We start from the raw sequence: 72,089 nt of genomic DNA, 5'->3' as shown, positions 1-72,089 counted from the left end.
TAACCCTGAGATAATAGACTAGTGTGAAACACACTCTACTGCTCAGCTTCCCCTAGACAAATCAGCTTAAAAGCTATTATCAAAACTGGAAGAGGCTTTTATCAATCCAACTTGTACAAAAGAATGTTTCAATCAAAAAAAATCATCTTTCTGGATTTTTTACAAAAAGGAATGAACTTTATACAAACAGGTTAAGTATTCATCTGCCAATGTTTGCATTGTGTGATCTCAACACTAATGATGGTTTAAATTTATGGATTTTTAGGATTAACATAAACTATGAGGAGAACAATAATTCACAAAAGTTAACACAAAAATGGCTGTGGTGAATTATTGAGGTGGGGCAAAGCAGTTCCTGTATAAAGAAAGAGTAAAGTTCACGAACAACGGAAATATGATTAATTGTTTAAGGCAGTGAATTAGCAGCTGAAATACATGTGCCACATGTTAATATTTGTTTAAAGGGTGGGCTGCATTTCATCTCGTAATTTATACATCTCTAAATCATTACGATGAAATGGCGATGTAGTCTAGTTTGTTCCCACTTGCCCTTTTCTGAGCATAACCTACAACAGTTGACGGGATGTGGGGGGCCATTGACAATGTTATCTTTATTGCCCATCCTTTGTTGCTCTGAGTTTTACTATTGCTGCCAATAATGGGATTAAGCAATTGAAAAGAACAATGATTAACTATATCACTCTTTTGTTTTTTTCTTCCTGACTGGTTACTCTTGATTTACTTTTAAATTGCACTTTCCAATCTTCTTGCTTCGGCTCCTGAAGGCAATGACTCAGAAGGTGGTATTCTTCTACAGGCACCATCAGCTGTCTGGATGTCTTACTCAACTGGCCCTTGTGTAACGAGAGAGTCACAACAATGGTTGTCAACAGGCTCTGCAATTATGCAACATATTAAAAGCCGGGACCAACCTCGTCCTCATCTGATATCCTTATGTTTGCTTTGCACCCTCATCATGGGGTGGTGCGCGAGAGTGGGAGCCCTGGTTCCGTTTTCTCTTCCTTAATATCAATTTCAAGCTTGGTGCCTACCTCTACATGACTCCAAATTAGATCAGGGACTGAAACATAATTGCTGGGGAGGCCATGCTTCCCATTCCCGCCAGTGGGAAAACTGACTCCATTAAGTCAGTGGCGGGAATGGGCTGACATGGGGAACCCACCCGCTGACTAATTAGGCTAATTATTGAACCATTTAAAGGTCATTATCCCTGAGCCCACTGGAATTTAGTGGTGACTCAGGGATTCTCCGAAACTCGGAAGGGTTTCCCGTGCCTTCTGAATGCCGTCCAGCAAATTCCTGTCGGGTTCGACAGCAGTCTCCCTGTGATGCCCAGACCCCCTCTCTGCAGGGGTCCCAAGGTGATTCTGATGAAGGCCTCACTGGATTGGGATTTCCACCGCCGGTGTCCTAAATCCCGGTGAAGGCCCAATGCTGGCCAGTTAACTGCCTGAGAGGTACTTAATTTGGTCGGGCCTCCCCCGCCAGAGGAACGTGGGTTACACATTGGTTCTCCAACCAATGAGTGGGACGCACATCGGGAACATTAAATCCAGCCCCAGCTAACAGCGCAGCCCAAGGAGCTTCCACATCCCACAGTGTTTTGCCGACCTGTGATGTAGAGGGAGCTCTTGACGATGATTGCTTAGAACAGTGAAGTGATGAAATGACTCAGTGAGTTAAAGCTGAAACACATTTAGTAAGAGTGAATGCATATCACTTTGGTGCATTAGCAATTACACTGATAGGTTTTAATCACGCACTAAAACTGATGAAAGCATGGAAATACAAAGGGTCATTGTTTTCAGGCTTGGAAAGTGCCTGTGAAGCACGAATTGAAGGCAAATGCAAATATTCACTTCATTACCTTGAGCCCATATGGCTTTAATGGTGGCCATTTAAACATAGCACGAAGGCAGTTTGTGAATTGGTAGAACTCCAAAGAGAGGGTTTCTGAAAATCTGCAGGCCTGACATCTCAGTGTAAATGCTGGGAAACGCTCACCCTTGACCTCTGTTTCTAATCCCACAGAAGTAGCCAGATTTTTGTCCCCTTTGGAAAGAGTCAACTGTTTCAGTCCATGTAGTAGCATAAATAGTCTTGCGTTGCTGGATATTTTGATGGAGGAGGAGAAGAAGCAGTTGAGGGGGACTTGCAAAGTCTGAAGCTATTGGAGGAGGACCACTAGTCTCTGCTACTGTCCTTGTCGTGTGTCTAACAGAACTACATGCAATCAGGTGACCATTGAACAATTGTATGATCTGGAACCTGACATGGAACCAAAGGATGAAATCAATGCCATAGTTCAACTGGTGACATCTGCAATCACTTATTACAGCAGGTCCCTCCCAGCCAATGGCAGAAAACCTAACAAGAGTCAGTCAAAGGAATCATAGGAACAGGAGCAAACTCTCAGTCACTCGATTGTCTTCTGATATTCAGTTAGATCGTGGTTGAACCCCAGCTCCATTTAACTGTCTTTGATCAATATCTTTGATACGCTTACCTTAAAAAGAAATCTGTCGATCTAAGTCTTGAAAATTCCAATTGACCCAGCATCAGCAGCCCTTTGGGGAGATAATTCCAGATTTTCACTGTGCTCGTGTGAAAAAAATGCTTCCTGCCTTCATTGCTAAATGGCTTAGCTCTAATTTTAAAATTGCCTCCCCTTGTTCTGGATTCCTGCACCCGAGGAAATAGCTTCCGTAACCTATTGAATCTTTTTCTAATTTTAAAGACTTCAATTAAAGCGTTCCTGAAGCTTCTACCAAGGGAATACAAGCTAAGTTTAAACAACCTTTCCCCATAACTTAACCCTTTAAGTCCTGGTATATTTCTGCCAAAACTGCGCTGTATCCACCCCAAAGCTAATATATCTTTCCTGAGGTGATATGCCTAAAATGGAACACAGTGCTCCAGATGGCCTCCAATGAGGCTTTATACAACTGAAGTGCGTCTTCTTCACTTTTGTATTTCAATCACCTTGAGATACGTTTAACATTATATTTGCCTTTCTTGATTACTTTTTGTACCTGTCCAGTAGCTTTCCGTGACATGTACATGGACACCTCAATCTGTTTCCTCCCCCACAGTTCCTAGTCTCTGACCATGAAGAAAATATTCTGATTTGCCTTTCTTGGATCCAAAGTGGATGAGCACATACTTCCTTACCTTGAGCTCCATCTGCCTTAGTTTTTCCCACTCATTTAGTCTGCCTATGTCCCTTTGAAACTTTCTACTTCCATCTACACAACTTACTGTACTCCCTAACTTAGGCCTGGATTTTCGTCAAGACAGAGAGGGTCTCCAGCTTAGCCAAAATGGTGCCAGAGCCCCGATTCTGGGAGTCCCACCCCCGAACCCGGCACTCACTGTTTTCGCCAGGGCCAGGGTAGGGGGAACTGGGCGGGTTGTACTTTGTACATCTGTGATTCACGGAGGTAGCTGCACATGTTAAAGTGTAGCTGCTTTCAAACAGATCCAATTTTCACTAGTGGAATGTCCAGAACATGTCTTGTGGGCTTTACACTTTTCAGGGGAAGGTCTGAATCTGCCGGAGTTATTTGGAGAGATAAGGTATGCTTTCGGAGAGGTAGTGTACACTTTTTGAGCAGTAGGATGTCCATTTGGATAGACCCAGTGATGCCTTTGGGAGAGGTAAGGTGCCCTTTGGGAGAAGTCAAATGCCCTTTGGGATTGTTTAAAGTAAAAATGAATATATTTAAAATCTGGATAAACTCATTGGAACTGCCAAGCTGTCAAGGGAAACATCAAGCTGTCAAGGCATTTAAATCTCCGAGTCTTTATTTACTTTTTAAAAAGCAGTCTGCAGTTTAAAAAAAAAATCAATGCTTACTTTTCACTCTGTCTGTGATATAAGCTTGAGGGTGATCATTACAGAACTTGTGCTGAATAACAACTGATTCCACAATCTATCATTAGCGCAGTGGGGTGCCTGTCAGTTCACAATCTGATTGACAGCTCCAAGTGATTATTTAATCTTTGTTGTGGGGCTATGAATACAAATGTTTGTTTTTATGAGGGATTAATCACCTGAAGGAATGTAAATGTAGTGAATGGATTTCTATAAATGAGAGCTTTTTTTAACTAGTTATCAATAGACACTTAGAACTTTATTTTGTTTCACCTCAGCATGGGTCTTGAGAACTGCCCCTGGTGGATACTGAGTGAGTTGGCATGGTAGGTGCAAGGGAAAAGGTGGAGAAGTTTGGGTTGGCATCTGTTGTCATTAGGTTTGCTTAGGGGCTATAAAGGGCCATGGGGGAGGGTAGAGGGGCATAGGTTACTGTGGAGGGAATGAGGGGCCATGCGGGTGGGTGGGGGCATGAGGTGACATGGATTGGCATGGATAGAGCACAGGAAGTGTGTGGGGATTGAGGGGGTGTGAGTGGTGAGGGCTGTTTTTTGTTTATTTTTTTTTTTAACAGCTGCGACAGAGTCCTGGAGCACCGAGGTGGGCATTTCACACTGCCCACCTTTGCACCTGGCAGCCCCTGTGACTGTCTCCGAACTCTTTCCGGGGCAGCGGGCCCAACTCCTGTTAATACCTGTACCTCCACTCCCGCCCCCCAGAATGAAAATCCAATTGTCCGGGGCACTTTTTCCCCCGAGTTGGATTTGCGGATCAGGGAATTTTCCCAACTCGGGAGCGAAAATTCAGGCCTTAGTGCCATCTGCAAACTTGGATTTACAACTAAGTTTTTCATCCAAGTCATTAATATCCATGCTGAAAAGTTGATCCCCAGATCCTTGGGGAACATGACTTGTGAAATCCCAGTGAACATTCCAGTCATCCTCAATGTCTTGATCCCACTGCCCAACCAATTGTCAACCCATGACAGAAGGTGACCTGCAATATTTTGCAATCACTTGGCAATGATCCACTGACAATTATCACCTCTGCTATTACATAAAATGAAATGTTAACCATATTACGCAGAAATAAATACACAGATGAAGACTGGTCCCTAGTTTATCCATGGCTGTCATGCAAAAATAACATGATAGGACCAAACTGGTTTCCAACACGTGTTGTAATTAACACATCCTTCCAGAAAAGCACAAGAACCAACTGGTTGGCTAGGGAGAAATGCAAAATTCTGAATTAAGTCAATTTTGTAGGCACAACACATGTACACACAATTTGCAACTGTAATCTACAATTACACTGATGCAGCTGTGACCATTTGAAAGTCTGTGGATTTCCATACCAAATCTTCATGCTCTGTCTAATGAATAAAAAGACAGCTTTTCTGAGAGTTAAAACTTCCCTTTCATAAGACATGTTAAGGGTGAAATTGCACAAAGGATTCCACTACTTGTGCTCCTTAAATCCATATAATCCCTTGCGCGGAAACAAACCTTCCTGTGGGATGCCAACCTTATTAATATTTGTCTGATATTGAAAATTACATTGAAGGTACTAAATGAGCATAATTTCACCTGAATCACCTACTTTCGTAATCAACAGTAACATTTGGTAATGTAAACACACTATACTAATGGAGCAATGTTCCTTATAGATAAATTTAACTCCAAAAATGGTCAGCAACCTTACTTGCATGTTATTACTTCCAGCTTCATGAAGTGTTCACCCACTGAACCAAGCTTTCTTTTACAGGACTGAAATAATAACCAGAAGCACATTTTTGATCAGTGCAACCAACATTCTAAATGTGGCCTTAACACTGGGTTGAAATAAATTGTTTTAATTTATAATCAAATGATTTCAAGATGCTTCCTGATGTTTGATTAGCTTGATTAGCTTCGGATTGACTGGATGGTCAGCGATCTTGATCAAACATTCTATCCTTCCAAATCTTTCTAAAAGATATCCATCAACCATGTACACGAGTTCCATGTCTCTGTACAGATTACCTCGCATTTGCAGTAACATGAAACTCTGTCTGCTTTTTCTCAGCTGTGTACCAAATTTGTCCAAATTGTTTTAAATGTTATGGCTGCAAAATTCAACTCCGTAACCTTGGCAGTTTTAGCACTATAGGTGCAGGTTGATATGAAAAATGGTGTTATTGCTGCTCCCAACCATTTCTGATGTGACCCATGACGAATGTCATGTTATTGAAGGTGGAAGTGCAGGCGTAATGTGCATGCATTGGAAGTTTTCAATGGTCAGATCATGACATCAGTCCATATCAAATGTTGATCTGACATCTGACCTGCCATGATGGACCTTGCCACTCCCATTCACACCCTCTATTAACACACACAGCTCAACATGCTGGTTAGTTGCTTTTGGCAATCTACTTGCTGCTGCAGAGTTAGTAGAAATACTGGGTTGTTAGAGAGGTTGTGGAAAGTTGGAAAAATGTTCAGGGAGTGGCGCTGGACATTGGGAAAGAATTATGTGCTTTTGGAAGGTCTCTGTATATGCGTCCAGCTCCCAGTCATGGGGCCTATAGTTGTAGTCCTCCTTACAACATCAGTGGGAGAAGGAACAGAGGAAGCTGCCCATAAGGAAAATACAGTAAAAACTGGGAAATAAGAATACTGGACCGAACTGGTCTTGTATACCTTAAAATGGAACACCAGTAAAACTGGGAAATAAGAGTACGGATCCGAACTGCTTTTTTCCTTCTTGGTGAGAAGCTGCTCGCAATAACAAGAGGAGGCGAGTTCTCAGTAGGAGGCCTTAGGCACCTAGGGTCTTCAGGGAACACTTCTCCTACCTCCAGTTGAACCAGGAGCAATGTGTTTGGCTGTACATCACCAAAGAGATGGTTACAGAGCTAAGCCACCTCCTGGAGCCAGACTTGCAGCCACATCAGAAGGATGTTGCTCTGTAACGAGGGCTATCCATATCTGATGAAGGGTCATACAGACTCGAAACATCAACTGTATCCCTCTCCGCAGATGCTGTCAGACCTGCTGAGTTTTTCCAGGTATTTTTGTTCTTGTTCTATCCATATACGTACAGATGATGAAGCCCCCGCCCCCGCACCCCCCCCCCCGCCCCCCCACCACACCCTCACCATACCTCATCAGTGCTTATAACATGGGAGCCATGCTGCAATGAGAAATGTTGTCGAACAGACCTTAGGGGTGCTGAATAAAGCCTCCACTACCTGGACCTCTTGCCTATGGAGCCCTCCAGGGCTGGCTGAAGTGGGTTGTCAGTTCATGGTGGTCTGTTGCATTCTCCACAACCTGGTCAACATGAGGGTTCAACCTTTGCCACGTGGGGTTCAGTGACCACTTCAGGAGGAGGACGGGAAGAGGCAGTTAGCACATCAACATTCCAAATGCGCTGTCATCAGACTTCCCAAATCCCTTATGCTCATATCCCTTCCTATCCTTCTGTTGTAGACATTCACTATATCCTCTTGACCACAATCCTGAAAGAAAAGACACCACAAAACAACAATTCCAAACCAATTTTATCCAAGAAATCATCCAATATTCCATACAGCACTCAACTAATAACCCTTGTGCATTCCCTTAGTGTCTGTTTTGTGAGAGCCTTTGTCTGGCCTAGTGCTGCTACACAGTACTACCCCTGTGGCTGCAGCATGCAGATCCTGCGCTATGCTAGCCTCTAAATTACACACAGTGCCGGTATCTGAGCTGGTGGTTGTGAATGGCAGATCAAGAGATGGCGTGTTATCAGTCTGCTCCCCACCAAAGCTTTCTGCCTCAAGCACCATTGGTTAGCCAGGTAACAGTTCTTGAGTATCTGAAAGGATAAATGCACAAGAGGAGGGTTGGAGTGAGGGATGGGGGGGCTGCTGGGAGGAAACCATGAGATACATGGTTACACCATCTGGAGCTTGTACATTTCAAAAGATTTTTTTGAGAAGGTGCAGAAGCCAGGAACATGCAATCATCCTGGATGTCACTGGCCACTGCCTCAGTGATAGCCACTTCATTTATCCCCAGCACTGTCTTCTCTATTGGGGTCAGCTATGCAGTCATGGCCAGTGCTCCTGTTTAACATGCAAATTAGGAGCAGGAGTAGGCCATTCAGCAATTCAAGCCAGCTTCACCATTCAATAAGACCAAGGCTGATCTAATTGTAATCTCAACTCCACATTCCCATCTACCCCGGTAACCTTTCAACCCCTTGCTTATCAAGAATCTATCGAGCTCCGCCTTAAAAATATTCAAAAACTCCACTTCCACCGCCTTTTGAGGAGAGTTCCAAGACTCACGGCCCTCTGAGAGAAAACATTTTTCCTCATCTCTGTTCTAAATGGGCGACCCCTTATTTTTAAACAGTGATCTCTAGTACTAGATTGTCCCACAAGAGGAAACATCCTTTCCACATCCACCCTGCCAAGAAGCCTCAGGATCTTAAAGGTTTCAATCAAGTCTCCACTTACTCTTCTAAATTCCAGTGGATACAAACCTAGTGTGTCCAACTGTTCCTCATGAGATAACCTGCCCATTCCTGGTATTAGTCTAGTAAACCTTCTCTGAATTGCTTCCAATGCATTTATAGCCTTCCTTAAATAAGGAGACCAGTACTGTACACAATATTCCAGATGTGGTCTCACCAATGCCGTGTATAACTGAAGCATAACCTCCCTACTTTTGTACTCAATTCCTCTCGCAATAAACTTGTTGTACCTGCATACTAGCCTTTAACGGTTCATACACAAGGACACTCAGATCCCTCTATATCTCAGAGCTCTGCAATCTCTCACCATTTAGATAATATGCTTCTTTTTATTTTTCCTGCTAAAATGGACAATTTCACACTTTACCACATTATACTCCATTTGCCAGATCTTTACCTTCTCACTTAACCTATCTATACCCCTTTGTAGCCTCCTTGTGTCCTCTTCACATCTTGCCAACCAGAAAAAGACCTGTTACCTAGTCAATCTTCAATCTATGCCAATATGTTACCCCCTACACTATGAGCTTTTATTTTCTGCAGTTACCTTTGATGTGGCACTTTATCAAATGCCTTCTGAAAATCTAAATACAGTACATCCACCGGTTCCACTTTATCCACAGCATATGTTACTTCTTCAAAGAACTCCAATAAATCGGTTGAACATGATTTCCCTTTCACAAAACCATGTTGACTCTGCCTGATTACCATGAATTTTTCAATTCAGCCCCGCTATAACGCCTTTAATAATAGCTTCTAACATTTTCCCTATGATAAATGTTAAGCTAACTGGCCTGTAATTTTCTGCTTTCTGTCTCCCTCCCTTTTTAAATAAAGGAGTTATATTTGCTATTTTCTAATCTAATGGAACCTTCCCCTATCTGGGGAATTTTGGAAAATTAAAACAAACGCATCAACTATCTCACTAGCCACTTCTTTATCGACCCTAGGATGAAGTCCATCAAGACCCGAGGATTTGTCAGCCCACTGCTCCAACAATTTGCTCAGTACCACTTCCTTGGTGTTTGTACCTTTCCCGAGTATCTGCCCACCCACCCCCGCCCCCCCCCCCCTCCCCTCACCCCCACCTTCTATTTCCTGATTTACAGCTATTTCTGGGAGGTTACTTGTATCTTCTATAGTGAAGATCAAAATACCTGTTCAAATCATCTACCATCTCCTTATGTTCTATTATAAAATCACTAGACTCACTTTCTACAGGACTATCGCTCACTATGTTAATTCTTTTCTTTTTTAAATATCTATAGAAACTCTTCCTATCTGTCTTTATATTTTTAGCTGGCTTTCTCTTGCGCTATAATTTTTCCTTCCTTATCAATCTTTTCGTTATTTCTTTGCTATTTTAAAAATTCTGTCCAATCGTCTGACCTGCCACCCATCTTTGCGCATTATATGCTTTTTCTTTAAGTTTGATACGATCTTTAACTTTTTTAGTTAACATGGATGGTGGGTCCTCCCCTTGGAATTTTTCTTTCTCATTGGTAGTATATATTCTGTGCACTCTGAAATATCCCCTTAAATGTCTGCCACTGAATCGCCATATGCCTTAACCTAATTTGCCAGTTCACTTTCGTTAGCTCTGCATTTGTGCCCTCATAATTGCCCTTAGTTGAGTTTAAAATACAAATTCTTCTCTCCCTCAAACTGAATGTAAAATTCAATCATATTATGATCTCTGCTACCTAGGAGTGCCTTCATGATGAGGTCATTAATTAATCCTACCTCGCTGCACAACACCAGGCCTAGTATAAACCACTCTCTGGTTGGCGCCAGAACGTACTGTTCTAAGAAACTATTCTGAAAATATTCTATGAATTCCTCATCTAGGCTACCTGATTTTTCCAGTCTCTATGTAGATTAAAATCCCCTATGATTATTGCTGTACCTTTCTGACAGCTCTCATTATTCCTTCCTTTATTCCCCGTCCTACCGTGTGGTTACTGTTAGGGGGCCTGTACAGCACTCCCACAAGTGACTTCTTGCCTTTATCATTTCTCATCTCTACCCAAACCATTTCTACACCCTGGTTTCCTGAACTTAGGCCATCCCTCTCTATTGTGCTAATACAATTATTAATTAACAAAGCCATCCCTCCACCTTTTCCTAGCTTCCTGTTCTTCCCAAATATCATGTACCCTTGAATATTCAGGTCCCAATCTATGTCATCATGCAGCCATGTCTCTGAAATGGCTATCAGATCGTACTTTCAAATATGCTAAGTATGTGAGGGTGAGGTGAAGCATCTGACTGTGTTTGAGTCGTGGTTGATATAGATTGTAGGACTGTGAGTGAAGGGGGTGTGGTGATTGGAGAAGTGTGTGAGGCTAGTGGTGTATTTGAGAGCACTTGGCATGCCAGGATGACATTGACCACTCATTTGAGGTCATTGAACTTCTTATGGCACCGCAGCCTTGTCCTCAGGGCTGGACTGATGATATTGACTGCCACAGTCGATTGTCCTCACTGCCTTATGAGCATTTGCCTGGAGGGCCTACTGGCTCAATGTGCATAGAGAAATGCTCTCCACCAGTTTGCTTCCTGAACCAATGACTTGGGTGCAGCACCCAAAACCTGGGTACACCCTCTTGCCTGTTGTGCCATGTTAGGGCACTCCTGAAGGTCTTCCAATGATATCCGAGGAGTTTCAGCCCGTGCTATTGCTAGAATGGACCTTTAAGTAGTCTGGCTTTAAGTAGTGCACATTAAATTTAAGTGGTGCTAGTTTCACATAAACTTGGGCCCCCTGCTGAAGCGTGCAACCAATCAGCAGCATGTTCAGCGCTGAGCTGCATGCCGCACTCATCAAAACGAGCAGGTCATTTGAGGTTTGAGTGCTGCCTGCATCGCTTCAATGGGGTAATCGCAAATCACAATTCCTGTGCTTGATTTCGCAGGCTATCAAATTTTTAGCACTAGCAGTCTCTCAGACACCAAGTTATGTGCAATCAGAAATTTAATATCACTGGAAGCACCTCTTTGATATAGCTGCTGAGATATATAAACAGGTGGGGGAGTAGAACCGATCTCTGTTTTGAGAGTCAGTAAATCCTCTCACTTAACCCGGACAGATCCATTTATCATTACATTCTGTTTTCTATTAGCAACCTGATTTTCAATTCAGTTTCTTAATTTACCATTAATTCTGTGTAAGCTTAATCAAGCTTTGCATGTGGAGTCTTACCAACTGTCTTCTGAAAATTTAATGGGTAATTTCTGTTGCAAAGGCCTGCATCACTATTTGCTAACGTATGCGAACAATTCCAGTAATTTAATCAGCCATGACCTATTGCTTCCAAAATCACGCTGACTTCATAAGACCTCTGTGCTCTTCAGAGGAACATTGGTAACATTCTATAGCATTCAATGCTAGATTAACTGTTCCATAGTTTAACGAATCTCATCTCATTCCCTTTTGAAATATTAAGATCAGATCACGGTCTCAAGAACAAGTCCGCATTTAAGGAGCGCTTAAAATATTAACCACAACCTCACCTGTGACTCAATTGTACACAACAAATTGAAATGTATGTCCCATCTGGTTAATGTACTTTGCAAGTCACTATGGAGGAATTATCTTGGTTGATGGCAAAGAACCTCTGGTGATGAATATATGCACAAATACTACATGGTCATTTCTGATCCTTTGGTACAGTAATTAATTCAATATTGTCTACATTGTCACAAGAACTAGGTATTGCTACATCACATGAAATAACCCGCAGCCATTTAATCCTTTTTGATTAGCCTAGATTAGGCTTCATTGACACTAAATCCTCCAAATTGGTGTTGCAAAAGTAAGCTGAAGTACGCTGGCATGTTTCAGAGAAACAGTTTAATTGAAGAATTTATTACAGGGAAACAAAGATAGGAACGAAAGACAGAAAAGTAGAAAGCAAAATTGGAAGGCGGAGGAATCAAGGGCCTGAATCGTCGGCTCGGTGAGCAGGGGCGGGGCCCGCACGCCGAGGAGTAAAATAACGCGGGGTGACGTCGGGCGTGCGTCCCGACATCACTGCACATCATTTAGATTTTCAGTTCAGTGGGCACGCCCGCCGAACTGTCAAAGGCCTACTAAGGCCATTTAAATGGCAATTAAAACACTTAACAGGGCTGCCCGTCCAACCTTAAGGTTGGGGGGGCAGGCGAAGAGCCCAGGCGGCCTTTGCATTTTTCATGGAACCTCATCCACGGGCGGGATGAGGTTTCATGAATAATTTTAAATTTTCACACAAATTTTTTTTAAATTAATGCATATGTCCCAGCTCACGTGGCAGTTTCACATCAGGCGACATGTCATAAAAATTATTTCTCCACTTTATAAACCTTTTAAAACCTAAAACATTTCGGTGCCTCAGGGAGATTTCTGTGTTCTTTTGTGCGCATGCATGAAAGAGCGCACTCCTGACTCAGGCAACCCCCTCCCCCACCCCCCCCTCCCCCCACCCACACAGGGAGGGCACAGTGCCTCTGGATGTGTGTCACGCTGGGTGGGCCTTAATTGGCCCGCCCACGTAAAATGGAGGTGCAGACCTGATCGGGGGCACCGATTGGGCCCGCGCCCACCCCTGCACAAACCCCCCCCCCCCCCCCCCCCCCACCCACCGATGGGGTGAAAATTCTACCGAAGGGCCAGCAGCAAATAGGGCCATAGTACAAAAAAAAATGTGTAAAAATGTTAAAAAGTCAAGTCTAAAGGCACATGAGCTGAATGCATGGAGCATTCACAATAAAGTAGATGAATTAACAGCGCAAATCAATGCAAACGGGTACGATATGATTCCGATTACGGAGACATGGCTGCAGGGTTACCAAGGCTGGGAACTGATCCAAGGGTACTCGATATCTAAGAAGGCAGCCAAAAAGGAAAAGGAGTGGCTTGATGTTGTTAGTTAAGGATGAAATCAGTGCAATCGTGAGAGAGGATATTGGCTCAGGAAATCTAGATGTAGAATTAATCTGGGTGGAGCTAAGAGGCAACAAGGGGGAAAACATTACTGGGAGTTGTCTAAAGGCCTCCAAAGAGTAATGATAAGGTAGTGGACGGCATTAAACAGGAAATTAGAGATGCATGAAACAAGGGTGCTCCAGTAATCATGGGTGACTTTCATCTACATATAGACTGGGCAAACCAAATTAGCAATAATACTGTAACAGCTGAATTCCTGGAGTGTTTAGGAAATGTTTTTTTAGACCAGTATGTTGAAGAACCGATTAGGGAACAGGCTATCCTAGATTTGGTATTGTGCAATGAGAAGGGGTTAATTAATAATCTTGTTGTGCGGGATACTTTAGGGAACAGTGACCATAACATGATAGAATTCTTCATTAGGATGGAAAGTGAAGTAGTCCGATCTGAAACTAAGGTCCTAAATCTTAACAAAGGAAACTATGGAGATATGAGGCATGAGTTGGCTAAAATAGATTGGGGAACTTCATTAAAAGCCATAATGGTGGATAGGCAATGGCTGATATTTAGGGAACGAATGTATGCATTGCACAGTTATACATTCCTTTCTGGTGCAAAACCACAAGAAAAGTGGCCCAACCATGGCTACCAAAATAAATTACGAATATATTAGATCCAAAGAGGAGTCATACAAAGTTCCTAGAAAAAGTAGCAAGCCTATGGATTGGGAACAGTTTAGAATTCAGCAAAGGAGGGCCAAGAGATTGATTAAGAGGGGAAAAATAGAGTATGAGCATGAACTTGCAAGGAACATAAAAAGGACTGTAAAAGCCTCTATAAGTATGTAAAAAGAAAAAGATTAGTGAAGACAAATATAGGTCCCTTACTGTCCAAAACTGGAGAATTTATAATAGAGAACAAAGAAATGGCAGAGCAATTAAACAACTACTTTAGTTCTGCCTTCATGGAGGAAGACACAAATAACTTCCCGGAAGTACTAGGGAACTAAAGGTCTAGTGACAAGGAGAAATTGAAGGAATTTGGTATTACTAAAACAATAGTGCTGGAGAAATTATTGGGACTAAAAGCTGATAAATCCCCAGGGCCCGATAATCTACATCCCAGTGCATTAAAGGAGGTGGCCATGGAAATAGTGGATGCGTTGGTTGTCATCTTCCAAAATTCTGTAGATTCTGGAACAGTCCCAGCAGATTGGAGGGTGGCAAATGTAACCCCATTACTTAAAAAGAAAGAAAGGAGAAAACAGTGAATTACAGACCGGTTAGCCTAACGTCAGTAGTAGGGAAAATGCTAGAGTCTATTACAAAGGATGTGATGGCAGGACACGTAGAAAACATCAACAGGATTAGACAAAGTCAGCATGGATTTATGAAAGGGAAATCATTTTTGACAAACCTACTGGAGTTCTTTGAGGACGTAGATAGCAGAATAGGTAAGGGAGAACCAGTGGATGTGATGTATTTGGATTTTCAGAAAGCTTCTGAAAAAGTCCCACATAAGGGGCAGAATTTTCCTCTTGTCATGCAACCAACCCGAATGGGAGTAAAATTGTACGTGATGACATCAGGCGGGCATTCTGACGTCAACGCGCCCTCTCGTGATATTTCACTCAGTGTGCACGCTTGAGGTCGCACTGCACTCGCCGACAATTAAGAGGGCTACTAAGGTCCTTAATCAATTAATTAAATCAAACTTTTCATTGCCCATCCAACCATTCGGTTGGCGGGCAGGTGAATAGGCCAAGCAGCCTTTGCACTTTTTATCCACGGGCGGGATCAAGTTATGACCAGCGATTTAAAATAAAAACTTCTGAAACTCATTTTTAACATGTCCGTGCTCACGCGTGACAGAGTAACATGAGGGGACTATGTTTTCCTTATTTTTCAATTCTTTATTTGTAATGTCAAAAATCTTCAGCTCCCTGAGGCAGCTCTGTGCCTTTAGGGAGCTTTCACTGAGCGTACCTCCGCACATGCGCACACTTCAGCGCTCGCGCTCCTCCCATCCCCACCCCAGCAGCACTGCGGCTTTGAGCGCGCCTCTCATACTGGCTGGTCATTAATTGGCCAGCCCAGCGTGAATTCGTGCTCAGTGCCCGATTGCGGACGGCGGTCAGTTTTGTGGCAGTTTCCTGAGCCCGCCTGCTGCACCCTCCCAACAAGGTAAAAATCCTGCTCAAGGGGTTAGTGTGCAAAATTAAAGCACATGGGATTGGGGGTAATATATAGGCATGGATTGAGAATTGGTTAGCAGACAGGAAACAGAGCAGGAATAAATGGGTCATTTTTGGAGTGGCAGACGCTGACTAGTGAGGTACCGTAGAGATCAGCGCTCGGGCCCCAGCTATTCACAGTATATATCAATGATTTGGATCAGGCGACCAAATGTAATATTTCCAAGCTTGCTGATAACACAGAATTTCATGGGAATGTGAGTGGTGAGGAGGGTGTTAAGAGGTTTCAAGGTGATTTAGACAAGTTGAGTGAGTGGGCAAATACATGGCAGATGCAGTATAACATGGATAAGTGTGAAGTTTTCCACTTTGGTAGGAAAATCAGGATGGCAGAATATTATTTAAATGGTGCTAGATTAGGAAATGTTGACGTACAAAGGGACCTGGGTGTCCTTGTACACCAGTCACTGAAATCAAGCATACAGATGCAGCAAGCAGTTAAGAAGGCAAGTGGTATGTTGGCCTTCATTGCGAGAGGACTTGAGTACAGGAGCAAGGATGTCTTACTGCAGCTGTACAGGGCCTTGGTGAGACCACACCTGGAGTATTGTGTGCAATTTTGGTCTCCTTACCTAAGAAAGAATATACTCACCATAGAGAGGGTGCAGAGAAAGTTCACCTGACTGATTCCTGGGATGGCAGGATTGTCGTATGAGGAGAGATTGGGCCGACTAGGCCTGTATTCACTGGAGTTTAGAAGAATGAGCGGGGATCTCATTGAAACGTATAAAATTCTGACAGGGATGGACAGATTGCATGCAGGAATGATGTTTCCTCTGGCTGGAGGGTCTAGAACTAGGAGTCACAATCTCAGGATATGGGGTAGACTATTTAGGACTGAGATGAGGAGAAACGTCTTCACTCAGGGTGGTGAACATATGGGATTCTCTACCACAGAAGGCTGTGGAGGCCAAGCTATTAAATATATTTAAGAAGGAAGTAGATAGATTTCCGGCCTCTAAAGATATCAAGGGATATGGGAAGAGAGCAGGAGCATGGCATTGAGATAGAGGTTCAGCCACGATCGTATTGAATGATGGAGCAGGGCTCGAAGGGCCAAATGACCTACTCCTGCTCCTATTTTCTATGTTTCCATGAAGGAGACAAAATAGTTGAGCCTTCCACCACAATCCCAAAGTGAGCGAAAGCATAGATGCTGGTCTCAATTTTATTGAAAGGGGAATAGTACATCCCCATCATTGAAAACACAGAGGATTGCAGAAGAGATAAAGTTACCTGAAGAGATTTGTGGGGAGATCTCCCACTGTAATTTCTGCCAACCTCAAGGCAGAAACAGTCGTTTATCCATTGTTTCTCCAGGGATTCCGGCAAAGTTATGGTGATAGTATAGGAGTTCCTAGCCTACTATCTGCAGAACAATGACTTATATCAGTAAATTAATCTTCAGTAGAGAGAGAGAGGGAGAAAGGCTGCAGACTTTGCGATTGTATGGCTATCAATCCAGATCCAGGCAGCCATAAAGTTGTTACTTAGATAAACAAGTTTCCCTGAGATCAAGAGAGGGGACATTTATGCTTGTCAGTCTGGATACAGCTACCTGTGTGGACTGTGCATATACCCAGGAGCAAAGGATTCAGGAAGCATAATAGCGCCTACACAAAAGTTCATCAGTCAGGTGTCTCAGAAGGCAAACAGCATCATCCCAGAGAAAGAAGAGCAGCCAATTCATCATGTCAGATCATAAGGATGAGGTTGTATAAGTTCTGACGCAATCGGTAATCACACAAAAACATTTTGCAATTATGCTGCACCGACAATGTATTGAAACACCCCAAGGTGCTTCACAGGAGTATTAACAAAACTAAATTTGACACCAAACCACATAAGGAAGTATTAGGCCAGATGATCAAAAGTTTGATCGCAGAGGTAGCTGTTGGGAGCATCTTAAACAAGGATGGGGATGTAGAGAACCTGAAAGGCTTAGCTAGGGAAATCCAGAGCTTAGGACCCAGGCAGCTGAAGAGATGGCCACCCATGGTGGAGAGATTAAAAGCAAGGATGCTCAAGGGGCCATAATTGAATGAGCTCATTAGAGACCTCAGAGGTGTGTAAAGCTGGAGGAGGTTACTGAGACTGGGAAGGATGAGGTCATACAGAAATTTGAAAACAAGGATGAGAGTTTTAAAATTGAGGTGTTGCAAAACCAGGATCCAATGTAGGTCAGCAGGTGGCGGGTGAACAGGACTTGGTGCAAGTTAGAATACCGGCAGTTTTGGATAATATTACAAACGGGAGAAAAGGAGTGAACTGACTCCCGTTTTTATTCAGTCCCCTTGGTTCTTTGCAACAAAGGTTTTTTAAAAAGTTATTTTGCCCCGTAAAAGCCTTTTCCAATCCACTTTTTAATAAGGAGCCAAGCAAACCATGTTTTCTTATGTCAAAGAAAGAGTGAGTTTCTAGGAGTCACAATCTCAGGATATGGGGTAGACTATTTAGGACTGAGATGAGGAGAAACGCCTTCACTCAGGGTGGTGAACATATGGGATTCTCTACCACAGAAGGCTGTGGAGGCCAAGCTATTGAATATATATATAACTCGAGAAAAAATAACAGAAGATGCAATGACACAGATCTCAGAAGTAAGAAAAATTAGGGTCCAATTAAGGTTAAAAAATATACGACCAAGTCCCTTGCTTGTCTTTGAAGCGTAGGTTGTTGAACATTGCAGCTGTTTGAAGTTAGCTGGTTTCCTTTAAAACCCTGAAGTTGAATTGAAATTCAGGTAGCTGCACCTTGCTGGAATCAATTTTAGCTCCAGAGAGAGAGACAGAGATTCCTTACTTCTCCCTTCAGCAGTATTTCCAGTTGACTTTGATATTTCTCTCTTTGTTTCTGTCTTGGCAAAACTAATTCTGAAACCTTCTGTCTGTATATTCCAAGGAGGAATTTGGTTAACATGCCTTGCAGCCACTGTTGAATAAGTAATCACATTTTTGATCTTTAATCTCAGAAACTTTTTGACACATTTCAAGATAGTAGAAACCAACAGGAGATGGGGTAATTTCATCCTCCACAAAGGGTTTTGAATGTCTGCTGACTCTCTGGCTGGTTAGCAGTTCCCATTGTCTTGACAGAATTACAGCCGATTAAAGTCCAGTACTTTGCATTTTTAATGTCTTCTTTCAAGAGTCCCTTTGAAGTGGACTTTGACAGACCCTAGCTGTGAAAATCCATGCAACAGGCCAGGGCAGGTCTGTAGTACAATTCATAAAGGAACTTTCCAGAAAAGTAGTCAACTTAGAATATCAGACATCAGGTGACTCATAGCAGCTATTTTTTGGTCTGTCTTTTCTTGCATTTTTTAAAAAGTTCCTCTTTAAACAGTTCACATGTTTTTTGTTAGCTGCTGAAGTCACAATTTCCCGTCATTGTGACAATAAGCTTAAGTTTATGGAGGGTGGTAGGTAAGAGGCCAGCTATGAGTGTGTGGAACTAGTCAAGTCTAGAGTTAACAAAGGCTTAGATGAGGGTTTCAGCAGCAGATGAGCTGAGGCAGGGGCAGATTCAAGCAAGGTTATGAAGGAAGAAGGTAGTCTTGTTGATTGGTGGACAACATGTGGTCAGAAGCTCATCTTGAGGTCAAATACAGCACTGAGGGTGTAAATGGTCTGGTATAGCCTCAGAGAGTTTTTTTTTTACTCATTCATAGGATGTGGGCTTCGCTGGCTGGGCCAGCATTTATTGCCTATCCCTAGTTGACCTTCAGAAGGTGATGGTGAGCTGCCTACTTGAACCGCTGTAGTCCATGTGGTATAGGTACACCCACAGTGCTGTTAGGAAGGGAGCTCCATGATTTTGACCCACTGACAGTGAAGGAACAGTGATATATTTCCAAGTCAGGATGGTGAGTGACTTGGAGGGGAACTTCCAGGCGGTGGTGTTCCCATCTATCTGCTGCCCTTGTCGTTCTAGATGGTAGTGATCACGGGTTTGGAAGATGCTGTCTAAGGATCCTTGGTGAATTCTTGGAGTGCATCTTATAGTTGGCACACACTGCTGCTACTGTGCATCAGTGCTGATGTCAGTGCCAGTGAGTGGGCATGCAGGTCTGAGAGCAGCCCCAGCAACACCTGATTCTGTTCCTGGAGCAGCCTCTCCATGAGAGTCACCACTCTCTCTATGGAAGGGGCTGTGCGCTCGGAGCTCCGGGTCAGCACAGTGCTCACACTCCACATAGACTCCTCCATGTCAGAGATGGCACACAGACCATCAGGGATCTCTGCTAGATCTTACCGTGCATCCTGCTGGACATCCAGCATCTGCCGCCTGATGGACGACTCCAGAGTCTCATCATCTGCCTCGAACTCAACATGGTCCTGGTCTCCAGCAGTGTTCCAACTGCCAGCACCCTGGGCACTCCCTGCCAGTTCCTCATGCAAGTATGATGTGCCCTCACCACTGTGCACTACCATCTGAGCTGACAAGCTATTGCCCACTGATGTGCTTGTGTCTGTGCTGGTGCTAGGCTCGGGTCCTCGGGGTCTCTCTGGTGTCATGAGGATGGCACGTCTGAGGGAGGAAGAGAATGTGTCAGTTGATAACATCATTACAAAGTGACTGTGCATGCACAATGGTTGCTTGTCACAATGGACAACTGCCTCACTGAGGCACTGTGATTTGACGAGCAATGGGGATGCTTGGTTAGAACTTCTCATTGGAGATGCCACAACCCTTCATCTGAGATCTCTGTCTCTCTGCAACCTCTGGGCTTTGCTCCACACTCGAATTCATGTCGAGGGTGTTCAACTCAAACTTTCAAAGGGTCAGGAGGTTGGCCACCCCACCACCTGTTTATGCGCGCTCCTGCGTATTATGGCTTCTCTTCTCCTGTACGAACAAAAGTGCCTTCATTATTCAACATTCTACCTGCCACACCATACCAGCCTCACCCCCCACCCCCTAGGAAGCCCAGGTTGAGGTGCATGTCAGATTGGCACGAATCACCCTTGTACACACCCAAGCCAAGCAGGCATATCTCCCAGCCTTGGTTGACACAGGGATTTGTGCCATTTGGCACTTTGCATCTCACACCCCTGAGCGCCACGAAGAGCAGCCACCCTCCAAGAAATCCATACATAGTTTCATGCCAAGTCGGTACTCAACCTTGCGGAGCGCAGAAGATCATTGAACCTTTTCTGGCACAGGACCCATGTGTGGCGCACAACATCATGCCCACTCACCTGAGCAGCCACATCCATCCAGGCCTTCTTCAGCAGGTGGGGTGGCCTCCCCACAGCATGAGCATCTCCCGCCAGGCACTCACCACCTGCAGGAGAGCACACAGACAGCCATCAGAGAAGCAGGAGCAGAGTGCCCACCAGCAATGCCCTCTTGCCTGGCATGGCCAGAGGCTGCTGAGGCTGTAACTCTTGCCAATTCAAAATGATTCAAGTTTCTTGAACAGCTCCCTGAGGCTCCTCGCCAACTCCTGGCAGCCTTCATGGAGCTGCCTGTGCTGCTTTTACAACCCCCCTCAGGACCTGGTGCCGACCATGCTCCCACCCCTGCCAGCAGCGCTCAGCCACTGTCAGTGCGCCTTTCACGCTGGCCGGCCCTCGATTGGTTAGCCAGTGTGAAATTGGCTCGGCTTGTGATAGCGGTTGGAAGAAGATATCACATCCACTTCCAGGCCCACCAACCTTGTGTGCACAACATGTGCACCATTCAGTCAGTAGCTTGTATGGACCTTGATAGGTGCTTGGTAGGGCTTGCAGAGGATGGAGTGGTAGTTGCATGGAAAAGGTGCATTAGGTCAGCGTTTCAAACTTAAGTTAGATGGAGAAGATAACCTGGACACCATCCAGGATGAAGCAGCCCTCTAGATTGGCACCCCATTAACCACCTTAAGGATTCATCTACAAGATGCACTGCAGCATCTTGCCAAGGTTTCTTCAGCAGCATCTTCCAAACCTGCTATCACTACCACCTAGAAGAATAAGGGAAGAGGGAAATAGCCCCCTCTAATTGACACTCCATTCTAATGATATCACAGTTTCTTCAACCTCACTGGGTCAAAATCCTCAAACTCCCTCCCCTATCAGCATTTAGCTGTACCTACGTCACATGGACTGCTGTTGTTCAAGAAGGCAGTTCACCACATTCTCAAAAGCAATAAGGGATTGGCAACAAATACTGGTCTTGGCAGCAATGCTTCCACCCCATGAGTGAATAATTGGTCCCAAATTCCAGTCACAACGCTACTGGAATGTCATACCCTCCTGGGGGTGGAGGGGTGGGGGAAGAAGTTGGAACTTCTAAGCTGTGGCTAATAGCGCAAATCCACAAAAGAGCTAGTTTCGGTTCAAATATAAATTGGTTATTACATTCTTTCACACCATATCTGTTCATCTCTTTGATGTGGATGAGCGTTTTGATTTCACTTTATGTCGTCAAATGTCATTTTCCCAGGAACTCTCTCGCTTGCAGTTATGGCAGAGTGATCCAAGCCTGTTAAAGAATTAATGGTTAAGCTTGTTCTCCCTCACCCCACCCACACAGACACATAATATCAGGCAGGAAACCGTCGTTCCACACGCTCTGATGATTTACTGATGCTGGATAGTGAGCAATGATTTCTGCTGGAAGTAAGTCAATCCAATGGGGTTACTAAGAAACCTGCAGCAGCTTTATTTTCATTCCTGGGAACCAGTGACCAGCTAAACAAGCTATGAAGTGGGTATCTGCCTCAGCCCCTTCAGAAGGAAGGAAATCCGGACACAGACCCTAGAATAACAAATAAATCCCTGCAAAGAAAAGTGACAATCTTCTATAAAAACAGAAAGCTTGTGTGGATTTATCTGATTACTTAGCCGTGCGGACTTATCTGATTAGTTAGCCGTGCAGATCGTACTGTTCAAATTGCACCAGCTCAGCGAGACCTGTGTAAATATTGCTGCCAGACTAGCCTTTTTTTGTGGCCCATTTAAATTGTAATTTCGTTTCTTCACCAGTTTTCATTGATTTCTATTTCTCTTCCAAGGATTCAGGTGACCCCGGCTCATGAACTCTTTTCTGGCTGAAGGGGCCCTGCTGCTACTTAAATGCTTCTGTTCCACGTGCATCAGCCCCTGGAGGTGTACGCGAGTGGTCCAGTGAAATTCAACATTTGATCTTCCCTCCCTATTTGAGGAGACGTGTCTGGTCTTCCCCTCATTGTTGCTGCTGTCCTCCCAGTGACACTTGCCACCTGCAGAAACACCAGGTGTAAGCTTATGCTTTACCGTTCTGTGACGTGGCAGGATCAATGTTACAAATTCCTGGTTCCAGCAGGGAGTCTCACTCACCAGGAACAATGGATGGAAAATTGCGGGAAGCATGATTTCCCAGTGAGTGTCCTGACTGGTCAGGTGCCAGCTGAGATGCATTTTTTGAGGGTGTAAACACATTAGTACACTGAAAAGCTGGACCATCTACGTGATCTGCGTGTTATTTTATGTTTAGTCTCTGATGTTGCAGCCCAACACTTTTTAATCTTGATCTTCCTGCTCTATACAATGTGTATGGTTTATAGCGTCAGCTTGGCTTAGTTGATGAGATTATTGCGTCTACATCAATACTGCAGTGAGAGAGAGAGAGAGAGAGATAGCTACATTGTAAGGAGTATCAGACCTCTTTCCGGTGGAGCTATCAAATCAATGTCTGTCTGCTCAGGTGGATGTAAAAGATAGCATGACACTATTTAAAGAATAGAAGGACATTGGTGCCCTAGCCAACTTTTCTTTCTCAACCAACATCACTAAAACAAAGTTTTTTTTTTGTTATGTGGAAATTGGCTGCTGGGTTTGCATATATAACAATGCTCGTAATTCAAAAGTCATCTATTGACCATAAAGCATTTTCGAATATCCTGAAAACATGATCGGGCCCTATGTAGGTGGCTATTCCTGACAGAAAAGCTTTCAGCCAATAAGCCCTCAACAAAGTCTTTCTGAGACGCACTACCAGTCGAGGTATAAGAACCATTCAGGTGACCTCTCCTCCAATTTCCCGTACCTCTTACAGCAGTACAGTTGGGATCAAAGCTGACACTCCAGTGCAGTACTAAGGGAGTGCTGCATTGTTGGAGGTGCCGTCCTTTGGTTGACATGTTCAACTGAGGCACCATCTGCCCGCTTGGTTGGGTGTAAAAGATTGCACAACTTCAAAGATGAGCAGGGGAGTTGTCCCTGGTATCCTGGCCTATATTTATCCCTCAATCAACGTCACAAAAACGGATAATCTCATCATTATCAATTGCTGTTTGTGGGAGTTTGTTGTGCGCATATTGTCTACCGCGTTTCCTACATTACAAAAGTGATTACACTTCAAAACTACTTCATTAACTGTAATGCACTTTGAGACATCTGGTGGTCACGAAAAATGCTATAGAAACAGAAGTCTTTTCTTTTCTTTTTAATCAGCCTCTCAGTTTATGGAAGATCATGGGGTGTAAACGCATGTGTCACCAAGCTGTGACACAGCACAGTGGTGCACCAAAAATTTGCATCACGACCCATCAAATATATTTTGATTTCATGACTTTTTTTTATGAACTAACGCTTAGCTGTAGTGTCCTGGTTTTCAATTTCCGATTTGATGCTCCACACTCTGGTTTAACTGACATTCACGATCGGCGTTCCCCTGGAGACAGAACTTGATCGAGCATGTCTAGGCCACCTGTGAAAAGCAAAGAAAGTTGGCCAGGATGTTGCTTTTTGGCATCAAGCAATTGACATCTGAGCTGGTTACACCTGATTGAAATGGATACTGTCTCTGGTATGTCATCGCAAGTTGGGCTGTGAAGATTTTAAAGAACAATTTCCTCTGTTTGATATTTGTTACAAAACTGTAAACACACGCTTTGTGCTCATACTTAAGCTTTTGCTACATGTAACAAACAGAGAAATTTTGGCACTACAATATTGTTAAAAATGTAGACAGAATATTTTTACATCCGTTCTTAATTGGGCTGAGATAGATCAGTTAACTGAAAGGTGAAAACAAGAGCTTAAGTAAACACCAGCCATTCTTAAAACCTTTCTGAATGAGTCTTATAGTGAGTGAAATTTAAAACTTATTTCACATATTGCTTTCTGAGAAAGAATGCTTTATTTTATCAGTCTAGATTATATGTAAACCCCACATCCCCAAATTCCACACCCCCATAATTCTCTGTGCAGAGAACTTTCTCTTGGCTTCTGTTCTAAATCTCCTACCATAAATCTTGCATCACTAGCTCTCGTTCTTCATCACTCGACTACTGGAAGCAGGGTACTGCTATCATCCATTCTTCCATCATTTTAAACTATCATGTTGTCATGTACTCTGCATTGTGCCAGTGAAAAATGACCCAATTTATTTCAGTCTTTCTTTATTGCCCAGATTGGTGTTGAACTACGGATTGTCTTAGAACTGGCTGTTCATAGTCTATATTCATTTCAGTTGGGCTCAATGGCTGTCAACATGAGGAAACATTCAGCTGATTGGTCTGACCTGGATTGAAACTCAGAGATGAGGAAAGTGATGTAATTTGCTGCAATTGCAAATCCCATGGGCAGTGTCATTTCTTTAACTTAGTCTGAATGGTATCATGTTGCACTGGAGAATATGATGTTTGGTTAACCTATGCTTGTATCATTGCTCTAATTATTTTCTTACAATAGATTTCAAAATCCTATTCATAATTCACTTTGAAAAATGAATTGTTTGAAATTAATATGACTTTCTTCATTAGCGTAATGATAATTTTCTGAAGGTTTGGCTTTCAGCAGTAAGACTATCCATATATACACATATATGTTTTTTTAATGTAATTATATATGAGACTTTATCAGGGAATGTCAAATGCTTGACTAGGTTTTGAAATCATCCAGATTTCGGAACTGAACAATGATCACTATTCGTTTATTTGAATAAAATTGTTCACTACAAAATGAATCATTTCACTTAACCAGTACAATGATTCAGGCTGATGTTTCTGTATAATGTTTATGTCCTTTACTCCATTTATATGAAAACTTCAGCAATGCACAGATTCTGCAGAATGTTATTTCATACTGTATTATTCTCACTATAATATTTTATGGCATTTATCACAATGTGAAGCTTACTTTATATGTACAGTTATTGAATTGGGGACAGTCAGCTGCAAATCTCCTGAACAAGATGATATGTTGTCAGCAACAATTCAGCAGGTTTTATGAAGCAGAAAACATGCTGGTACAAGTTCACAGGAAATAGCTGATCTCTTTGCCTGCTGTTACCATCTATTCCAATTGGAGTTTATTACATTTTCCTTGATTGCTGACTTTTAAAATTACAGTATTTATACAATATAAATTAGATTATGCCCAAACTCACTGCCATATTAGACAGTAGATAGCCTCAGACAAGATCATAGTGCAGCCTACCTTAATCTGTGTTCCCTTGCTGTTCTGGTGAAAGGAACAACTATGATTTCTATGATTTGAAAGAGCAAGAGATACTGAAAGAAAGACAAAAGATTTTGAGATAAGGGTTGGCAGGCTAGGCAAGGCTTGTTTCTGCATTAAGCTCTAGTTTAAACTTGATTGAACCCACCAAACATGATAAATATAGGCCTGAATTTTCACTCCTGGGTTGGGAGCACAGAGTCAGGAGAATTCCCAGCTACATGAACCTGACTCCTGAAAAATTGCCCTGGAAGTTCTGATTTTGGTTCCGGTTTTGTGGGGTGGGGTGGGGTAGGGTGGGGGGGAGAAGGGAGGGGGAAGTGTAATGGGAGTCGGGCCTGCCACTCCTGGAGCACAGGGGCTGCCAGATACAGAGGCAAGTTGGACAAAAGGCCGACCTTGGTGGTTCAGCACTTTGTTCTAGCTGCAAATAAAAGGCCAATAAAACAAAAAACAGCCCTCCAGCCCTCAACCCTTCACAAACCTTCACGCCCCACACACAGTCCCCAGGCCCCATCCATGCCAACCCATGCCACCTCATTCCCCCACCCACCCACCATGGCCCCTCATAACCTCCATGCCAACTTATGCCCCTCTACCCAACCCCATGGATCCCCATACTCTCCATGGCAACATGTGCTGCCCTGCCTATCCCCATGGCTCCCTCCCGTCCACCGTGCCAACCTATGCTTCTCTAACCACCCCTCATGGATCATCATACACCCTATGCCAACCCATGCTCCTCCACCAATCCCCATGCTCCTTTATAACCCCTATACCAACCTATGACTCTCTACCCACCCCAGATGGTCCTTTGTAGCCCCATATACCAGTTTAGTGCCAAGCCATGCCAATCCATACCCCACATGATAAACACCCTTTTTCCTTAACCCTCCATGAAACCTCATGTAATACCCATGATGGGCAGACCTCAGGACCCATGCTGAGAGGAAATAAAATAAAGTTCTAAGTACCTTTGATGATTAATTTAAAAAAACACTCTCATTGCTAAAAACCCATTCACTATATTTAAATTCCTTCCACCACTTAATCCCTCATAACAACATGCATTTGTATTCATAGTCCCACTTCAAAGACTTTATAAACACGTAGGACTGTCAAAAAAACTGTGAACTGACAGGCACTCTACTGTGATAATGATAGAACATGAAATCAGTCATGCATCACTAATGCTATAGCAGTAATCCTCAGGCATATGGCAGCAGAGAGTGAAATAGCAAGCACTGATTTTTTTAACACTGCAGATGTTTTTTTTTCAAATAAGTAAAGGGCAGGAGATTTAAATGCCTTGAGAGCTCCCTTGACAATTCTATTAACAGCTCCAATAAATGCAACCGTTCCAATGGGTTTTCCACTTTTTATGCACATTCATGTCCACTTTTAACAATCCCAAAGGAAACTTTACTTCCGCCAAAGGGCACCTCACCTCCCCCAAATGTGTCCCAGATCATATCCAAAAGGGTACGTTAACTCCCCAGAAGGGTACCTTACCTCTCCAAAGAACTCCACTAACTTTAGACCCTCTCCTGATGTGTCCAAAGTGCACAAGTCATATTTCAGACATCCCACTGATAAAAATTGGATCTGACTGAAGGTAGTTGTACTTTGGCAGATGCAGCTGCCTCTGTGAACCATGGATGTGCAACGTACAACCTGCCCACATTCCCTCGCCGCTGAGAAAATCGTGGGACTTCTGGAATCAGGCCTGTGGTGCTGTTTTGGATGAGCTGAAGACCCTCTCTGCCTGCAAGAAAATTCAGGCCATAGTGTTGGATGCCAATGTACAAATGCCATTTTGCAAACGAGCTGCAAGAATAGAACAAACACTGTCTAACACTTCCAAAACATTTTTAATGAGGCTGTCAGAACATAGGTGGAAAATTCAGTCTTACTTCATTGACTGCAGCCCATTGAATTCAGTCATGATCTGTGTTTTTGAGACAACATTTTGACTGTGTCCCAGTTCCTTCAAAAAATTAAATTCTGACCAGCTCAGCGCATAGATTTTTAAAACATCTTGCTTATTTTCTGGTGATAGACTGTCCACCAATATTCATTACAAGCCTACCGACTTCCACAGCTATCTCGACTACAGCTCCTCACATCCTGCTTCCTGTAAGGACTCCATCCCATTCGCTCAGTTCCTTTACCTCTGTCGCATCTGTTCTGATGATGCCACTTTCAAAAACAGTTCCTCTGACATGTCTTTCTTCTTCCTTAACCGAGGTTTTCCACCCACGGTGGTTGACAGGGCCCTCAACCGTGTCCAGCCCATCTCCCGCGCATCCACCCTCACACCTTCTTCTCCCTCCCAGAACCGTGATAGGGTCCCCCTTGACCTCACTTATCACCCCACCAGCCTCTGCATTCAAAGGATCATCCTCCGCCATTTCCGCCAACTCCAGCATGATGCCACCACCAAACACATCTTCCCTTCACCCCCCCTTGCGGCATTCCGCAGGGATCGTTCCCTCTGGGACACGCTGGTCCACTCCTCCATCACCCCCTACACCTCAACCTCCTCCCACAGCACCTTCCCATGCAACCACAGAAGGTGCAACACCTGCCCCTTTACTTCCCCTCACCTCACCGTCCAAGGGCCCAAACACTCCTTTCAAGTAAAGCAGCATTTCACTTGCACTTCCCTCAATTTAGTCTACTGCATTCGTTGCTCCCAATGCGGTTTCCTCTACATTGGAGAGACCAAACACAGACTGGGTGACCAATTTGCAGAACACCTTCGGTCTGTCCGCAAGCATTACCCAGACCTCCCTGTCGCTTGCCATTTCAACACTCCACCCTGCTCTCATACCCACATGTCCGTCCTTGGCCTGCTGCAATGTTCCAGTGAAGCTCAACGTAAACTAGAGGAATAGCACCTCATCTTCCAGCTAGGCACTTTACAGCCTCCTGGACTGAATATTAAGTTCAACAATTTTAGATCATGAACTCTCTCCTCCATCCCCACCCCCTTTCCGATCCCCCTTTTTTCCAATAATTTATATAGATTTTTCTTTTCCCATCTATTTCCATTATTTTTACATGTATTTCCATCCATTGTTTTATCTCTACCTTTTAGCCTATTTCGATCGCTTCCCCCCACCCCACCCTCACTAGGGCTATCTGTACCTTGCTCATCCTGCTATCTACCCTTAATGTCACCTATTAGCACATTCCTTAGATAATATCACCACTGTCAACACCTTTTTGTCCTTTTGTCTATGACACCTTTTGGCAATCTCCACCGATCACTGGCCCTCTATCCAGCTCTACCTGTCCCACCTCCACCCCCCACCACCACCCCCCTTAAACCAGCTTATATTTCACCTCTTTTCTACTTTTCCTTAGTTCTGTTGAAGAGTCATACGGACTTGAAATGTTAACTATATTCCTCTCCGCAGATGCTGTCAGACCTGCTGAGTTTTTTCAGGTATTTTTATTTTTGTTTTGGATTTCCAGCATCCGCAGTTTTTTGCTTTTTGTTTATTTTCTGTATAGTTTGCCTGACCAGAGGGAAGAATTAAAAATATAACACTTGTTATTAAAATTGACATTCATATCACATCTGGAAAGAAACCTATAATCATGGGTACATTTTTACTTCTGTATTTTTAGCAGTTACGTTATATCCTAGGGTATTGTTTCAGATCCCATCCTTGAAGGAATCATTGCCATTTTTGGTGTACAGTTCCACAGCAGGTGACTGTGATGTTCATTTCCTTTCGCTATTATGTTCAGCAGCTGAAGGAAATGGGTTTTCTATCACGTACTTCCTTCAGGAGGTACAAGAAAAGTTAAAGGAAGCTTTATTCAGGCAGTAATTGAGGGTGCCTTGAATAAGCTGGGCTAAAGGGAATCGGGCATTCAGCACTGAAATATACGGTCATGTGAGAGATTGTCAGATCTCTGCTCATGAGTACCAAAGCCTCAACTATTTATTTTAACTTGCTACTTCATGTACAAATTTGAAATATCTGTACCAGCACCAACGCTCCCCACCCTATCCTGTTGACTGAGAGTTATGGGCCCATAGGCATCACGATGCTAAATGTATATTCTCCATGCACAAGTTATTCAAACAACTACAGCCTCAAAGCCACAGCCCCTTCCTATATCTATAACTTCCTCCAGCCCTACAACCTTCCGGGAATTCTGAATTCCTCTAATTTTGGCTTCTTCTGCATCTCAGACTTTCTTCACCACACCATGCATCGCTGCTCCTTCAGCTAACAAGGCCCTAAGCCTGGAATTTCCTCTCTAAATGTCTCTGCCTCTTTGCCTCTCTCTGCTTTAAGATATGTAAACCTATCTCTTTGATTACTTGTTCCAATATCTCCTTCTTTGACTTGGTGTCAATTTTATTGCCTGACTACACTTTTGTGAAGCAGCCCGGGATGGTTTACTATGCCAAAGACACTATACCATTGCAAGTTGCTATGACCGATCTTGTCTTCACCGAATTTTATCTCATCAGATTATCAAAATGCAACTGTGACATTTCCTGCTTATGTTGCTTATTTCCTCCAATCGCATTTCTTATGAGAATCCAGGGAGCACTATTTGCATGACATTATAATGGAACCACTGCCATGGTAGTTGTGTATTGTTTAAAAAAATTTTTTACATCAGACATGTGACACTATAGTACTGGATTTTGTTTCATGAATTATGCCTCTCTTGCATGGCTAGCTATGGTTCAGCTGATGGTATTTTTATCCTTGAGCCTGAAGACCATGGGTTCAAGTCTCACTCCAGCAATTGAGGACAAAAGTCAAGCCTGAAACTCGGGTGCAGTACCGAGAGAGTGCTGCACTGTCAGAAGTGCTGTCTTTTAGATGAGATGCCAGCTCTCTCATGGCTGGATGTAAACAATCTCATGGCACTATTTTGAAGAAGAGCAGAGGAGATACCCCTGGTGTCCTGCCAATATTTAGCCTTGAATAAACATCACAAATATCAGCTGATTATCACATTACTGTTTGTGGAAGTTAGCTGTGTGCAAATTGGTTGCTGCATTTCTTACATCATAACAGTGCCTAAATTTCGAAAGTACCTCAATGGCTGTAAAGTACTTTGAGACATTGGATGCTCGAGAAAGACTTTATATAAATGCAAGCCTATATATATTAAAGTTATTTGTTGTCATTAGTTACGAGTTTGTTGTCCCATGCTTATGGACTTGTGTGCTGACTCATACTTGTTTTCGTTTTCTTTATGCACCTTTGTGTGTTTGGGTGGAATTTCCCATGCCCGCTGGTGTCGGGCGTGCTCAGCAGTGTGAGCAGACAATATGGCGAGAAGGCCAGACATTGGTGTCACGACGCCGTGAAACCAGTTTACAATCATTGGCTCAGCCCATCGATGGCGGGCTGCGTTTCCCGTCGTCGGATGTGGGGAAACTCATTGTAATACATCTGCATAACTTTATAAGGTCAGCTCGCTGGAATCACCCCCCCCCCCCAACCACACTGGATCATCTGCCCATGTCAGCATGATTGCACGTTGGTGCAGAACACTTCTTATTAAGTGTGACGTGCAGAAGTCGGGACTTAGAGCCAGGGCCTTGCTCACATCGTAGACATCCGAGGAGCAGAGAATGCTGGAGTCCAACAGCAACGGCATACTGGAGGAACATCCATGGCATACTGGGTGGATTCTCATGGACATGGCTCTGCCACGAAGCAGCTCACGGAAGTTGGAAAGTCACCGTTGAGGGTCTGCTAACAACAGATAATGGTTGAAGGGGTGGAGAGGAAAGTTCAGCTGTGTTTTGGAGAGGAAGATGTACCAGGGGGTGGGAGAGGAAGGTTTAGGATCAACTAGGAGGGGATGAGGTGTCAGGGTGGGGTGGGGCTGAGATTGGGAGGGGGGAATGAAGGTGTCAGGTATGTTGGGGGGGAAAGAATATGGGGGGAGGTGGAGGTAACGGGTAAGCAGATGGCAACAGAGGAGGTAGGTGTAAGGGGGGTGGAAGGTGTAAGGGAAGGAGTTTGGAGGGAGAAGGACTGTGGACAGGGGACGGAGTCCAGGGGGGAAGGAATGCGGAGAGGGGAGGGAGTATTGGGGGGGAGGAAGGAGTGTGGAGAGAGGGGGGAATCCGGGGAGAGGAAGAAGTAAGGGTGGAGGGAGTTGGGAAGAGGGAAGGAGTAAGGCTGGAGGAAGAAGTAAGGCTGGAGGAATGAGAAAGGAGGGGTTATGGATTAAGGGTGCCGGAAGAAGTAAGGGTGTCTGAAGGAATCAGGAAGGGGGAAGGACTAAGCGGGATGGAGACAGTGGGGGGGTGGCGGGGCAGGGTGGGTGTGGGGACTGGTGGGGGGGGCGGGGGGGTGGGGGGGGGGTGAATCCGGGAGGGGGAAGGGGTTCTAAGTGGGAAGGGGTCTGGATAGGGGAGGATGTCCAGGTGAACATGCAAGGGAGGGCTCTGATAAGTCCATGAATGCCTCCTGGGGAGTGAACTGAGGGTGGGCATGGTATGAGAGAACGGTGAGAATGACTGAGAGAAGATTGATGCGGTAGGGTAGGAGGGTGACAGTTTGACGGTAGCGGTAGAAGGGATGGCGAGGGTGGTTGGTGGGGACTCAGAGGCAGACATGGACCCTGGGGGGTGGGAAGGAGAAGGTCGAGGAGGTGAATGTGGATGGGGATGGGAATTTCGAGACGGAAAGCAACACGCACGTTCACTTGGACATCCCTGAAGGAACAAGGTTGGGGCTGGTAGGTCAGGGAGGGGAGGTGGAAGGTGATGCCTGGGTGGGTCAACAGTGATGGAGGAGAGGAAATGGGTGACTGGGGGAGGGGAAAGGATGGGGAAATGAATAAAAAAACTGAATCACCACCACGCTGTCTAAATTGAAAGTGAAATGGGAGTGGTGGTGGGTGAGATCAGGTGCTGCATGGGAGTGTGATCAGTGGGTGGGCGGAGATTCAGGTCAGCAAACCCCAGCAGGCAGCATTGAAAATGCTCAGGACATTGAGGTGACTGTAAAGCAGGAAGGATTCCTGTGTGTGGCAGAGTGCTTGCATGAGGTTCCGAAAGGCCCTGCCACACACACACACACACACACACACACACACTTCCCCCTCCAGAATCACTCATTGGCCAGCTGCTCCCTCTCTGGTGACAGACGATGAGGCTGAGGGGTTCACAGGCAAAGGGAGCTCGGAGGGAGAGGACAGACTCTGAGATTACTAAGTGGATAACCTAAGGGTGTCCAGCTGCCACTCCTCCTCCCTTCAGGTGCCCAGGGGCACCGCCCTGACTCCTTGAGCGGAAGGAGCACCTGGAGGGACGTTGAGGTGCCCCGTTTCCCTCTTGCCTTGCCACCGCAGAAACTCACCCATGGCTCCTGCGATGGAGTGCCGGTCTGCGCACATCTCCGCATTCTGCTGGACCAGGGTCTCCACGGCATCTGCCATCCTCTTCATGGAGACCTCTGTATGTACACATGTGGCCACCACTTCATCAGAGAGCAGGAGGATACACTTCTCTGGCCCATGATCCACTCTGTTGAGGGCTTCCAATAGCTCAGTGTGATGTTCCCACGCCTTCTGCTGACTCTCCAGGATGAGTTGGAAGGCCAAATCCAGGCATTCGTCATCTGACTCAGACCTCAGGGATACCTCTTTTCCAGAGGTCTTCCAAGTGCCAGGGAGCTTTGCTAACCTGCCTCCTCCTGCTGTAGACACATGCTCGTGCGGTGCCCACCAGATTGTGAACCTGAGCCTGCTCTAGATCTAGGTCTAATGAGGTGAAGGGTGTGGGTAAGCGTTGTGACGGGTCTTCCAGGCTGCTTATTTCCAGCTCCTCAATGCCCTCCAATGACCTCTTGGCTGGGGATGAGGACTTGGATGGAACTGAGGGGCTGGCTGTCTCAGGGTGTCGGTCACTTGGCAGAGCTCCCTGTGAACCAAAGTAGAGATAATTAGTGCATGGCAGCAAAGTCAAAAGCAAGAGAGAGAGCACTCACAGCTGCATTGAGAGAGGGATGATGTGTGGAGGATACTTACGAGGATGTTCACCTCCGACCTCACCTCCACCATGGGCAAGGTCCACGTCCTCACCAGTCAGCACAATAGAACACTCCTCAAAGTGAGTGAGGGCCTAACTCGGGCCACTCCACCCTGGGTCTGGGGCCTCTCCCTGCTGGAGTGAGCAAGCTTCTCCTGCATGAAAACAGATGGAGAGGGCATATGAGCAGGACACATGGCACTGTGTGGAATGTTTGTGTGGTGAGTGGAGCCATGGACAGGATGAGGACACGAGCTCCTGAGGATATGAAATGTGAGGGTGTGTGTGAGAGTTAGTGGTGTTGTCCCTTGAGGTGTGAGATCCCTGTGGATGTGTGATGGGTTTGTGAGTGTGTGAGTTGAGAGGTGATGAGAAGAGTGAGTTACCCTGGCAGATCGGATAAGACCATTCATCCTGTAGCGGCACTGGGTGGCTGTCCTCTTTTGCAGGGCACTGGCAATGACCACCTCCCATGCTGTATTGGTGATGTTGCTGCCCCTCCTATGGCCAGAGCGGGGGTAAAGGGTATCACAGCGGACCTCTGCAGCATCCAAAAGGTGCTCAAGGGGCGCGTCACTAAACCGGCGGGCCAGAGGGGAGCCGGGGGGGTGGGGGGGGTGGTGGTGCTGCAGTCTTTTTGCCTTCTGTGGCCACCTGTCTTCTGTGCAGGAGTCCAGGACTGGGAGCACTGGGAGGTGTGTGTGTGGCTGCACTTTAAATGAGGCGCCCGGCGTGATGAGGCGGTGAATGAGAGGCCGCCCCCACCATCGAAACGTCGTGTTTCCCGGGAATGCGGCGTGTGTGGGATGATGGGAGGTCAGAAGCCGCCATTGTGGCCGGCGGGTAAATTGTCGTTCTCCTCACCCGCTACCACACTTGGTGCAAATCTGGGACGATTCCGCCTTTAGTGTCTACCGGCAGGTCCCTCATTTCACCTTTCCATCCGTCATTCTTGGTCTTCCTCTCTCCTCTGCCACCCTCTACTGTTGCTTCACTTATTATTGAAACAACTGATCACTATTCAGCAGCCCCTGCTGCGTGGGAGCATGGGTCCCTGTTGAGATGAGGACAGCTGTGATTCCTCCAGGGTCAAATAGCCTACTGACGCTCACCACCTAGGGCCCTCATGCAATAAAAAAAATAAGGAAAGGGATTGGTGTCTGTAAAATTCCACCCCAGCTGGTAACAAACACATTTGAAGAGGTGGGAGTGGGGCGAATTGTCACAAAACAAAATAGGTGCAGTAATGCGTATAAGCTGCAGTGTTCCAGAATTGCATTTGGGTAACTTTGTAACTCTGTTGAGGATTCTGCGGCCTGTCCCTTTAAGAAAAAATTCTCCCTGATCACTGCTTACCTGAAAACACAGCTTTTTTTACCCCAAACATCATTTTGAGATACAACACTTTATTTTCCCCTCGTGGGGCCCACCTGCTGCTTTCTGATATGGATCTTGCTGCAAGGGGATTAAAAATTTAAAAGGCAGACTGAGTTCGGAACAAAGATCTCTCCCTGGTTGATGATGTCATTTCCTATTAGTATCCCACTTTTGGCAGGTGCCTGCAGGCTGCTTCCTAATCACACTGGCTGTGCATTTTGATTTATCTGCTCCTAATTCAGATTGCCCAAAGTTGGATGATCCTTACTCAAATCAGGTCAGGAAAAAAGATTCTCTCAAAGACATGGGAAATATTTTTTTTCCCTAATTAAAGTATCTCATCTTCCGGCCACCGACAAGCTGTGACATGAGGGTATGTTAGTGCTTTTTGTTGCTCGCCATCAATATGTCACTGCACAGCGGCAATGCGTGTTACGAAGCAGGCAGGATCCAGAGACAGCGCATCAGCTGTGATCAGGGAGAATTTTTTCTTAAGGGGACAGGCCACAGAATCCTCAACAGAGTCACAAAGTTACCCAAAAAAAGCATCATTTGAATCTATTTTCGTAGTTTCTATTTTCTTCAAGGTACGTTGCCACGAGGGGGGAAGCCAAGAATGCTCAGTTTGGGTTCCGCCAGGGCTACTCAGCTCCTGGCCTCATTACAGCCTTGGTGCAAACATGGACAGAAGTGCTGAGCTCAAGAGGTGAGGTGAGAGTGACTGCCCTTGACATCAGGGCAGCATTTAACCAACTGTGGCATCAAGGAGCCCTAGCAAAACTGAAGTCAATGGAAATCAGGGGGAAAACTCTCCACAGCTTGGAGTCATACACAAAGTTGTGATGGTTGGAATCGTCTCAGTCCCAGGACATCGCTGTCGGAGCTCCTCGAGGTAATGTCCTCGGCCCCCAACCATCTTCGGCTGCAATGACATTCCCTCCATCATAAAGTCAGAAGGGATCTGTTTGTGGATGATTGCACAATGTTCAGCACCATGTGTGACTTCTCAGATACTGAAGCAGCCTGTGTGCATATGCAGCAAGACCTGGACAACATTCAGGCTTGGGCTGATTACCTTGGCCAGGTAATGACCATCTCCAACAAGAGGGAAAGTACTCATCTCCCTGTGATAACTGAATGTATAGTCACTCCTTCCTGCCAATCACAGGTCATGTGATGTACTGTGGGGGCTCCGACCAGTGAGCTCTGAGCGTGGGCAATCCACAGGGCGGGGCTGTTCTGATGAGAGATGTGGTTGAGCGTGTGAACACTGAAAATGCCTCTGTAATAAAGTTTAACTGTTTCTTGATGAAACTAGTCTGCTCCATAGAGCCATCACATTTAGCAACAAGGCTAAAATCAACTTCGACTCTGCACCTCGCCCTGTTCCTGTGAGCAAATCAAATTTTAAAAAAATTACTCACCAGTCATGCCGCTGTTTGGAAGAATCGACCCTTATGATGCCAATATTAATGATTGGAGTCAGTATATTGAGCGCCTCGGATTTTACTTTGTCGCAAATGAAATAACTGCCAAAGAAAAGCAGAAAGCGATCGTTATAAGTGTATGCGGAAGTAAAATATATAACTAGATTCGTAACTTGACAGCCCCGAGCATGCACAAATCCAAGTCATATAGCAAATTAGTGGACCGAGTGAAAACACACTTCCAGCCAAAGCCATCCGGGATAATTCAGCCCTTTAAATTCAATTCAAGAGATCGGGCCCCACAAGAGTCCATTGTAATCTATGTAGTAAACCTCAAGCAGTTAACAGGATACTGCACCTTTGGAGATGTTTTAAATGACATGCTGTGGGACCGATTGGTATGTGGCATCAAGGACGATGCTATATAGTGCTGATTGTTTGCCAAGATCGATATCGATTTTAAACGCGCCCTAGAAATCTCCCTCGCTATGGAAAGTGCTACAAGAGACTCACAGGTTTTGCAACACATGGAAAATGGCGTTGTGCTTCATGTTGGGCAGGAACCTGCCGTCGATCGTGGCGCGAAAGCCAGACCTGCAGAATGAAAGCGCGATTCAATGGCCACTGTGAGAAACATTTAGAAGCCGAACAGAAAAGCTCCATCATCAGTTTCAAGACAAAGCTGCTATAGATGTGAGGGTGACCACAGAGTGCAAACCTGTAAATTCAAAAAGAGGCAGAATGCCATTACTGTCATAACTAGGGTCTCGTGTTTAGGCAATGCTGGACAAAGTTGAAGCAGTCTGCAAAACAACAAACAAGTATGATAGGAGTAATGGGTACAGCAAAGGCTGAAGCTGCTGCTCCTGACGTTTACTCCTTATGTAATGTGATTGCTGTGGAGACTGAACCTATTAAGGTGACAGTACAAGTGATTGAGAAGCCATGGACAATGGAAGTGGATACTGGTGCCTCAACTATTGTGGTAGGAAAGCACACTTTCAGGTACCTTAATGGAGGAAGACAACCAATAATCTTGGAGTGGACAACCACTAAACTAAGAACTTACACAGGAGAATCTATTCAAGTAAAGGGCATTGCCACTGTCCCAGTCTCATTCAAGTGGAGGACAGCCCAACTGCCTATAATAATAGTGAAAGGAGAGGGACCCAATCTTTTAGGTCGCGATTGACTACAGAAGGTCAAACTCAACTGGTCTGAGATATTTCACCTAAAATCAGATGGAGTCCCAGAACTTCTAAGGAAATACAACATGGTTTTTCAGGATCAATTAGGGAAGTTAAAAGGTACGCATGCCAAGATACATGTTGATCCTAAGGTGGCACCACTTTTCTTTAAGGCCAAGCCTATGCCTTATACATTGAAAGAAAAGGTGGGTGCAGAGCTTTGAAGGTTAGAGAAGCTGGGCATCATCCAACATATCCAATTCTCAGAGTGGGCTGCATCCATAGTTCCAGTGGTTAAGTCGGACCATACCATATGCACCTGCGGAGGCTATAAATTGACTGTAAATAAGGCAGCAAAACTAGATAAGTAGCCCATTCCAATGACAAACAACTTATATGCTAAGCTGACGGGAGGCAAGTCCTATGCGAAATTGGATATGAGCCACACCTACCAACAATTAGAACTGGAAAGCACATCGAGAGAATACATGGCTATTAACACATACAAGGGCCTTTGTCAGTACACTCGTGTACCATTTTGAGCCTCATCAGCAGGCACTATTTTCCAGAGAACAATGGAGAGTCTTTTACAAGCACTCCCAGCAGTGGTAGTGTATTTGGATGATGTTCTCATCACTGGGTCAACCAAGACTTAACACTTGGCCAGCCTGGAGGAGGCGTTAAGAAGGTTCATGGAAGCCGGTGTATGGTTAAAGAAGGAAAAATGCACATTTCAAACACCAGAAGTCACTTATCTAAGTCACAGAGCGGATGCCATGGGTTTGCATCCAGTAGAAACTTCAGGCAGTAGTATAAATTTCAGGCAATAAAAGGTGCTCCATCACCATCCAATGTAACAGAACTCAAGTCCTTCCTGAGTATGATCAACTATTATAGCTGCTTCTTACCAAATCTATCAATTGTGCTGGCAGCATTGCACTCACTGCTAAAAATGAATCACCGTTGTTCATGAGGTTCACAACAGGAAGAAGCTTTTGTGAAAGCAAAGAAATTGCTGCATTCGTCATGTTTATTGATGCACTACCAACCCATCAAAAGAGCTGGTATTAACATGTGATGCCTCTCCTTATGGTATCATATAAAATGGAAAATAGATCAGAAAGGCCCATTGGCTATGTCTCGAGAACCCTTTCCAAAGCCGAGAAGGGCTATTCTCAGTCAGAAAAAGAAGGATTACCAGTAGTGTTTGATGTAAAAAAGTTTCACCAGTACCTACATGAATAGCATTTTACCATTGTGTTGGACCATTAACCATTAACGGGATTATTCAGCAAGGACAAGGCCATTCTGCCAATAACGTGAGCAAGAATACAACACAGGGCTCTGACATTATCTACGTATGAGTATACTTTTGTGTACTGCCCTGGTCTACACATTGTAAATACAAATGAACTCAGTCATTTCCGATTACCAGATAGACACTTTGGAAGGAGTAGCTTGACAAAGAAGTATTCAATGAACGGCATGACACTGGGAAGTTCTGAGGAACAAAGAGACCTTGGCGTGTGTGTCCATAGATCTCTGAAGGCAGAGGGGCATGTTAGTGGGGTGGTGAAAAAGGCATATGGGACACTTGCCTTTACCAATCGAGGCATAGATTACAAAAGTAGGGAGGTCATTTTGGAGTTGTATAGAACCTTGGTGAGGCCACAGCTGGAGTACTGTGTGCAGCTCTGGTTGCCACATTATAGGAAGGATGTGATTGCACTGGAGGGGTTGCAGAGGAGATTCACCAGGATGTTGCCTGGGATGAAACATTTAAGTTATGAAGAGAGGTTGGATAGACTTGAGTTGTTTTCGCTGGAGCAGAGTAGACTGAGAGGCGACCTGATCAAGGTGTACAAGATTATGAGGGGCATGGAGAGGGTGGATAGGGAGCAGCTGTTCCCCTTAGTTGAAGGGTCAGTCAGGAGGGGACATAAGTTCAAGGTGAGGGGCAAGAGGTTTATGGGGGATGTGAGGAAAAACTTTTTTACCCAGAGGGTGGTGATGGACTGGAATGTACTGCCTGGGAGGGTGGTGGAGGCGGGTTGCCTCACATCCTTTAAAGAGCACCTGGATGAGCACGTATGTCATGTCACCTCATAACATTCAAGACAATGGGCCAAGTGCTGGTAAATGGGATTAGATAGGTAGGTCAGGTGTTTCTCATGTGTCGGTGCAGACTCGATGGGCTGAAGGGCCTCTTCTGCACTGTGTGATTCTGTGATTCTGTGATTCTATTGTAAATACTCCCGTTCCACAAGAATTTGTGCTATTATTGAATTTCTTAGGTTCTTAGCCTGTGTGTGCGAAACAAATTAGAAATTGGATGAACAGAGATCCAATATTGTCAAAAGTCAGAGACTTTGTCTTGCAAGGATGGCCAAACTCACCTGTGTCTGAAGAATTGAGACCATTCCATGTCAGAAACATGGAATTAAGCTGTCAAGACTGAATTGTGTTGAAGGTTCAAGAGTTGTCATCCCATCACAAGGTAGAGAGCCACTCTTGACAGAGCTCCACAGTCTGCATCTAAGCATATCAAAGATGAAAATGCTTGCGCGAAGCTAGGTATGGTGGCCAGGCATTGACAGTGACATTGAAAGCATGGTCAGGCATTGTCTCCGCTGGCAGCAACGACAGAAGTTGCCTGTTTTAGCTCCCCTTCATCCATGGGAGTGGCCTGGGTTCAACTACATATCCATCGTGTAGGACAATTCTTAGGTACCATGTTCTTGTTAATTGTAGATGCACATTCAAAATGGGCGGACGTATATGAAGTCAGATTGTCAACATCAAACGCAACTATCAAGAAGCTACATCACTGTTTCACCATACATGGCCTACCTGAAACTGTGTTTCTGATAACGGTACAGCCTTTAGCAACACCGAGTTTCAGAAATTTACGGATCTAAATGGAATCCGACATATTAAAACAGCCCCTTATCGAATGGTCTGGCAGAGAGGGCAGTACAAACTTTTAAGTCTGGTATGAAAAAATTATCAGAAGGCACACTGGAATCTCGAATTTCCTGTTTTCTTTTCAGTTATTGTACTGTGTCACATTCAACGACGGGTTCAACACCATTAGAGTTATTAATGAAACGCTGTGTGTACACATTTTACATCATTTGATGTTTCCGAAGCTAGAGGGGAAGGTAGTTCAGAACCAGAGTAATCAGAAACTTAACCATGACATACACAGTAAGGTTTGCACATTCAGCGGAGGTGACATGACATACGTGCAAAATTTTGGCAGTGGACCCTGCTGAACTCCGGGAGCCATTGTTTCAGAGACTGGTCCATTATCTTTCCAAGTACAAGTGGGAGATAGAATCATCCATAAACACTTAGATCACATCCATGCCAGAGAGAGACATTCCAACAATTATCTGATCAGCCTATGATTAACGTTGAACCGTTGACTTCTGAGGTGTGTGATCGACCTAGAACAGACATTCCAGATGTTCCAGAAGAGTAGCCAAATCCTGAGCTGCCCAGTTCCGATGATGTATCTCACAGTGCAGCTCCAGATCCTGTCGATCCTGTTCAGGAAGCTCCAGTGGTAGAGCTACACCGCTCCAGCCGTATACGAAGAACACCTCAGAGACTTGATTCATGATCACCTGAAATTTTATATATGTTTGTTGCATTGTTTAAATGTCTTTCTGTAAATAGTAATTGTTAAAAAACTAAAGGAGGAGGAAAGGTGGTAACTGGATACAAAGTTACTCCCTCCTGCCAATCACAGGCCATGTGATGTACTGTGTGGGCTCTGACCAGTGAGCTCTTAGCACGGACAATCCGTGAGGTGGAGCTTTTCCAATGAAAGATCTGGTCGAGCATGCAAGCATTAAAAATATCTCTGTGATAAAGTTTAACTGTTTCTTGATGAAACATGTCTGCTCCATAGAGTCATCACATTCCCCTTGACATTCAATGGCACTACCATTGCTGAATGCTCCACTATCAACATCCTGGAGGTTATCATTGACCAGAAACTGAACTGGACCAGCCATAAAAATACTGTGGCTATAAGAACAAGTCTGTGGCTGGGAATTCTGCTGCAAGTAATTCACCCCCTGCTTCCCCAAAGCCTGTCCACCATCTACAAGGCACAAGTCCGGAATGTGATGGAATACTCTCCACTTGCCTGGACGAGTGCAGCTCCAACAACACTCAGGAAGCTCGACATCATCCAGGACAAAGCAACCCGCTGGATTGGCACCACATCCACAAACATTCACTCCCTCCAGCACCGATGCACAGTAGCAGCAGTGTGTACCATCTACAAGATGCCCTGCAGGAATTCACCAAGGCTTCTTCGACAGCGCCTTCCAAACTCACGACCACTACCATCTAGAAGGACAAAGGATAGATGGGAACACCACCACCTGCAAGTTCCCCTCCAAGCCGCTCACCACCCTGGCTTGCAAATGTATCGTCATTCCTTCACTGTCACTGGGTCAAAATTTTGGAACTCCCTTTCTAACAGCACTGTGGATGTACCTACACCACATGGACTGCAGTGGTTCAAGAAGGCAGCTCACCACCACCTTCTCAAGGGCAACTAGGGATGGGCAATAAATGCTGGCCCAGCCAGCGAAGCCCACATCCTGTGAATGAATTATAAAGATACAAATGAGTACCATGCTGTATATCATAAGTTCAGAAATGAAGTGAAAAATGTAATAAGACAAGCAAAGAGAGAGTATGAGAAGAGAATGGTAGCTAACATAAAAGGAATCCAAAAATCTTCTATAGGTATATAAATAGTAAACAGTAGTAAAGGGAGAGGTGGGGCCGATTAAGGACCATAAATTGCTACATTTTGATAGGAAAAACAAATAAGCAATATAAAATAAAGAATACAATTCATAAAATGGGTGCGGGAGCTGATGGACCTTGGAGGGTTTATGTTAACAAATCGTTGATGGCAGCAGGGCAGATGAGAAAGTGATTTAAAAGTCATACAGGATCCTGGGCTTTATTAATAAAGTCATAAAGTGCAAAAGCAAAGAAGTTATGATGAATCTTTATAAAACCTACAGTTCAGCCTCAGTTGGAATATTGTCTCCAATCTCGGGTACCACACTTTAGGAATGATGTGATGCCATTGGAGAGGGTTTAGGGGAATGGTTCCAAGTGTGAGAGACTTCAGTTATGAGGCTAAATTGAAGATGCTGGTGGGGTTGTTCTCCTTCAAGAAGAGAAGGTTGAGAGGAGATTTGTTCGACGTGTTCAAAATCATGAGGGGTCTGAACAGAGTAGACAGGAAGAAACTGCTTTTATTAGTGGAAAGGTTGAGAACCAGAGGACATGGAATCAAGCTTTTTATGCAGCGAATGGTTAGCACTGGAATGCACTGCCTGAGAGCGTGGTGGAGGCAGATTCAAACATGGCTTTCAAAATGGAATTATCTGCTGAGAAAAAAATTGCAGAACTAAGGAGAAGAGGGTTGGTGTGAAGGGAAGTGGGATTAGTTGAGTGGCAGAGAGCTGGTATGGACATAAAGGGCTGAATAGCCTCCTGTGCTGTAACCATTCTATGATTCGAATCCAATTCTTAGGTGAACTTCAGCCATTGTTGAATTCCCCACCATCTAAACCCTGGAAACAAATCGTTGAAAACAGCAGGGCAGGTTGAGAAAGTGGTTAATAAGACATATGGGATCCTGGGCTTTATAAAGAGGCATAGAGTATAAAAGCAAGCAAGTTATGGTGAATCTTCAAAAAAAATGAGTTCGACATCAATTGACCAGAAAGTTAATTGGACCAGCCCATATAATTACTCTGGCTACAAGATAAGGTGAGAGGCTGAGCATTCTGTGGAGAGTAACTCATCTCCTGACTCCTCAAAATCTTTCCATTAGGCATGAGTCAGGATTGTGATGGAATACTCTCCACTTGCCTAGATGAGTAAAACTCCATCAACACTCAGGAAACCGGACACCATCCAGGACAAAGTAGCCCAACTGATTGACATCCCATCCACCAGCTTAAATTATTCACCCGCTCAGCCACAGGCACAGCTTAGTTGCAGTGTGCATCATCCACAAAATGCACTGCAGCAGCTCATCAAGGCTTCTTCAACAGCACATTCCAAACTCATGACCTCTACCAGCTAAAAGTACAAGGGCAGAAAATGCATAGGAACACCACTACCTGCAAGTTCTGCAACAAGTCACATACCATCCTGACTTGGAACTAAATCACTGTTCCTTCATCATTACTGGGTCAAAACCCTGGAACTCCCTGCTTCACAGCACTGTGGGTGTATCTACACCACATGGACTGCAGCGGTTCAAGAAGACAGTTCACCACCACCTTCACAAAAGCAATTAGGGATAGGCAATAAATTCTGGCCTAGCCAGTGGCACCTACATCCCAAGAACAAATAACAAAACTCCTAATTCATAGACCGCCTGCAATCAAAATTTGAATCATGCTGAGTGATTGAGTTGTGAATTCATTCATTGTTTTTCATATACTACATTTTTTTTATAGTTAAGATTGCTGCAATGCTACTTTATCAATCCAAGTATCAATGTTTTTCTGCTTCTGACTCATTCCAACAGCGCTTGCGCAATTTTGAATTTATGCAGTTGACTTAAAAATGAAAAGCAGATTAATGAATCTGGAACACTCCAGCTTTAATTTGCCTTTTCCTTGACCCTATTTGTTGTGCTCATTGTCTGAAATTTATTCTCTGGAAATTAAGTTTTCCACATTACATCCTGCTTAGGCATTCTAGGAGCCCAGAATAGCTTGGCTCAATATATACAATGATTTGGCTGAACTCTATCTGATCTTGTTCCTAAAAACCTGTAGACAATTTCACCTTCGGAATGATCAGCAAATATAACTGTACTGCATAATTGCCACTTAGTCTGATTTACCTTCTGACTGTACTTCAGGTTTGAGCAGAATGCTTTGTGAACGCCAGTAACCACTTCTCAAGGTACCACACTGCCATTTTCATTTATCTTTACTTTAATGTGTGAATTCAATTAACCAACACGTGGTACAGGATTGGTGGTTGGGTTTATTCTGTATTTAGCTTCAGCCGGCCTAAAGCTGAACAACAAGGCCCTTTCAGCACTATATTACATCTAACTATCAGACTGTCTGGGAATATGGATGCATAGACTGGGTCTGTGGCAGATGGTGAGGGAAAAACATACTTGACCTCATCCTCACCAACCTGCCTGCCGCAGATGCATCTGCCCATTAAGTATCGTAGGAGTGACCACCGCACAGTCCTTGTGGAGACGAAGTCCAGCCTTCACGTTGAGGATACCCTCCATCGTGTTGTGTGTCACTACCACTGTGCTAAATTGGATAGATTTCGAACAGATCTGGCAACTCAAGACTGGGCAACCATGAGGCACTGTGGGCCATCAGCAGCAGCCAGATTGTATTCAACCACAATCTGTCATCTCATGGCCTGGCATCTCTCCCACTCTGCCTTTACCACCAAGCCAGGGATCAACCCTGGTTCAATGAAGAGTGCAGGAAAGTATGCCAGGAGCAGCACCATGCATACCTAAAAATGAGGTATCAACCTGGTGAAGCTATAACACAGGACTACTTGCGTGCCAAACAGCATAAGCAGCAAGTGATAGACAGAGCTAAGCGATTCCACAACCAATAATTCAGGCGTAAGCTCTGCAGTCCTGCCACAACTCACTGGAGGAGGAGGGTCCTCCAATATCCCCATCCTCAATGATAGGGGAGACCAGCACATCAGTGCAAAAGATAAGACTGCATTTGCAACAATCTTCAGCCAGAAGCGCCGAATGGATGATCCACCTTCGCCTGCGCCAGAGGTCCCCAGCATCAGGGATGCCAGTCTTCAGCCAATTCAATGCACTCCATGTGATATCAAGAATGGCTGAAGGCACTGGACACTGCAAAGGCTATGGGCCCTGACAATATTCCGGCAATAGTACTAAAAACATGTGCTCCAGAACTTACTGCACCCTTAGTTCCAGTACAGTACAGCTACAACACTGGTATCTACCTGGCAATGTGGAAAATTGTCCAAGTATATCCTGTACCCAAAAAGCAGGACAAATCCAACCTGGCCAATTACCGTCCCATCAGCCTAACCTTGAAACAAAGTGATGGAAGGAGTCATCAACAGAGTTATCAAGCGGCACTTGCTTAGCAATAAACTATGCTCCGATGCTCAATTTCCAGGCTTGGGTTGACAAGTGGCAAGTAACATTCATGCCACACAAGTGCCAGGCAATGACCATCTCCAACAAGAGAAAATCTAACTATTGCCCCATGACATTCAATGGCATTACCATCACTGAACCAACATCCTGAGGTTTACCACTGACCAGAAACCGAACTGCCATATAATACTGTGGCTACAAGAGATGGCCAAAGGCTAGGAATCCTGTGGCGAGTAACTCACCTCCTGACTCCCCAAAGCCTGCCCACCATCTACAAAGCCCAAGTCATGAATGTGATGGAATACTCTCCACTTGCCTGGATGAGTGCAGCTCCAACAACACTCAAGAAGCTTGACATAATCCAGGGCACTCTACATGATTGGCACCCCATCCAGAAACATTCTCTCCCTCCACCACCAATGCACAGTGGCAGCAGTGTGTACCATCTACAAGATGCACTGCAGGAACTCATCAATACGCCTTAGATAGTACCTTCCAAACCCACGACCGCTACCATCTAGAAGGACAAGAGCAGCAGATACATGGGAACGCTACCACCTGGAAGTTCCACTCCAAGGAACTCACCATCCTGACTGGAAATATATCATCATTTCTTCATTGTCGCTGAGTCAAAATCCTGGAACTTCCTCTTTAACAGCACTGTGGGTATACTTACATCACATGGACTGCAGCGGTTCAGGAAGGCAGCTCCCCACCACCTTCTCAATGGCAATTAGGGATGGGCATTAAAGGCTGGCATAGCCAGCGACTCCCACATCCCATGAATGAATAAGAGAAAATCATCCGCACTCTCAACTGCATTAACCAAAGATTGGAGGCACACCTCTTCCATTTCGATCAAGCAAATATTTCCCCCTTGATGGGGTCAATGGGTCCCTCATGAAGCTAATAGTCTTTCCCCCTTAACCACACCTCAGTGTAACACTGGATTTAATCCTTCATACCTTGGTCATTAGAGATCAAATATGCAGTTTTATGCTGGAAGAGTTTTATTGCACAAGCTTTCCCTCACCCATCGTGAAGAGCCCGAGGAGTTGAATTGACAAAATGGTTGCAGAAGCCCAGCTTCTACACAATTTTTCTGGGGTTTTCCCAGATTTCCTGCCAAGTAGGTGACCCAGTAACCCCCACAGAAATTCAACCCCTTGGCTTCATCAAGCTATTCAACATCAGAAACCAATCCTCATTGTCCGCTGTTCGTCATCCACACAAATGCGCAATGTAGGTCATTGCATTTAATCAGGAGCTGAAGCCATTGCTGACTTTCTCCCTGCCTGATTTTTGCACACTGAGCAATATTGTTGTGTCCCCTAGAGTACATGCCATTATAAAGAAGGAATGAAAGACTAAGGTCGGAATCTTCCATTCTGGAGTCTAAGTTGGTGGCTGGTGTGGAAGTGAGCTTCGTTTCCGCTGTGGGGCGGGATGGCTAACTACGCACAATCTTGCGCCATTCAGCTCATTACAAGCACATCCGTGAGTAGCCTGCCCATTCTCGCAGCGGGGTGGGCAGGCAATCGCCGTGCCCACCATTACCTCATGGGGTCGAAAGTCCGGGTGCCGTGTTTAAAGGACGCCTGGACATCCATTCGCTCACTGCAAGCCAGGAACTCTGGATTCTCCACATCACAGTCGGCAAGTCCCAGAGCAGACAACAACGTGTGGCCCACAGTTCAGCGAAGCCTCTCTGCAGGTTCTCCTCCGGGCCATCCAGGAAAGGCGGGAGGTCCTGTTTCCCAGAGGTGGCAGCAGGATGCCCTCCCGTCTGACCAGGGTAGCCTGGGCAGTGGTCACAACGGAGGTTAGCGCCCACAGGAGAACAGCCGAGCAGTGCAGGGAAAGGATGAACCATCTGCTGTGCTCCTTCAGGGTAAGTGGCATGGTCTACTCACTGCAAAGTGGCTCTCATAAGGGCATCAGGCAGTGTAAGTGTGCGGGTGCACAGGAATGTCGCACAGGAGTGTTTGGCTTGCAGGACTCAGCAGCAGGCGGGACGTGTGCACTGAATGTGTAGCAGCCACTTCATGCTCTCAATTTATCTCTCAGTTGCAGGCCGTCCTGCTTGTTAATCCCTTACTGGGGAGGACTCAGGAGCTGCCATAGGCATGCATAAACTGCTCATGCACCCATCGGGGTGACAATCAATCCTTCGGGCTGTCTGCAGGGCAAGAGCACGCACAATGGAAGGGAGTGGGCCCAGGCCGAAGGCGGCTTGCCCAACATCAGAATCCTCACCCCTTTCAGGGAGGAGGCCGCTGAGCTAGCCGGGGAGTAGCAGCTCCATGCCTGTGCTGATGGTGAGGTAGGACTGTCCCAGGAAGCCAGTCAGGATACCTCCAGTCTGCAGTTGTCAGATACACTGACTAAATGAGACATTGCTTTCATAAGGGAGTCCACTATATCATTATAGGCGTCCACTATATCATTCTTCTCTCCATTCCAGGTACCAGCAAGAAAAGAGTGAGGCCCAAGGGAGTCCAGCAACCAAAACAGTCCCTACCCCACCTCTGAGGATGATGCCTTTGAAGCCTCAAAGGATGCACCGCCACAGCATTTACCTGTACCCTCCACCAGCACAGAGACATTCACTTTGGTGGCTGCACTTTCTAGTGTAGGCTCGGAATCACAATCTAGTGAGCACATCACTGACCCGAGTCCACGAAGTGTAAGCCGAGGTCTTTGGTACTCAGGGGACTGCTGGACGTCAGGATCCTGCTCAGCTCCATGTTGATGATGAGCCTCTGGACTCAGCCCTAAGAGACCTGATGGAGATGCAGAGACAGGCAGGGGAACATCAGGCAGAGATGCCAGAGGCCATGCACAGACTGGACCGAAGGCTGGAGGAGTCACCCATGTTCTGTCTGCTGTCGTGGCTCCACCAGGCGAGGGCTTGGCTGCCTCCATGGAAAGGGTGGTGGTCGCCAGCTTGGAGACCCAGGTCCAGCGGAACACACATTAGCTGCCAGATGCACTCGGACTTGCACTCTGCCACCCTACCCATGGGTGCAGTGCAGCACTGGCTAGGCAAGAGGGTGACGGGACACCTCGACTTCCCTCCAGGTGTACCTTCTCCTCAAGGAGTTAGGGAGGTGCCATCGGGCAACCTCAAAGAGGAAGAGCACCAGCCTGGCGCCCAAGGGGTTTCATCCCAGGATACTCCCAGGGTGCTCTGCCACTCCACCTCCCTCTGCCAGTGACGTCATCACCTCCAGCAGGTCAGGCCGAGGAGAGTGCACCTGCACCTGAGCAGGAGACCCTTAGCACACTGGGGCTCTCTAGGCCTTGGGCCACCAGAGGACGTCCACCAAAGTCATCACAGTCAACAGAGCATAGCACTCAGCAAGTTGCCTCCACCTCAGCTGTGGATGTCAGGGCTGCACCTAAATGCAATAATAGGAGAAGAAAGATAAAGAAGTTCTGAAGGCACACAGGTGACACAGGTGTACAACCATTGTATATAGTTATTTCACATGTGTTCACCCGCACAGTTTGGAACTTTCCTGGATTCTATCTGGCTGCCATTTACTTCAATGGTTGTGGACATTTAAGGATGTGAACTGTGGGCTTCACTCTTTTAACCCTGAAACTGCTTCTATGGTGTTCCTTGCCACTCACATAGACTGTTTAACTCCCTTAAGTACCACTTGCATCCACCCACATCTCACATCAGGGCAACAGCAGCAGGAGAAGCAATGACCTCACTGAACGCACTGCACACTCATCATTTGCAGTGCTCAGAACAGGGTGACATGCATATCCTTCTAACAGGCCCAGAATAGGCTTACTTCCTTCCCACTGATTTTTGGGACTCCCACCAAATTAAGATACCCGCCCGCCAAACTTCCCACAGCTGGAATATTCCGCCCTAAGATTCGGAAATGGATTAAATTTGAGTCCTTAAAAAATAGCCCTGAAAATAGTCCAGTTCAGGTGTTCTGCAATTTTCAATCCAAAATACTTGGAACCTTACAGCCTTGTGAATTAAAAAGCATAATTATAATCTCTGCACCTCAAAGTAATTTATGGTGTGCAGTGCTTTTAAGATATCTTGATGTGATCAGGTCCTAAATAAATTAAGATGTTTGATTTGATTATTTCTATAGCAGCTCAATTGGCACTATAAGTTATTGAATTATTCAAAATGAAAACTGGAATGGTGCAACATTTGAAGTAATCCTGTAATTGGATAGGCAGAAACTATGGGGGAATGAAATTATACTGTCAGCGGTTTCAAAAAGCATCCCTTTTATAAATTGAATATGCATTTTACCAATCATCATAGACAACACAGCCTCTCTCATTCATGACTCAATGTTTTATTTTATATTCTTTTACTTGACTCAATGAGCTAACTTTGCATAGAACCTAATTATTATATCTTCAAAGTAAAATTGCTTTACTAATTTAAGGTGGCATACAAAGTAATCCTTCTCCCCAAGTGTTGATATGTCAAGGTAGATATAGGCTTTGAGCATTTTCTAAATGAGAATCGCGCACAGCGTGCCATCATAACGAGTTAGTCTTTCACCATCCTCTCATTCATGTTTTACATTTCTGGCTGGAAGCAAGCTGAGGTAATCCAAGCTCAGGGCTAATATTTCACTCAGTTCTCAGCCTGTTGGGTTGGAGGGACATCCTGCCAATTGCTGTCATGATAGATTTGTCCACCAGCTGAGGTGTTTCATCAAAATGACAGACTTGTCACAAAACTGTGAGTAATCCTCTTTTGATTTGTTTTAAGGTAATAGACCATAAGTGCTGAAGGTAATTTGAGCAGAAAAATCATCAATTGATTTCTGCTGCTCTCAAATAATGCAGCTTCATAGTTATTTGCAAAATATTATTGACTTAAGAATGTCATTCTTTTCTATCTAAGTTAAAAGTTTTTGATGCCGAATTCTGAGTGCCCATTATTGAGACTTCAAAATGGAGAGATTAACCTTCAGGCGTAGATTGTTTATAATTACAACTCGAACAATAGCTTATCTTCTCTTTCGAAGACCTGTGGCAGGATTTCCTGCAGCTTATATTTCAGGTTTCTTGCTGTTACAGAACAGCTACAAAACTGGCATCTACCTGACAATGTTTGCTTGATCGGCAGCCCATCCACCATCTTAAGCTATGGCTGCAGCATGTGCTGTCAAACACATGATGCACTGCAGCAGGCACCTTAGCTTTTTCAGCAGTATTTTCCAATCCATGACCTCTGCCTAGAATAACAAGGGCAGCAGGTGCACAGAAGAAACATACTTCCAAGTTCCCCTCCAAGCCGCATACCTTCCTGACTTGGGAATATATCATCATGTCATCTAGAGGTTACAAAAATAATAAAGGACAAAACTAAAGGCTCTGTATCTGAATGGACGTATCATTTGAAACAAAACAGATGAACTGATAACTCAAATAGAAATAAGTAAATACAATCTGATAACCATTACAGAGACATGACTGCAGAATGACATTGATTGGGACCTGAATATTGAAGAGTACATGACATTTAGGAAGGAAAAGAAACTAGGAAAAGGTGGAGGGGTGGCTCTGTTAATTAATGATGATACTAGCACAATAGAGAGGGATGATCTAAGTTCAGGAAACCAGGATTTAGAAGCTGTTTGCGTAGAGATAACAAATGATAAAGGCAAGGAATCACTTGTGGGAGTGGTGAACAGGCCCTCCAACAGTAGCTACATGGTAGGACAGAGTATAAAGGAAGAAATAATGGGCACCTGTCAGAAAGGATGGAATTTTTGGAATTTATCTATTCTGTGCTTTCTGAAATATCCCCTTAAATGTCTCCCACTGCATTTCTATTGACCTACGCCCTTACCTAATTTGCCAGTTCACTTTAGCTAGCTCTGCTTTCATGCCCTCATAATTGCCCTTATTTAAGTTTAAAATACTAGTCTTAAATCCACTCTTCTCTCCCTCAGACTGAATGTAAAATTCAATCACATTATGACCACTGCTACCTAGGGGTGCCATCACTATGAGGTAATTAATTAATCCTATCTCATTGCACAATACCAGGTCTAGTATAGCCTGCTCTCCAGTTGGCTTCAGAAGGTGCTATTCTAAGAAACTATCCAGAAAACATTCTATGAATCCTCATCTAGGCCACCTTTTCTCATAATCATGGTGGATTTTCATCCACATATAGATCGGAACAATTGCATGTGAATAAGTTGCCACATCAAATGTTATTGCAGAAAATAAAAGCTCATGGTGTAGAGGGTAACATATTGGCATGGATAGAAGATTGGCTAGCTAACAGGAAACAAAGAGTAAGCATAAATGGATCATTTTCTGGTTGGCAAGATGTAACGAGTGTTGTGTCACATAAATCAGTGCTGGGACCTCAACTTTTTACAATTTATGACTTAGATGAAGGGGCTGAAGGCATGATTGCTAAATTTGCTGATGACACAAAGATAGGTAGGATAGTAAGTTGTGAAGAGGACATATGGAGGCTACAAAAGGATATAGATAGGTTCAGTGAGTGAGCTGGAAAATGGAGTATAATGTGGGAAAGTGTGAAATTGCCTACTTTGGCAGGAAGAATAAAAAATGAGTTTATGATCTAACTGGTGAGAGATTGCAGAGCTCTGAGATGCAGAGGGGTTGGGTGCCCTAGTGCATGAGTCACAAAAGGCTAGTATGCAGATACAGCAAGTAATTAGGAAAGCTCATAGAATGTTATCATTTCTTGCCAGGCAAAGTGAACACAAAAGTAGGGAGGTTATGCTGCTGCTTCAGTCATACAGGGCATTGGTGAGACCACTCCTGGAGTACTGTGTACAGTATTGGTCTCTTTATTTAACGAAGGATGTGAATGCATTGGAAGCAGTTCAGAGAAGGCTCACTAGATTAATACCTGGAATGGGCAGGTTGTCTTATGAGGAAAGGTTGGACAGGCTAGGCTTGTATCCCCTTGAAGTTTAGAAGAGTAAGAGGTGACTTGATTCAAACATATAAGATCCTGAGGGGTCTTGACAGGGTGGACGTGGGAAGGGTGTTTCCTCTTGTGGGAGAATCTAGAACTAGGGGTTACAGTTTAAAAATAAAAGGTCACTCATTTAAGACAGAGATGAGGAGAATTTTTTTCTCTCAGAGGGTAGTGAGCCTTTGCATGGAACTCTCTTCCTCAAATGGTGTTGGAAGCAGAGTCTTTGAACATTTTTAAGGCAGAGATAGATAGATTCTTGATAAACAAGGGGGTGAAAGGTTATCAGGGGTAGGCAGAAATGTGGAGTTGAGATTACAGTCAGATCAGCCATGATCTTATTGAATGGTGGGGCAGGCTCGAGGGGCTGAGTAGCCTATGTTAATCACAGTAAACAGTTGCGGTGGAAGAATTAATCCAGGGTGGTCTTTTTGTTCAAGCTGGTTTATTTTCAAGGCAACTTCTCAGTGCTACTGACTTCCAAGTAGCTTCCATACAGTGTTCCAGCTGTTTATTTTTATTCTATTTAAATGGGGTAATCAATGCCCGTCACCTGTTTACTAACAACTGTCTTCAACAAGGTGATTGCCATGCAGTGTGACTATTTATACATTGATAGCCTACTTCTGCTCCTAATTCAAAGGTTCCTTTGTTTTCGCTGAGTCAAGATCCAGGAAATTGCTGCTTAATAGAATTGTGGGAGTACCTTCACCACATGGACTGTAGCAGTTCAAGATGGTGGCTCACCACCACCTTCCCAAGCACGACTAGGGATGGAACACAAATGCTGGCCTAACTAGCAATGCCTTAATTTGATGAATGAATAAAAGAAGTGAAAAGTAGTAAAAATGCATTTTTATTTTAAATCATTATATCATTCAGCCGTTAATCAATAAATAATGAGTAATTTTCATATATTTGTGTATTTGGATTCCAGCACTTGTAATGTAAGTGTTTTGGAGCTCTGACTAGGAGAACTGCATCTGACTCCCTATGAACTGATGTTTACAGGCACCCTGATAACCTAGTGGTTAAAGAGAGTTCCAAACCTAAGACCTTAAACCACTGCTGGGCAGAGCAATAAACTACGCAGACTAGAAGGTGCTGAGTGTTACATGGATAAGAAAGGGTTACTAACTTCAGCTAGAAATGCTCCCCCAGTACTAAAAGCTAGAGCACGAGAGATAAAGACTCCTTTTAGTAGAAAGAAAGACTTGAAGCCTCATTTAAGATGGGAATCTGTATCTTTACCCTGGAACAGGAGAGATAAGGAAGTTAGGAATGTGAAAAACAGCATTATGAGATGAATCATCTCACCCAGGCCAATCAATGGTATATATTTCACCATTGGTCATGTATATATTCATCAATTTTAATAACTACAAATCACTAACATTATAACAAATATAGTGATGTGTAGCATGGATAAATATAAAAAGTGGCGAATTATTTCAGCATACCGGATAGACTTTTAGAATTTGGGTAGAATTTTACAGCCCCTTGCGGGCAGTTTTACAGGCAGGGTTTATGGGTGGGTTTGCAGGCAGTAAAATTCCACAGGTGCCTTTCCCGCAACATACCCGCCTACCTCCGACTTGGCTGCGATTAACAGGTAGCGGGCGAGGCCTTGCCCTCGCACTAATTGGGGCACTTGAGAGGTTAATTAATTGCCATTTAAGGGCCTCTTCTCACACAGCCGCAATTTTATAGCCACGGGGAAGGAGGTTGGCGACAGGTATGAAGCCCAGCAGGCAAGCCTGCTTGGGCCTTGGGTGGGAAAGAGGGGTGCAGTGCCTCCTTCAGAGGCCCCCTTTTCTAATCGGATCCTCGCCCCCTCCAAGGTCAGTGCCCCCAAGCTTCCCCACCCCCTCTATCCTGGGCACTCCAGCCCCCAACCCCCTTGCCCACACATCCACACACATCCCCATTTCCCAACCACCCCCAGGGTCGCCTATCCTAGCCCTGCCAAGGACACGCCACTTCCCCCCATCCACCGCTAACTTGCATGTCATCTGGCTCCTGGCCTGTCTTCTTCAGGGCTGGTTGCACTGATATTAAGGGATGGAATCAGTGCATTAGTAAGGGAGGATCTCAGATCAGAAGAACAATGTTTGGAATCTATTTTGGTGGAACGAAGAAGCAGCAAAGGGCAGCAGACATTGGTTGGAGGCCACCAAACAGTAGTGGTAATTTGGAACATGGTATTAATCAAGAGATGGGAGAAGCATGTGGCATGGGCAACACAGTAATCATGGGTGACTTCAGTCTGCATATAGACTGGGTAAACCAATTGGGCACTAATACCGTGTAAGACGTGTCTCTAGAGTGTGTTAGGGATGGTTTTCTAGAGCAGTATGTTGAGGAGATGACTAGAGGACAGGCTATTTTAGATCTCATATTGTGTAATGAAAAAAAGCTAATTAATAATACTGTTGTAAAAGAACCTTTAGGGATGAGTGACCACAATATGATAGAATTTTACATTATGTTTGAAAGTGAGGTAGTTCACTCTGAAGCAAGGGTGTTAAAGTTAAATAAAGGAAATTATGAAGGCATGAGGGACAAATTGGCTGAGGTGGATTGAGAAAATACATTAAAAGGTATGATTATACATCGGCAATGGATAGTCCTCAAGGAAATATTACTTAGCTTTCAACACTTTTACATTCCTTCAAAGTGCAAAAACCCAAAAAAGTCAGTCAACTGTGGCTGACAAAGGAAGTTAAGGATTGTATCAGATTAAAAGAAAAGGCTTATAAAGTTGCCAGAAGTAATAGTAAACCTGAGGATTGAGAGGTTTTTTTAGAATACAGCAAAGGAAGACCAAAAAACTGGTAAAGAAAGGGAGAATAGAATATGAATAGCATAAAATATAAAAACATACTGTAAAAGCTCCTATAGGTATGTAAAAAGGAAGCAGATTTAGAGATCCAAGGGACTAGGGAGAATGAGGAGTTGAAGGAAATTAGTATAAGTAAGAATTTTGTATTGGAGAAATTAATGGGACCGAAAGTTGATAAGTCCCCGGGACCTGATATTCTGCATCCCAGAATGTTGAAAGAAGTTGCTATAGAGATATTGGGTGTATTGGTGATTATTTTCCAAAATTCTATAGATTCTGGAATGGTTCCTGAAGATTGGAAGGTAGCAAATATCAACCCCACTATTTAAGAAGAGAGGGAGAGAAAAACAAGGAACTACAGACCTGTTAGCCTTACATCAGTAGTAGGGAAAATGCTAGGAGCTATTATAAAAGATGTGATAAATGTATACTTGGATGACCATGATCTGATTGGGCATAGTCAGCATGAATTTGCGAATGGGAAATCATGTTTGATTAACTTGTTTGAGTTTTGCGAGGGTGTTACTGACAAAATTGATAAAGGAGAGTCGATGGATGGAGTATGCTTGGATTTTCAGAAGACTTTTGATTAAGTCCCCCACAGGAGGTTGATTAGCAAAATAAAAGCACATGGGATAGGGGGCTATATACTGGCATGGATTAACAGGCAGAAAACAGAGTAGGGATAAACGGGTCATTCTTGCATTGGCAGGCTGTGACTAGTGGGGTACCACAAGGAGCAGTACTTGGGCCCCAACTGTGCACAATATATAGAAATAATTTGGATGTGGGGACCAAATGTAATATTTCCAAGTTCGCGGATGATACAATGCTAAGCAGGAATGTGTTGTGAGCAAAATGTAAAGCAGCTATAGGAGGATTTGAACAGTCATAGTGGGCATGAACATGGCAGATGGAATATAACGTGGAAAAATGTGAGGTTATCCACTTTGCTAGAAGGAACAGATGTGCAGAGTGTTTCATAAATGGTGAGAGATTAGAAAGTGTAGATATACAAAGGGACCTGGGTGTCCTTGTCCATAAGTCACTGAAAGCTAACATGCAGGTGCAACAGGCAATTAGGAGGACTAATGGAATGTTAGCCTTTATCACAAGAGGATTTGAGTAGTTAAGTCTTGCTTCAATTGTATAGAAACTTGGTTCAATTGCACCTGGAGTACTGTGTGCAGTTTTGGTACCCTTACCTCAGAAAGGATATTATTGCCATAGAGGGAGTGCAATAAAGGCTCACCAGACTTGTCCCGGGGATGGCGGGACTGTCCTGTGCAAAGGGATTGGGGAAACTGGGCCTGTATTCTCCAGAGTTTCAAAGAATGAGAGGTGATCTCATTGAAACATACAAAATACTTAAAGGAATAGACAGGCTAGATGCAGGTAAGATGTTTCCCCTGGTTGAGGAGTCTAGAACCAGGGGATACAATTTCAAAATAAGAAGGAAGCCACTTAGGACTGAGATGAGGAGAAATTTATTTACTCAGGCGGTTGTGAATCTTTGGAATTCTCTACCCCCAAGGGCCATGGAAGCTCAGTAATTGAATATGTTTAAGGTAGAGATTGATAGATTTCTGATTAACAATAACATGAAGGGTTATGAAGATAGTGTGGGTAAAAGGCATTGAAGTGTTTGATCAGCCATGATCATATTGAATGGCAGAACAGGCTAGACAGGTTGAATAGCCTTCTCCTTTTCCTATGCATCTACATTCCTATGCCTGATGCTCCAGTAATAGTCAACCCCATGGAACAAAGAAATGGCGGAGGAACTGAATAGATACTTTGCGTCAGTCTTCACGGTGGAAGACACGAGTAACATCCCCAAAGTTCAAGAGAGTCGGGGGGCAGAAGTGAGTATGGTGGCCATTACCAAGGAGAAGGTGCTAGGAAAACTGAAAGGTCTGAAGGTGGATAAATCACCTGGACCAGATGGATTACAGCCCAGAGTTCTGAAGGAGATAGCTGAAGAAATAGTGGAGGCGTTAGTGGTGATCTTTCAGGAATCACTGGAGTCAGGGAAGGTCCCAGAGGACTGGAAAATCGCTAATGTAACCCCCCTGTTTAAGAAGGGAGTGAAGCAAAAGACGGGAAATTACAGGCCGATTAGCCTGACCTCAGCCGTTGGTAAGATTTTAGAGTCCATTATTAAGGATGAGATTTCAGAATACTTGGAAGTGCATGGTAAAATAGGGCAAAGTCAGCATGGTTTCATCAAGGGGAGGTCATGCCTGACAAATCTGTTAGAATTCTTTGAGGAGGTAACGAGTAGGTTAGACAAAGGAGAGCCAATGGATGTTATCTACTTGGACTTCCAGAAGCCTTTGACAAGGTGCCGCACAGGAGGCTGCTCAGTAAGATAAGAGCCCATGGTGTTAGAGGCAAGGTACTAGCATGGATAGAAGATTGGCTGTCTGGCAGGAGGCAGAGAGTGGGGATAAGGGGGTCCTTCTCAGGATGGCAACCGGTGACTAGTGGAGTTCCGCAGGGGTCAGTGTTAGGACCACAACTTTTCACTTTATACATTAATGATCTAGATGAAGGAACTGAGGGCATCCTGGCTAAGTTTGCAGATGATTCAAAGATAGGTGGAGGGACAGGTAGTATTGAGGAGGCAGGGAGGCTGCAGAAGGATTTGGACAGGTTAGGAGAATGGGCAAAGAAGTGGCAGATGGAATATAACGTGGGGAAGTGTGAGGTCATACACTTTGGTAGGAAGAATAGAGACATAGACTATTTTCTAAATGGGGAGAGAATTCAGAAATCTGGAGTGCAAAGGGACTTGGGAGTCCTAGTCCAGGATTCTCTTAAGTTTAACTTGCAGGTTGAGTCGGTAGTTAGGAAGGCAAATGCAATGTTGGCATTTATTTTGAGAGGACTAGAATATAAAAGCAGGGATGTGCTGCTGAGGCTTTATAAGGCTCTGATCAGACCACATTTAGAATATTGTGAGCAATTTTGGGCCCCGTACCTCAGGAAGGATGTGCTGGCCCTGGAGAGAGTCCAGAGGAGGTTCACGAGAACGATCCCAGGAATGAAAGGCTTAACATATGAGGAATATTTGAGGACTCTGGAGTTTATACTCGATGGAGTTTAGAAGGATGAGGGGGGATCTGATTGAAACTTACAGAATACTGAAAGGCCTGGATAGAGTGGACGTGGGGAAGATGTTTCCATTAGTAGGAGAGACTAGGACCCGAGGGCACAGCCTCAGAGTAAAGGGAAGACCTTTTAGAACAGAGATGAGGAGAAACTTCTTTAGCCAGAGAGTGGTTAATCTATGGAATTCATTGCCACAGAAGGCTGTGGAGGCCAGGTCATTGAGTGTATTTATGACCGAGATAGATAGGTTCTTGTTTGGTAAGGGGATCAAAGGTTACGGGGAGAAGGCGGGATGAGAAACTTATCAGCCATGATTGAATGGCAGAGCAGACTCGATGGGCCGAATGGCCTAATTTCTGCTCCTATAACTTATGGTCTTATGGTCCAGAAAATTGCGGTCTCTGCTGCTCTGGACTCCATCCCTTCCCTCCCAAGGCCCCCCTCCCCTCTACATATTTACAAGCCTTCACTTGCTGACAGCTGCGATGTGTTCCAGGCAGGAAGTGCACTAGTTACTAATTAAATGAAGTCAGGGTTTAAATTTCCCCAGGCCTGAAAATTTAGGTGATTCATTCTAACTCTACATCCCTGCCAGCCCGAAACCCACTCTGGGTTAAAATAAACTCCATGATGCTTTCTGAGAGAGAGAGAAGGTTTGCCACACCACAGCAACACAATCACGGTGCTGAAGATGATATGGGCTTTCTGCTGCTGGAACGATTGAATATATCATGTGATTAAACTTACTCGGAGTTGAAAGCCAAAGTACTAACTACTTCCACATGTGGTGACTGTGGCTGTCCCCAAAATGGAAAATCTGTTGTTTTCTTGGATTTGTGTTACTTCCAGCATCTGTGGTGAAGTCATTGGCCAAATGTATAGAAATCCGGTCAATGAAACTGACTTAAGTCCCAAGATGGAACTCCAGCTATTTCCTTCCACAGGAATCGTGACACTGGCTGCATGGGGTAAATGTTTATCTGGGACAGTTCGGGAAATCTACAGTTGACCTGTACAGGATGCCTCAACAGAGATGCCTTTTATGATTGCGTGACTTTCATCTTCCTAGGTCAGTAATGAAAGGCTTACATCTTGAGATTAGCTCTACCAGAGGGGGTGTCGTCTTCCTGCTCTGAGGCAAGGCAACAAGTGTCAGTTTGTTCTTATGTTCACATATGACCGGTCAGATCTAAAAATCTCAGCGTTGCAGCATTTACAAAGGAAAGTGGGGAGGGGGCGGGGGCGGGCAAATCAGTTTGAGCTCTGTGAGGCGACATCACCAATGTGCTCATAGAATATTTCCTTAAACAGCTGCCCAATGTTCGTTACATGTGATATTCTCTGAAGACCATTTCGAACAAAATTAGAGCAATCTTTAAAAAAAACATATGTATGCTTACAACTTCACGAGAAATTCAGAGCAGGGAGTTTTCATCAATCTGTAATATGAATTTTTAATATACATTTCATAATGCTGTCACACAAAATGACCAAAGGATTGTGAGGCCATGGTTCACACATCCAGCTGATTGAAAGCAAGTCCGTGTCAATGTTTAAGAATAGGTTAGATAGGTACTTAAAGGTATGGGGAATAGAGGGAGATGACAACAGAGTAAGAAACGTGGAATTCGGACCACTGCTCTGTGAATGATGCACATTGGCCGGGATTTTCTATTCAGGGCCTAAGTCCCGTAGCAGGGGCATAACAAAGCTACTCAACATGATCAGGTGATGCCTCGTAGCCCCACTGTAGTCCATCTAGCCTGCAGGTGGAGAGGCCACTGTGGGTCCCTGAGCATTCCACACAGAGAGCTTAGGCGCTGTCTGGGGTGGGGGGAAAAGGGGATGAAGGGGATTAGGCGTTGAAGGCACCAGCAAGCACCACTAATGACAAGCCTCTGTGAGCCTTATCCTTCTATCTGTATGGGCTCACCGCTCTGGAGCGTGCCGCCCACTGCCCTTGTGGACAACCTGCAGTGCATCAATCAGATGGCACTCAGTCCAGTGGGCTATTTGTAGAACTGAAAGCATAAGAAAGATGCATGAAACCCAATTGCTCTTGACCTCATCCTCTTTCTTTGCACAGGGGAAATTACGGCACAACAGGGGAGAGAGAGAGAAGACAGGGGGTGATTGGCCTGACCTTAAGAACCTTACTGAGTTCGAGGAGTGGCCAGCCCAACGGGCAGGGGAGGAACCAGGCCGAGCCTGCACAGATGGAGAGGTCGGCGGGCAGCCTCCATCTAGTAAGGGTCCATGTAAAATGTAGTCACATAGAAACCTAAGTGTAATGTGTTCCTCCATGTTGGAAGCAGCTCACTCACTCCCTCCTCTCTCACTTGCAGGTGTTAGCAGGAAGAGGAGAAGACAGGACGAGGAAGTCCCAATCCAGCCAGTCCTCCAGTCCACAGAGGACCGAGGATATTGGGGAGGAGGAAGAAAGTGCCCCTGTAGAGGCATCACAGCAGTCACCTGCACCCTCCACCAGTGCAGAGAGACAGACCTTAGTAGGTACTAGATGTAATTCAGGCAGGACCTCACATTCTGGTAGTCACCGCATGGACCCATGTCCATAGCAGGAGGAGGCAGGGTCAGTCAAGCTCACCAGCACTTGGAGGATTGCTGGGAAAGCGACGTCCGAGTCGGAGGACAAGCTTCTGGGGTGGGCTAGATGGGCCCTGCACAAAATGCAGGGGAAGCTACCTGAGGTGGGGGAAGATCAGGCAGAGGTGTCGGAGGCCCTCAACAGAGGGGCATGTGAGGCAGAGGAGTCCATCCGCCTGCTCTCTGATGAAATGATGCCGACATGTGTGCACATCGAGGTCTCCATGGGGAGGGTGGCGGATGCCATGGAGAACCTGGTCCAGCAGAAAGCCCAGTATCTGCTGGAGATGAGCTGCACTCCGTTGCTGTAGCCATGGGTGAGCTTTTGCTGGGGCTACGTGAGAGGGGAACGGGGAACCCGTCTCCTCAGGGAGTCAGTCAGGGGCCCTTGGGCACCGAAAGGGAGGAGGAGTGGCTGTTGGACACCACTGGGATCTCGACACAAGACTCTCTGAGGGTGTCTAGCCATTCAGAATCCCCCTTGCCTGTGACCCCTTCAGCTTCGTCCTCTGTGACCACAGAGGGAGCAGCTGCCCGACAGCAGGACCTCAAAAGTAAGCCGGGGCCCTCCAGGCTTCGGGTCTCCAGACAACGGCAGCCAAGATATCCAAGACAACAGGGAAAACTGGTCAGCAGGCTGCCTCCACCCCTGCTGCAGATGTCAGGGGAGCACCAAGTAGAAGCGATAGGGAATGCAAGATTAAGAAGTTTTGATTTCATATGTGGTTGCATGGGTGCACTATGATTGTTAATGTCATGACACTTTTGTAAATAGAGTAACACTCACAGCTTAATGAGGTCTGATGTGGTTTATTTGCGATTCGTAGTCCTTAAGCCTGTGCATACCTCCTCGCCTCCCCCCCCACCACCCCCACCATATTCTGAGGGATACTCTAGCCTGGGTTTGTGTCCCCCGGAATCAGGCATGTACAGGGAGGCAAAGGTATTTGCCAGGGTCCTTGTGAGCCATGTGCAAGAAGTCTCCTGCGTACACTGAACCTTTGCCCTTCACAAGCTCATCTGTTCTTGAGCAATAACATTGTCAGTACTACATGCTGGGGTTCCCCTTCACTTGTCCAGTTAAGATGACCTGCATCTCTGCCCGCTCCCAATGACGCAACTCCCACTCAGCATCTCGAGATCTCCACCGGAGGCTCTGGATAGTTACGGGTGGCCATGGTTTGTGTTACTTTCAATGTGCAGTCCAATATCTTTACCCCTCCCCCCATGATCCACATGCCCCCCATAATTATTGACACCCCCAGGTGTAGCATTTGACCTTCCCACAGTTATCCTTCAACCCAACCCCATCAGCCCCTGTCCCCTGCAGGTGAATGTCCACGTCCCCTACCTTCCCAAGAAGCCCACCCCTGGGATTGTAGATCTGCCGCCCCTCATTCTGCTGACCCCCAGACTCTTCTCTTTCTGAATCCCCTCCAACAACCTTCAGCGCCCCTTCACCCGTCATTGCTGAACCTTCATCCTCCCACCCTACTTGCTCCTACTGCCCACTTCAATACTCACCATCCCTTCCTACCAATAATTTATTCAGTATGCCCCCCCAGGACTCATCAATTGACACCATGGGCCATTCCCCTCTGAACCCCCTTCCCGTCTTCTCCCCATGCCTGTTCACATCTGCACACCCCATACCCATTCACACCTGCACACCCCCCTAAGCCCATTCACACTGGCACAAAACACCCATATCTATTCACACCTGCACACAACACCCATGTTTGTTAACACCTGCAACACCGCACCCACCTGCCCGCATTCCACCATGGCCCTTCCCACTCTCCCGCTCCATACCAGCTGACCCATTCCACAACCCCACAGAATCTCTCTTTTTCTCCTGCCAACCCCAAACCAACCCCCCACCTCTAGGCCTCCACTCCTGCCCTCCCTCTTCATTCTTCTCCCTGACTAATTCCCCACACCCTCCCCACCCTCAACCAGCGCAGGCAATTGCCACCCAATTGTACATCAATGCAGCCATCCTGCAGCTATCCACCTGCAGAGTGACGATCCACATCCTGGAAACTCCAGCATTGTGAAGATCCACATCCTGGAAACTCCAGCAGAGTGAAGATCCACATCCTGGAAACTCCTGCAGAGTGAAGATCCACATCCTGGAATCTCCTGCAGAGTGAAGATCCACATCCTGGAAACTCCTGCAGTGTGAAGATCCACATCCTGGAAACTCCTGCAGAGTGAAGATCCACATCCTGGAAACTCCTGCAGAGTGAAGATCCACATCCTGGAAACGCCTGCAGAGTGAAGATCCACATCCTGGAAACTCCTGCAGCACAAAGATCCGCGTGGTTGATGCTCCACCCACCCACTGCTGCACATAGTGGCCCAGGGTCTGCAGTCACTGCAGACCTCCATCTTTCGACCTTCACAAGCTGCCCCAGACCTTCTTACAGGTGGGCACTGACAAGCTTGGTGTGGATGTGTTCCAGGCTGCCGTGCTATCCCACTGGTGGCGTGGATAATTGCTTGGGGGAAGCAATTCCGGTTGGGCCTTCACCTGCTTCACAGCTTCACACCAGCCTCTGGTGGGAATGGTGATCCGCCACGATGGGCAACAGCACATGTTCCTGCTGTCATTTCACACCAGCAGGAAACTGATTTTTCAGCTCCTGCTGCTTTGCCCACCTCAACCCCCCACCCGCCATTAAACCTGCCGTGGGGGTGGGTACTGGAAAACCCTGGCCATCAACAGGGACTGTTTGGGTCTGTTTTTGTGCTGTAATTTCTATGCAACTCTTTCCCCAGCTAATCTCTCTTTGGCAGACTGACACCATGTGACCTTAATCCTACCAGGTGTCCTTCCGAGCCCCAGGTATCGCCAAACTTCTTTCACTTACCTCCAACTATCTGACTCTAATCATGCGACCCCGATTCTCCAAGCCCTGACCGAGCTGCCAGAGACAAGCAATGGGCATTTTGATTGTTTTCCAATCTCCCATTTTACAACTTTAGCTTTCATAGTTGTGACACCTCAGACCCCAAGTCATTCTTTAACAACTACTGACCACTTACAACGTCCTCCCTCCAGCACTCAAGGCTATTATCTCGACCAAGTCTTTATTTTTCTTTCAAATGGCTGCAGTGATTAACACTAAAATGGTACTGATATAAGCATTTGTTTTCTTTTCTGAGGATATATTGAGAGAAGGAGAATCAATTTAATGCTTATAAGTGCCAATGACAATTAAAATACCTTTTCCATATTACCATGTGATATTTTATATACTGTATACGCGTTATATGTCATCAGAACCTCTAAGCAACATCTGGAGAAGAATTCAATAGGCAGGGTTATTCACCATTATGAAATTCCATTAAAATGCCGAGCGCTTTTAACACTTGCGACACCTCAGCTAACGCATGAATAACATATTAAAAGGCTATTTCTAGAACACAGGCGCTCCATTTGTTACAGATCTTAAAATACTAAGTTTGGTCTGACCTGAGCTGCACCCAAAGTTGACAAGTGCATTCCTAACTGCAAACAACCATGACAATATAATGATTGACCTGTGAATTCCTATTCTTATGTTTACTGAAAAACAATTAAGCTTTGTCGTCTCAAAGTCACGCAGCTCTCTGGTTTCTCTCTTACGTTGCAAGGCATGAGGAAAACAGACACATGCGAACTGCTACATTGCCCGGAATCAGATATCGTGCCTTTCTTATTTCTACCGCAACAGTCATATTTCAAATTAACCAACCATACAAAACCTCCAACAAAACAGATTGGGGTGGATCTTAACTTTCAACAATATTGTACGATGGGTGATAGTAAGTCAGCAGTCTGTTTTACATAACTCCTGGTATTTATTTCCATTTTTTTGGGATTGGGGGAGGTTAAATGCTGCCAACACCATTAAGCCCCTCAAAATTTGGCTTAAGACCATCTGGGGTTACACATAATACTTTGCTAGAGATTCTGAGTTTGGGTTTTCATTAATGTTTCAAATTATTGATTTCATTCAGCATTCAAGTATATTTTTTTATCAATTTTGTCATCTTGGTTTCTCTTTCTGAATCTTTCCTTGTCCTTGTCTTCCTGCCTTTGGTGGCTTTTATTTCAGGGAAATTCATAAACATTTTTAAAACATAGAATCATAGAAAGGGAACATCACAGAATGAGGCTATTCAGCCCATCGTGTCTGTGCCAGCTCTCTGCAAGAGCAATTCACTTAGTTCCACTCCCCCTGTCTTTTCCCCGCAGCCCTGCATATTTTCCCTCTTTAGATAATGATCCAATTCAATTTGAAAGTCATGATTAATTCTGCATCCAACACGCAGGCAGTGCATTTTAGATCCAAACCGTTCGCTGTCCACATGTCACCATTGCTTCTTTTGCCAGTCACCTTAATTCAGTATCCTCTGGTTCTCGATCCTTACACCATTGGGAACAGTTTATCCTTATATACTCTGTCAAGACCCTTCATCATGAATACTTCTATCAAATCTCCTCTCAATCTCCTCTTCTCTAAGGAGAACAGACTTGTCCAATATGTCCACATAACTGAGGTTCCTGGGTTTTCTAACCCTCCAGGATTGGCCTGGATTCTCCAGGAATTGGAGATCAATCTCCAGGACACTGCTGTGTGCAACCCTGGAAAAAAAATTCCTAGGGACAATAAAAAAGATAGCTTTTTAAAAAAATTATTTGAACACTTCTCTTTAAAAATGTTGAAAACGGGGAACAAAGTTTGTTTGGCTGACAGTCATTCAATTGGGTAATGAGTCTTTTTGCTTTCCAATTGGCGTAGGATGGCAGTGCATCACAAGGATGGATGTGTTGGCCAACCAATGGCTGGAGCGTGGGGGCAAGTGATGTGATGGAACCTCCAGGAATACATTTAATCACAGTTGACAACCCCAGAAGTTCCCCAACCTGGAACCGATCTCGTGAATCTTTTCTGCACCCTCTCTCATGCCTTCACATCCTTCCTAAAGCATTTAATCCGGACCAGATTTTTATGTCCATGGTAGAGCAGAAGAACCGAGGCATGAGCACTGCTCTAGTTTTACCACCCAACGCTGACATTCTAAATGTTTTTGAGTTTTGACATAGGAATCTATCTTATCAACCTTGCTGCCAACTGGAAAGTGTGTATTTTCCCAGAATTTGTCTCTATGCAACCTATATGGCATTTGCTTTCTTTCCGTCCTAGCTGTGGCTGTAATGCGAACCAGTCACTTACAAATGTATCTTTGCGTAAGGTTCTTTGAAAATACTGACACGCTTACATTGATCCCCTCCCTCTGTTCTAACTTCAAAAAGACAGTCCCAGCTTCTCGAAGGAAGCAGAAAATATTTCTTTGTTAAAATACAGCACCATAAATAAAGTACGTGAAGCTCAACAATGCCAAAAGCCAGAGACGGACAGGCAGAAAACTAATGATCTTGCAAAACTCTTGTGGCCTCCGGAGATGCCATTGTGGGTATCCTGTGGTTTTGGGAAGCCCAGCTCGAAACCTTACAGCAGTTACTATCTTTACTCTGGCAATGGCGAGAGTGAAATAAAGCAGATTTATTTTCTCCTATGCTGAGCTAAACGGTACTTCCATTTCATATTGGCAGGACCACAAAATCTCCAAAACGGTAGAGTTCGATTTGGAGTTCAATGTCATCTAATGCATTTTAATTGTGTTGTGGCTGTTAGCTGTCCATTTCCATGAACTTTGGAGTAGTCAGCTTGACGTATTATGGACAGGAGGGGGTTTAATTTAAACAGCCCTGATTTCTCCTCTAACTACCCATCAATAAACAGAAAGGTGTTTTCGATATCTGATTTCCCTCTTTATAAGTGGTGGCACGTTTTCCCCAGCCTTCCAGTTTGGAGTGATCCAATCCCCTATTAATAGCCCCACAGCAAACACACACACACACAAAACGGGGGAAAGGGGTTTCAGAATGTCCACCCTTTTTGCATTCATACAGTAAAAGAGGAATAAGGGAAAGAAAGGGGTGCTGGGCAAGACCACAATAAAAATAAGAGTTAAGTCCAAAGTACAGAATCAAAAGTTCAGTGGCGTCTTCCTTCAGAGGTTAACAGGCTGAAACTGCTGCAGGGTGATCCAACTTTCCAGAAGCGAGGTCTTCCATGATGGAAGAAGACAGGTAGAGATGAATGAGTCTTATAGGCACTGATACAGAAGTTCCAATATCCCAATAGTACGCAGTGTGATGAGGGTCAGGCAATTTACCTGGACAGACCTCTTTCTGCTGCTACCTGGTAAAATGGTAATCTGCCTGGGCTCAGTTCCGCATGGCAATATTACAGGTTCTAGCAGCTTGGGGGAGGTCATGTGACATACCTCCCACTTTTTCTCCTGGGTGTTGGACAAAGGACGTATTTTCCCAGGTCTGGAATTTTGGGCTGTTTAATAGAGGAGTCAGGGCCCCTTTTGTCTTTGCAGACATGCTGTCTCCATTGGCTGGAGCTCTGCCTTAGAAATATAAAGGGGGTTGGTGCATTTCTTTGGATTTTGATTTTCTGCAGTCACAGGGGCATTAGCACCTCTTTAAAGACAAGGTCCCTGCTGGTTTCTGAATGTTAGAAATTCCTCTGGTAGGAGTCATGGCTAGTCAGGGTAAAGCCTTGGTCCATTTTAAAATAAATAAAATAATAATTTTATAGAGTAGCTTAGTTGACATAGATATATATTATCCTTCTTGTCTTCTGGCTGGGACAGAAGATTACTCTTCTCACATCGTAGTGAAATTAGAACCATATTGGGGTAAATTTTCATCTTCAGTAACATGGCAGAGCAGATCAGCCACTCACTCACCTGCTGCTCATTCCACAGAAATCAGTGAAATTGAGGCCAAATTACCACAAGAAATGTTGGTGAAAATTTACCCACTTCTTTACAAAAACATGGAAAATATTCTCATTATTATTAAAACAAAAATACCTCTTAGTGCTCTCACACAATCACGTCCTAGTTAAGTTCAAACTAAGACTCAGCTGAACTCATAAGGACATTAAAAGCTAAGCAGGGTCGATCAGCAAAGTTCACTTATGAATGCTCAACATGCTTGTATTTAGTTTCTGTCTGTGTTATTTTTATGCAGGTATTATTCATTTAATTTTTCTTCTTCTTCTTCAGTTCTCTGAACGAAGGTGGGTCCGATCCACAGGGCCATAATCTCCTAAATAGGTAGAGCAAGGAGGTGGGTTTCGAATCAGTTCCAGCCGGAATGGAGATCAAGTCCTGAGCTGTTGGCATCAATCTGATCCACGCCGGTCATCCAGCCAACTGAGCCAACCAGCCACAAAGGTTATCACAGAAAATAAAAGCTCATGGTTTAGTGGCTAACATATTAGCATGGATGGAAGATTGGCTGGCTGGCAGGAAAAAGAGAGTATGCTTAAATGGGTTTTTTTCTGTTTGGCAGGATGTGACTAGTATGGTCCCGCAGTGGTCTGTGCTGGGGCCTCAACTTTATACAATTTATATAAATGAGTTAGATGAGGAGAGTGAAGGCATGGTAGCTAAATTTGCAGATGACACAAAGATAGGTAGGAAAGAAAGTGGAGAAGAGGACATAAGGAGGTTGCAGACAAATATAGATAGGTTGAGTGAGTGGGCAAAAATCTGGCAGATGGAGGATAATAAAGGAAAATGTGAAGTTGTTCACTTTGGCAGGAAGAATAAAGAAAGAGTATTACTTAAATGGAGAATAGCTGCAGAATTTCGAGGTGCAGAGAGATCTAAGTGTTCTAGTGCATGAGCCACAAAAAGTTAGTACATAGGTACAGCAAGTAATTAAAAGGCTAATGGGATGCTATCCTTTATTACGAGAGCAATTGAACATATAAGTAAAGATGTTATGCTTCAGTTATACAGGGCATTTGATGAGGCCACTTCTTGAATATTGTGTGCAGTTTTGGTCTCCTTATTTAAGGAAGGATGTAAATGCATTGGACGTGGTTCAGATTACTAGATTGATACCTGGAATGAGCGGGTTGTCTTATGAGGAAAGACTGGGCTTGTTTCCAATCGAGTTTAGAGGAGTGCGGGCTGATTTGATTGAAGTGTATAAGATCTTCAACAGTATTAACAAGGTGGAAATGGAAAGGATGTTTCCTCTTGTGGGTGAGTCCAGAACTAAGGGTCACTGTTTTAAAATTAGGGGTTGCCCTCTTTGGACAGCAATGAAGAGAATTTTTTTTCTCTCAGATGGTTGTGCGAGTTTGGAACTCTCTGCTTCCAAAGACAGTGCAGGTGGGATCATTGAATATTTTTAAGGCAGAGGTAGATTGGTTTCCTAGCCTAGCAAGAATCTAAGGTTTTCAGAGGTAGATGGGAATGTGGAATTCGAAACACAAACAAATCAACGATGATCTTATTGAATATGGAGCAGGCTTGAGAGGCCGAATGGCCTACTTTTGCTCCTATTTTGCATGTTCATTAGGAGTCTAACTTGCTGTGGCAACATAGACTTTTACATGCATGTTGCGGCCTGGAGCTATGGATAATGTTGGTAGAGGCTCCAGTTTCTTTTCATCATATGGTCAACCAGGAATCTCTCCAGCTCCTACTGCCTGCCTTTGGTGTATGTTGGAAGGATTTGCAAGTTGATACTCAACGTTGTTTGGCTGCGTTATGAATGCACCTTCCTTGGTCATCATGTCCTGGTGTAGGACTTGAACCTGAAGCCTCTGGCTCAGAGGCAGGGACACTACCCACCACTCCTCAAGACTGATCCTCCATTAAATTTAATGCTTGCTAAAAAAAAAATTGCACATAGGAATAAAAGCACAAGGATTGGAGAAAGAATAGGCCATGCAGTCCCTTGAGCTAGCTGCACCACTCAATGGGATTATGGCTAATCTTGTACCTAACTCCACTTTCCTCCCTTATCTTCATATCCCTTTATTTCCCATATAGGCTTGTTTTACTCAATTTCTCCTCATAGGACAGACTCCTCATCCCAGGAGTTAATTAAATGAACCTTTGTTGCAACGCCTCTGAGGAGAATATATCGTTTGTTCATTAAGAAGACCGAATTGTACACAATACTCCAAACTTGATCTCACCAAAGCCCTACATAAACGCAGCAAGACTTCCATACTCTCATGTCCCAATACCCTCACAATAAAGGTTAACATACCATTTGTCTTCCTAATTGATCATGTTGAACCTTATATATCACCTTTGCTGAACCTATCCAACTATGTGAAAAGGTTATTCTAGCTTCAGCTTTCCTCCATGTTCAGGCCATGTTTCACTCAATAGTGTAGAGAAAAGATTGGTAACAACTTGTGTTTCCATTTATGTTGATATAAGAGATGAAATGTTTCGCCGAAGTAAAAAAAAATCTTAAAATGGTACGAGGCAAATGGGTTGAAATCACAATGTGCAATATTAGCGACAATCTTGCTAACATGTAACGGATTGATATACTTGCTAAAGTTGCACAACAATACCTTGTATTTATGCCTTTAGCGTAGCAAAATGTCCTGAGGGATTTTACAAGTGTTATCAAACAATAATTTGACACCTGGTGACTTAAGAACATATTAGGGCAGATGATCAAAAAGTTCATCAAAGAGGTAGGTTTTCTGGGAGTAGTTTAAAGGAGGTCAAAGAGGTAGCAAGATTTAGGGGTGGAATCCAGAGCCAAGGGTTTAGGCGGCCGAGCGCACAGCTGCAATGGTGGACTGATTAATATCGGGAATGTTCAAGATGCCAGAATTGGAGACGCACATCGATCACAGTGGAGATTACAGAGATAGGGAGGGGCAAAGCCATGTGGGATTAGAAAACAAGAATTTTAAAATTGAATCATCGCGAACTAGGAGTCAACGTATGTCAGTGAGCCCAGGGGAGATTCATGAGCAGGATTTGGTGCAAGTTATAATATGGGCAGCAGAGTTTTGAATGACTTCAATTTTCTTAGAGTAGAAATAGGGAAGCTGGCCAGGTGTGTGTGAGAATAGTCAAGTCTAGAGGTAGCAGGCATCGGTGAAGGTTTCAGCAGCTCGGTCACAGGGAAGGATTTTTGATTGTAACTTTGAAGCCAATTACTAATTGAATGCACCACATTCCTACGGATAAAAAACACAATGTTCAATCTAGTGAAGTACTCTACCATGAGGAACCTGATCAGAGGCTTTCTGAAGTCAAGGTCAGCAATGTCTAGCAGATTTTTATTATCCGCTACCCTAATGACTTTTCTAAAATAACTCAATCAAGTTTGTAAGTCACCGGAAGCCATGTTGCATAATTCTACCAGCCTTTTCTCATTTCTAATTTCTATGTTTTTGGTTAACAGTTTCGCTTTGTCTGGCGAACACTAGCTGTGCCCTTGATATTAAGA

Source organism: Cetorhinus maximus, chromosome 11 (genome assembly GCF_964194155.1).
Source record: "Cetorhinus maximus chromosome 11, sCetMax3.hap1.1, whole genome shotgun sequence".
NCBI lineage: Eukaryota > Metazoa > Chordata > Chondrichthyes > Lamniformes > Cetorhinidae > Cetorhinus > Cetorhinus maximus.
This window is presented reverse-complemented; position numbering follows the sequence as displayed.